This window comes from Sebastes fasciatus, chromosome 9, assembly GCF_043250625.1.
Source record: "Sebastes fasciatus isolate fSebFas1 chromosome 9, fSebFas1.pri, whole genome shotgun sequence".
Classification (NCBI taxonomy): Eukaryota; Metazoa; Chordata; class Actinopteri; order Perciformes; family Sebastidae; genus Sebastes; species Sebastes fasciatus.
Genome location: NC_133803.1, coordinates 26,498,573 through 26,568,239, shown reverse-complemented (window position 1 = coordinate 26,568,239; position 69,667 = coordinate 26,498,573). Strand labels below are relative to the sequence as shown.

Genomic DNA, 69,667 nt, shown 5'->3' with positions numbered 1-69,667 from the left:
CCTGGCTGGTTTAAGGCGGTTGATGTTAACATTTGAGCCTTGGTTTCACATGCATGAAAAACAATACAAGTTGTATTTAAACCCTTAAACTATGTGGACGAGTGATTTCAAACCATTTTGACAACAAACTGTGTTGTCAAATTAATTGGAGCTTTATTATGTGTAAAGCTGCAACAAGATAGATAAACTGGACGGTTAAAACAACACTAAAGGAAGAAAAATGTAAGGGCTTATAATAGCTACTTACTATGTGGTCTTTTATTTCAGCAGCTTCAGTTACACTGCGCAGGTGTTGTACCCCGGCCTCCTTCAATAGGCCTTGACCCCGGCCCGTCCTGTCTTGTCATACCACTTGTACCTTGAGTTAGTTGTTGGCTTGTTTTTTTTATTTAACTTAATGACTGTGAATTTAGATTGTATGGACCCAGTAGTAGAGTTGAAATGCTGCACCCTTATTTGTTTGAAGAATGTAGCCCGTTATTCCACATTGCACCTTTTATTGCTCCTACAAAGCAATATCTCTTTATATTTGGCCTTTGTCATGCTCAAATGGGGCACGGATTCCTGTTGAATTCATATTGAACAACACCTTCAAACAGGCTTTAGACAATTGTGAGACACTAATTAAATTCCTTGAGGTGACGCAGCAGCTCCTGAAGACAAGGTGAGGCTGGGTTCTCCCCAGGTTTCACCAACGGACTACCCCTGCAGCTGTTGTGGGAAAATAAAGAAGCAAATTCATTGTGTGTGTGTGTGTGACACATTCACACGTTCCCGATCACACGGCATTCAGCAGACATCAAAACCTGGACCTGGGCGAGGAGGGGGGGGGCGGGGCTGTAGTCTGTTGTCTGTGTCCACCGTGACTCTGAAGTAGACACAACATACCAAATACGCACCCACTTCACCGTGTACGCACACACACACACACACACACACATACACACACACACATGTTTAGTCTTCCCCCTGCGGCAGGCAACAAAGGTGTTCACTCATGTGAAACCCAAGCCTCAAACCCGCAGGTTGACCTTTGACCTTTCACACACACACACACACACATATGAACCCAGAGGAAGAAAAGGAGTGGAAGAGATTAAAAGAGAGAGGAAGAGTTGTGTGTGTGTGTGTGTGTGTGTGTGTGTGTGTGTGTGTGTGTGTGTGTGTGTGTGTGTGTGTGTGTGTGTGTGTGTGTGTGTGTGTGTGTGTGTGTGTGTGTGTGTGTGTGTGTGTGTGTTGTAACAGGCTTGTAGACATGCAGGAGGGTCATAGAACCATATACAAAACTGGTTACAGACATAACAACCTCTCACACAATGTTCTCTTATCCACATGTGTGTTTGCGTGGGTGTGTGTGTGTGTGTGTGTGTGTCTGTATCTCTCTTTCCTGCACACACATTAATACATATTCAGGTTTATGCAGTGTCCCATCTCTCTCTCTCTCTCTCTCTCTCTCACAAACACACACTTTTCCGGCAAAGGTGACACAACCCCGTCATCTGTGTAGCTGCAATTAACCTCCATAACCCTGGTGTGTGTGTGTGTGTGTGTGCGTGTGTGTGTGTGTGTGTGTGTGTGTGTTGGAAAGTGTGTGTACTGAACTTGGTTACACAAGACAGGCATGAGTCTCCGGGGCATGTCGTCACACGCACACAAACACACACACATACCCTTACACATGCACACTGATAATCCATGTCCAATTCCTGGACATCCTTTTATCCAGCTCAGGCCCCAGGGATTTTCCGTTGGCCCGGCCAGGCCGAGAGGCCTCTCTCTGGGGTCAGAGATCAGAGAGATGCCCTTCATGACCCTGGAGGATCCAAGCACGGTATCGCCCCAACAGCCGTCACTGCGCTGTGAGGTCAGAGGGTTAGAGCGCTGTCAGGGAGGATGATATAACACAGATCATCATCTTATATAGTTGATGAGTGAGTTTTTTTTTCTTTTCATCATTCAGCCACAGTGTAAAAAAATCAGGTTATATTTGATTCAATGGCGTCTTTGTGTTTTACAGCAATGAAACCAGACAGAATGACCAATAGATAATCCTGTCCTTGAAGTGGCAACCCATAAGACACCATAAACTGTTTATAAGCACATTGCAGTTGCCTGATAATTGTAGTAATTGGAGCGGGAGGTCATAAACACAATGTGCAAATGATTTAAGGTGTGAGATCATGTATGGGACGACTGTAAAGTTAATGGCATGCTTAAATGAATTTCATTTTCTCACGTTTGTCTGACGATTACAGTGTACCATTTCCTAATCTTGCTTTTAAATAGGCTTTAAAACTGCATGTAAAAAAACCTGTATAGCACCTTGAAGCACATTAGCTTCAAAATGAAATGACTCCATATCATAAAAAGCGTCCAGTTAATATTACATTTAAAGAGCAAAGATTTAAATAACACTGTTGAAAGATGCTAATCTATTAACAAGCACATACACAGAGCATGCACATTTGACACATGTTGCTCTGCTCCCTCCCTGACCCTCCCCCATCCCCCCATTCATTCACTCTTTCATTCATTCACATTCACTTTGACAATGAATTTGAACTTCAGACTGAGTTCAGGAATGAAAGACTGAAAAGAGAAGAAAAGGAAGGGAGGGCACTTTCTTTTCTTCCTCTAAGCCTAGTCCCCGACCTTATGACCTCGCACCGGGCCAGACAGTCCTCCCCTCCCCCTCCCCGGTTTCCTCAACCCTTGACATTCTCAGTTACAAACCCTCAACATGTTCGTTTTTTAACAAACATGAACATGGCAAAGTTGGCAAAGGAGACGAGAGAAACGGACGCATGGACACAACTCTCCACACCTGCCATCGCTCTGTTTGATTTGTCGTTTCTACACCTCGCATTCCAGCACTGATGCTCTATCAATAGACTTTGACCTCTTATGCCTCAGCTTAGCGTTGTGTGTGTGTGAGAGTCACAGAGAGAGAGAGAGAGCATGTGTGTGCTTGTGTGGGATGGGGGTTGTATAACTACTACTCTTAACACTGATTCAAATAGCCCTGGTGATTTGGACAATATTATCAGTATGAGTAGTGATTGAGCAACTGCAGGGTGGATTTGAATTACATAAAATATATATATATATCAATGACACAATTCAACTTTTCCAAATCATTTTAGAAAGATGCTGTAGGAGTTTGAGCCGTGGCAGGAAGACAGTCAAAGCATTGGCAGTAAAAAGGAAAATGATTAAATAACTTGCTAACACAGATACGGTGGTGTGTTCTTTGGATAGTCTAAACAGTCTGTGTGGCCGCACCGTGACATAACAATAAGCAAGGTCAGATAAAGAATAGAGCAATAAACACGTGAACTCTGACCTTTCACCTGCTGACGACTTTCTTTTCGCAACTTCCGATTGTAACATGCAGCCACTGAAAACACACTGCAACAGAGAAATTCTGCAGTATTTGAACTATTTCCAAGCTTATGAATCACAAGAAATACTCATATGAAAACAAAGCTTACAGTACAAGTTTCACTTGGTGAAATCCCCGTCATCAGTGTTTTAACAACAAAGCTAAACCTGTTTGTGATAGAGGTACATGATGTAAGCTTAAAGGGATAGTCTGGATTTTTTTGTAGTGGGGTTGTATGAGGTACTTATCCTTAGTCAGTGTATTACCTACAGTAGAAAAAGACAGGGGTACCAGCACAGGAGCAAAGTTATGTACAGCTGTGGACGGGAACAGCAGCAAAACGTATTTTAGCCACCTAAAATAATCAATATCAGTTTAAATGTACGTGATATTTAGAATATTTGTACCGCTTTTTCTTTCGGTCAGACACCCCTTTCCGACAAGGGACTGAAGCTGTAATCTATGCTCTCTTCAAAGCCACCAGACTCCTTTGACAAATACAGTAATTTTACTGGTTTTGCTGGTCTACTAATTTGACTGCCTCAAACTTGTTTGTGTTATTGTGTGACTTTGATGCCACTTGAAAAAATCTGAACTATCCCTTTAAAATGTTCTTCACACCTGTGCCCTGGTTTTGTTTTTCAGCCCATTTACGCCATTGGAATTTGGCACTTTTCTGTCACATTTCTGCACAGTGTATTTTTACTATGGTGTGTCTTATCTAGTTTTTCAGCCTTGGATCCAAATAATGACAGAGGAGTTAATATATCTTGTCAGTGATGGTGTTCTTCTTTTAAAAGTTGCATATGGTTTTGACTACTGTAGTTGATTATTATTTAGTCTTAGTTTGGGTCATGATGATAATGATAACTTTTACTCATCAAGTTAATTCCTGAGATTTGGGAATGCAGCAAAATCATTAAGTCAGATGGGGCTAGAAACACAAGCAGTGAGATGGTCCAATCTGTAAATAACACGTGGGGTCGTCCAGCTAAAAACTTGGCTCAGCTTTTGCCAACATCCTCTGCTTAGGCACTGTGTTGGTCAATAAAATAAAAGTGCACATTCCTGGTAGATTGATTTGCAACTTACAACACTGTATTTCTAATGTTTACCTAGCAATCAATGCAAAAAATAAGTAAATCTTTCCTCAGTGTGCAGTGGTTTGGCATCTGATAAGCCTTCATCTCATGAATCTAAAACACAGACCGACCTTCCTGGATAGTATTTCATCTCATCACTGGTACCTGAAGCAACATGACCCCACTAACGCAGCCCCTTGCATTTGTTTTTTTAAATGCAGGGCTGTTTTGGGACCAAACACACAGTTAGTAAGGCTTATTTGGAAGAGAAAACAAAGAAAAAATTGATAAACTGTCCATTGTTAACATCAATCACAGTTTACTTGTTCAACTTTGACCTACCATATTTGCCACAGTTGTGTGCAGAAACTTGCCTGTGTTTACAATTGGACTTCATTGTAGCAATGTCGCCATGCTCCTAGATCACAGCTGGTGAGTGTTATGATATCCAATGAAAATGAAAATTTACAAAATAAGACCCACGTAAACAAGAAATGTCCATGAGGAAACATTGCTCAAGTTCCCAGAAGTTCTTTTGTGCGTGTCTGAGGCCTACATGTTTCCACCAATCCTATTTTTGCCAGCCCTGTAGCCCTTCTTAGTGTGCAAACATAGAGCTTATTCAAGTTGACCAAGCGACCTCACCACCATGAATTGATATCAGGTCAGAGATTAACTTTTTTTCCACCTCCGATGATTGCACAGAGTTTCATTCCGCGGTTAAATCAGTGTCTTAACTCCTACACCGGGGCATTAAGTGTGTTGTGGTCAAAGGCGGTCAATGTCCATCCATTATTCCTTTACTGGCTTTGATTGCAGATTTTTTACATGCTGGACTGGCCTTGTGGCCATTATATGTGCTAAGTAATGTTCAACGATTGTCCATTACAGTAAGAGCCATTTACTTTGCAGCCAGTTCCTATAGACCGCAGTGGTCAGCATGTATTAAACCGCTCGATACGTATAGAAGTAGCTACTCCTCTGTATGGCAGACGGAGGCTGGCCAAGACAAAATGCACTTCTGTGGCATAGCACAGTATGTACACAGATACCAAAGTACGCTTAGTAGGAAGAAAAGCAGACAAAACACACACACACATACATTCCTTTCCTTTATCTAGTTTCCATTGGAAGTGTTGCGCCAAGGCCATACGGTGACAAAAGCGGTGTGAAAACATGCTTTCTCTTTGGAGTATCTTTTATTGTTAAAACCCTACAGGCCAAAGACAAATCCATGGGAGTTTATGGGGGACTGCAGGCCATGGTTGTATAGATTTTATAACGGTGACAAATGCATTATGCTTTTCACATAAACCAGCACAGTAGAGCCCCAGTAAAGCAGAAAAGGCCTGAATGCTTCACGGGTTTATAACACAATGAATTTATCACAGAGAGAGGGAGGAGGCCGAGAGAGAGAGAGAGAGGCAGAGAGAGAGAGGAAGTGGAAAAAAAATATGGTGCTGATTTGTTTTATTTGCCCAGGCGGTGCTGCTGGTGGCTAGTCGCATTGCTTAACAGGGAGTAAAGAGGAAACTGCTGCCACTTGTGGGTCCTGAGGTGGGAAATAAAGTCTTACAGACAGTCCTCCCATGTCCAACACACCTGAACGTCTCGCGACATTGAATCTCCTCAAAGTCGCTCTTGGGGCATCAAGGTGGCTTGGCAGACTAAGTTGCGTAAAATGAAAAGTCATTGCTTTGAATTTGAGTTATTCGTGGTTCTTTGTGACCATTTGCAGCTTTTTATTCTTGCAGGGAAATTTAGTGCTCTTTTTCAGCAACAACCTGCTTCACATTCACACCTGGGAGCTGCCCAGTACAACCAGAGTCTTCCCCTGCACTCCTGCAGCAGTAGCAGGAGAAAGTGTAAAGGCCTTTGCACACCAAGTTCGTATTCTTTGTCCGAAATTGTCGCACGTTTAAAAATAAATACGACGGGTTCCGATTTTCTGCGTTTTTTTAGCATCCGTCAGAGCTGTTTGACCACTCAGGGCCACCGTAAATGCAAACGTCATCCTCCAAAATGGCATCAGATGAGCTGATTCCCTTCGTTCACACGTCTCCCAGCACAAAGCACTTTATGACAAAAAAAGTAAAGAATACAGAGATGCAGAATTTAAAGATATATTGTGGCAGGTGATTGCAGAACAGCAGAGATTCTCAATTTATTTTCAGTCACGGACCCCTTACGAGATAGAGAATATACGAAAGACCCCCTCATGTACGTCCCTCGGAATAACTTGACGTACAGCATATTTTTTACACTTCTATCGTCTTAGTTATGTGAAAGAACAACACAAGAGAAATGTGCTAGAAAGATATTAGACATGTATGAAACATAGTTGCTTATTTTAAGAGTTATAGATTTGTTAGATTATAACGTAATTTATGAACGGACCCCCTTGCAGAGTGCCACAGACAACTGATCTATTGCACCCACGTAATTAATTCAGAGTCCGATGCATTTTATTCTGTCTTTTTTTTTTATGTGATTGCTTTTAATTATGAGTGTCCCGGTATGGACGGATTATGAAACACTTTATTCTAGCACTTTATTTTTTATTTTTATTCTCTTTGGAAAGTCAAGCCCAATGAAAAGTGTGGATGCCCCATAAGGAGTATTTTTGGAATTCCTTTTCCCAATCTAAACCGTATATCCTTTTTTAACGATTGCGTCCTCGTGCTATATTACGTCCAAATTATTGAATCTTATATTATCGCAGGTGTATTGTTGCTTTCTGAGGAGATGTGACGTGTGTGAGAGAGAACAGAAAGGTGCAGTGGTTGGAAGACGTAATGCTGATTGATCCTGACAGCTTTATGAGGCTTTGTGACACAGAGCAAACAGTAGGGACATAATGATATTTACTTAAGTACATTCTGTGAGAGAAGGAGCATATACACCTTCATATATATTGCATGCGTGTGTGTGTGTGTGTGTGTGTGTGTGTGTGTAGGTGTGTGTGCGTGCGTGAATGAATGTGAAAGGCACATAGGGAACAGCTTTTATCAGCAACAGATATAATGTACTGTACTTTGAGGAGTGACATGCATAGCACGCATACTGTATGTGCTCTGAGATAGCGTGCAAACTAAGTGAAAAAGGTGTGAAGCGCGTACACACACACACACGCACACACGGACATGCACTAAAACCAGCTGGGCTGTCTCGACAAACAGGTAGGATGACACTTCTGTCGACACACAGGTGTCTAGGTGTTTTTGAAGTTTTAATGAATTTGCATATACACCTGTTCAGCCCGCCCACCCCTCCAGGGCAAGACAATGACAGTTCACACACACACACACAGAAAGTACATATTGTACAGGGCCAAAGGCTGGGGTGAGGTTGGGGCTGGAGGGCTCAGTTCATTGGGTTCAAGAAACCGTGCAAGACATTGAGGCCTCATTACAGAAAGCATGTTAAGAATATGCCCTGCGCAGGACACCACTAGCACCTGAAACACACACACACACATATATATATATATAAAATACACTTATGAGGATAGGACTATGCTCTCTGAACTGCGTGTCTGTAAATGCTGACTTGTGAAAACTCAATTTGAAGTGATTTATAAGAAATAAACATTTACGTTAGAAACATGTAATAAGAATGTGAGTGCAGTTGCAGGTAAGAGATACCAACGGACTCTAGGATGGTGGGGGGTGGGGGGTGTTACACACATACTCATGCACACACACTTGATTTAACACACAGTGGAGATAAGCGACAAGTGCCATTATACTTTCATTTTTTTTATTAATTGTTTTTCGATAAAGGGACAAAATGGGTGTGTGAACAGGATTATGCAGACATCTGCCAGAAAACACAGACAGTGGTTTTCCCAATACAACTGAACAGAGACCCCAAAAGTACAACAGAAATTAAAGAGCTAGGTTTGTCCAATGACCATGGGCCACCATTACAAAATAAAAATCCAAAATTATATTATAACCAAAACAAAATAAAAAAAATAAAATAAAAAGAAACCAAAAATAAGGATCCATTCCATGTCTCTGTTTTGAACAGAGCATAAAGGTAATAATAAATAGTAACTCCCATAGTAAAAGATAAAGTTCAAGTTCAAGTTACAACAAACAGCTCTCAGAATAGGAATAGAAAAGGCTGATAACAAAATATTCTGCATTGCCATTTACAAAAAAGTCAACTCAAGCAGGCTTCTCCACGTCCCCCGGGTCATTTTTAAATATGCTTTGCATATGAAAGTATACCCAATCTAAATATAAAGCACCATTTAGTATTTGGCAATGAAAAAAAACTGCAAAACATTTAATTTCTTTTTAAATGTATTTATTTTGACGCTTTTTTCGTAATCCATGTACTGCATATGAAGTTTTTTTTTCTTTTTTTTTCCTCTCTTCTTGATGTTGGAATGTAGTCAGGTGGGAGGGGTGAGAGAGACAGAAGCACACAACAGAACAGGCCGACGTCAGCTTGCATTACTGCATACAAGAATGGCAGCGGGGGGGAAGGAGGTCCGAACCAAAAACCAAAGAAGATATGTACAACCACCTCTGTGGACAGGAAACAGAGCGGCGGCCATCTGATGGCCCGTGATGCCTCCCAATGCCACATACTTTAGCTGCTTTTTTATGGGGTTTTTCCTTTTATTTCTTTAAACATACAAATAATTCGCACTATATTATCCTGCCAAATTAAAAAAATATACCGTGGCAGCTTGGGATTTTTTTTCCACTACCAAAAAAAGGTATGGTAAATACCTTTTAGAGAGAACAAGCAACAGTTAAAAATACAAGCCTCAATATAAATACTATAGTGCCTACTCTAAGTGAACATTGAATTCAAATACAATTCTAGAAATACAGAAAAAGTAGACCATAAATGTGTTTAAGCATAGGAATCGACATGAGTGTGCATTTTCCTATATTTTAAGTTCTTTATTATATATTCATATATAATCTTAATCCTTTCCCCAATGCAAATTGTATTTCAACCTGAAGAGCTGTGAAGAGCCAAGGCAAAAGAAAATACAAAACCATCACAGAATTTTTTTTTTGTTTGTTTTTTCGTCTTTTTTTTTTTGTTTCATTTCATATATACTGTGATCGGAGTCTTGAACACCACCAAGACGCTGAGGAAAAGAGAAACGACAACAAAACTTAAATACAGTTTCCCCTAAAAGATAGTGAAGTGTTATTTGCAAAAACGTTTATTTTCATATCTATAATTAAAGGAAGATTTTTTACAAAAACAGATTCTCGCAGTGTGAGCAACAAGATTTGTTGTTTTAGCCAGCAAGGTCTGTAGATTATTCAGGTGTAGATGACAATAAAAGTTACAATACAGCTCCTTAAAAGATGTGGATGTTTGGTGCTTGTGTGGCCAAATGAGAGCCGCATCCATTCTGTGATCGCGTTGGAGCGCTGGTTACGTACGTAACTCGCATCAAACCTTTTTATCTACAGACCTTGCCGACAGGGTGAATTTTCAGCCCAGGCCTAAGCGCTGGGGTTTCTAGGGGTAACAAATTGACAAATGGTCAGAGGTGAAACGGCAAGGGTACAAAGGTCAAGGTTCATGAGGGTGGAGTTGCTGGCAACAGATTATGTGTCTCATCTTTTACTGCTTTTAACAATGGGACCCTCGACATCTGACAGCATTTCAACAGTGTTTTCCCCTTCAGCGTAAACTTGTAAACTGGGAAAATTGAAACAGTGCACTTCATGTCCTATAAATGACAATCTAGCTTTTAGACTCAACCAATGTACCAACATTGCATCAGTGTGGGAAAATGCAAGAGAGAGATGTCGGTACTTACTCCCAGGCAGAGTGACAAGTGCTATACGATGAACAGCTTGAATGAAACTCAACAAGGAAAAAAAACTCCTTTTTGGGTTGAAAAGCAACAGCAAACAACAACAAAAAAATGTGCCCTGCATTAGCCTATGCATACTGATTAAAATCATCGCATTCACTCTTTTCAAGAGCCCTGGAGTACAGATATTTTTTGCAATTCTTTCTTTTTCTTTTTCTCTGCAATTCAAAGTTAATGACCCTGTTTTGATACTAGAAATGTAAAGTGAAAGAGATTGCCTCTGATCCCCCGTAATATGCACGTATAGCTTCCAGTTCTGTGTAGCTTTCTGTCGGTCTAGTTTGTAGTTATTTCAATGCTCTCAAATAAAGTTAGCCTCACTTGGAGCTCATATATTACTTTATGCATTGTTCCACACACTGACATATCGAAACAGCGTCGTAGGTTTTGTGCTAACGCAGATACAAGACGCCTCTCAGCCATGCGCTGTATCCCTCAAGTTCAGGATTGTACATTACAGGTTACCTTTATCTCAAAAGTACCTCCTTACCAGAAACAAAACTACAAATAATTCAGATATACACAATACTGCTTGTACCATGCTTGCCATGAAATCCACATATTAAAGATAGCCTATTGAACATGTAATAGGTAGCTAAATGATGATTGACGAGAACTCTCTGAGCTTTCATCATGAGTTGTCACAGTCCATTTGAGCAGTCAGGTGCTTGATGCAAGGACCTTTCCTGGGTGGCTTAAACCTTTTAGCTTTATCTAATGTGACCCCAAACTTATACCAGATAAGATTATGGCCAATGCAGTCTTGAGATATCAAAGGCACTCTTTCTTTTTCTACCAAATGATAGTACAAATTGAATTATTAGCACACCCTTGTCTTTTTGAAAGAAATTTGAAGGCTGTTGTTACTTTCAGTTTAGTCATCAAGCCAATGCATTGATTATTTTTTATTTTTTTTAACCCCCGGTGAACATGCCGTCTTTTATAAAGATCCGGATGAGTGCATTTCCAGGGTTGTAAGAGGAGGGTCAAGTCACAGACTGTTCACTTTCCATGTCACAAAACAAAACTGTACATGATATGTGTTACAGAATGTATGCAGCATGGATGTATCTTTCTTGTCTTTTCTCTTTTTGAAGAATAAAAAGAAAAAACAGAACAAGAGAAAAACAGCAACACATTTACTCAACAACTAACCAACCAGGGACAAGTTCTTTTCTTTTTTTGATTAGCAAAAACATACTATGCATGCTGACTAATTCTTAAAAATGGAAAAGGAAAACTCAAAAAAGAAAATAGTACACAACATGTAAATTATTGCACAAGAGAAAGGCTCGAAGTTTTGCGTCAATGCAAGAGTATTGCCCCGATACAGATCATGCATTCAATGGGTAATGGAAACGGGGTGTGCTGGTGCAGAGCACATGGTCTTAAGCTTCCACCAGACTGGCGAAAGTGGAGTGTTGGGGTTTGGGGCAAATCTACAAGGGGCTGGGAATAAACAGGGGACTAATGGCGGACATAGCTGCGGGGAAAAGGTCCCATAGTTCGGCCTTCTACTCTGACTTTATTTCGGTACTCAAAGGACGGTCACTGTGCCATTTTTTCATGTGTTTCTCCAAGGTGCTGTAGACACTGAAGGGCATCTTACAAATTTCACACTTGTACACGTCTTTGCCCACCTGACCATGGGTCTTCATGTGGCGAGTAAGTTTGGAGCTCTGGGCGCAAGCATAATTGCACAGGTCACACTTGTATGGTCTCTCCCCTGTGTGGCTGCGCCGGTGCACTGTCAGGTTACTGCAGTTCTTGAACACCTTGCCACAATACTCACAAGTGTCACTCCTGCGGCTCTCCTTGGAGCCGGGCCGACCCCCGATGTGCGGTGTGCTGCCCCCGCTGCCTGTACCACTGCGGCCCGACATCCCGCCGTCCAGTTCCCCCGGAGGGGTCGAGAAACGCAGACTGCCGTTCTCTGAAGAATGCTCAGACGAAGAGGCGAAGGGCGATTGTCTGGAATCCCCAAAGTTCAGAAAAGGATCCTTGAGTTGTCGGGAGGCGGCGTAGCCGGCAAGCCACTGGGAGTAGACGTTCTCTGTGTTAGGGATTGTGGGAGTGGGCAGGTCAAACTCCTTTTCCAGTTTGATGCGTTTGGAGAAAGGACTGAGTGGACTGGGGCTACCCAGAAGCAGTTTTTTAGAGAGGCCAACAGAGGCAGATTCGTTAGGGGACGCTCCCCGCCCGTTGACTGTCGAGACAGAGCCCTCCTCCCCGCGATCTGTTTCCAACACCGAGTTCCCGTCACATATCTCACGATTGTGGTGATGGTCTTGGTTGAGGTGGTGGTGCAGGTGGTTCTCCTTGGCCATGGCATTTCGTTTGTGTGCGCTGAGGGCTTCGCTGAAGTGGTGCATGCTGGCGGCCAGGCCCATCCCCTGCATCACCTCAGGCAGTGAGCGAGGGATGGGCCCCTCCTCGGCGACGCCTCCCAGTCGGCTTCCTATACCACCGTTGTTTTCATGCTGTCGTGTTGCTTCAAGGTTCAAACCAAAATGATAGGTATTGTTGTTTCTTCTGACTCCCCTTTCTCCGTTCGGCACTTCTTCCTCCTCTACCTCCTCTTCCTCCTCCTCCTCCTCTTCTTCCTCCTCCTCTTCCTCTTCTTCTTCCTCCTCTTCCTCCTCCTCCTCCTCCCCGTTCTCGCGTAGCCTGCGGTTGTTCTCACTTTTCAGCTTGGCCACCACTGACTTAAGGGCATTGCTTGCACTGCCCAAGTGCTCGCTGGTGCCAGGCTCTGGAGAGGACGCTGTCGAGAGACCGTCTTCTGACTTGCCCGCGTTTGGCGAGGAGGATTTGTGCATATGTGTCTTCATGTGGCGTTTCAGTTTGCTAGCCTGCGTACAAGCATGATCGCACAGGTGACATTTGTACGGCTTCTCTCCTGTGTGGCTGCGCCGGTGCACTATTAGATTACTCTGAAACTTGAAGGCCTTGCCACAAAACTCACAACACTTTGATTTCAAGGGGGTTGTGGAGGAGGGTGTTGCCCCTGCTGAGGGGAGAGGGGTAGTAGGAGTGGTCTGAGAACCCACGGGTGACTGCATGGAGCCTGGAAGAGGCGGTGGGGTGGCAAGATATGGAGGTTTGCTGCCCCCTGCACCTCCTCCATTTCCGTTCCCTCCTCCTGTCTGGAATGGCTGGAGCAAGCGCTGCATGGGGCTGGGCCGGCTGGGGGATAGTGGGGGAGTGGACTCTGCATTGTTGCCCGCCAGCTCCCGTAGCCGCCGCGAGAAGTCCATTGTCGGAGGGGGGTCCAGGGGCAGAGGGGGATTGAGGCGCAGCACCCTGTCAAAGGCACTCGGGTGGTGGGCTGCCAGCGCCAGCTCCTCTGGGCTCAGGTGGTGGGGATCCAGGTGGTTCCTTGGAGGGGGGCTGAAGAGGGGTGGCGTAGGAGGGAACCGCTGATGATGGCCCCCACCAGCGGCGCCCATGGCACCAATTCCACCAAGTCCACCCCCCATCCCGACGCTGTCCCTTCCACCTGAGCCCGAGCTAGGGATACGGAGGAGGTTGAAGGGGCTTGCATCAGGAGGCAGATGGAGGCCGTGAAGAGGAGGCTGAGAAGGGCAGTCTGCGCCCCCGCCCAGGGAGGATGGCCCACCCATGCGTGGGGTGAGAGGGCTACCGTGTTCACTTTCCAGGTAGATGCGGAAGCCGTGGGTGTTCTGAGCATGCTGCAGCAAAAACCAGGCGCTGCCGTACGGCTGCTTACATGTAGTGCAGGTATAGGTGGTCGGCTCCTCCTTACCTGTCGTGACAGAGAAGAAAGAATCGGGTTAGGAGGGATTATAACTGAAAAATCAATCAATCAGCAGCCAATATAAGAGTCTGTTAAGCTGTAAAAACAGAATTATTTTAAACATTTCAGTTTTCGTTGAAGAAAAATCGAGTTTTTTCAAATGCTGTTCATTTTGGGAACGTTCCCACAGTTGCACATAAACAGCACTGTGTGTAGAATGAAGTCCAGGAAGGACAACTCTTTTCAACTTGGCTGAACCAATTTTTTATTTGAACCTTAGGCCTAACTGTTACAGCTTTTAAAAGTGGTCGGCACATGGTGTTGAGGGCTTTCCAAATACAACAGTAGCTGTTATTGAGGTCATGCCCCACATGAGTAGCATGTGAGGAGTAGTGTGTGTTAGTGTGTGTGTGCATTTGTTCTTCTCCCAGACTGCTCTGGGACATAATTTCTCCCTTTAGACTGACTGTGAGTCCTCCATTGTCAGCAGGAGAACAAAGAAACAGGGCTATCCCGGCGGACTACCACTTCCCACTGATCTACCAAAACAGAGGCTCGCTGACAAACACACATACACTCACATGCAGGAGCGGCAACGGAGAAGAATCCTTTTTAGACCTTTAAACTAGAAATAGTTTTTTTTTCTAATATAGCAGAGAAATGGTTGTTTTATTATTTTCGAGGTATAACCCAAATACTGGCTCAGAAATGATTTCGTATTTTGGCAGTAAAAGAATAAAAATCAAATGTATGCAAGTTTATTCATGTACACTGTCATATTCTCTTACGTGTAGTGTTTATACTCCTACCAACGCCGATCACCCCTCTGACAAATGCACATACACACACTCACACAGACAGAAGAGAACACCCCAGCCGCCTGAGGAAAGTAAAACAGTAGGAGTGTAAAAACATTTTTGGCTCCGACCGTAGAGGAAAAATAACCCCTTCAGTCCGCCTCAAAGCTTCCTCCCTCAGTGAAGCATGCCGAGTCACTTTCAGACGGCGACGGGAGGAACATTTAAAACAATAATTGCCTTTGAATGGCCTCGGCGATGATGACCCGTGGTGGGACCCGCAGCGCATGTGTAATCTCATTAGGGGACCGAACGGACGGCCATCAGCTCGTTTACAAGATTAGATGACAGACAAAACCCCCGTCGCTGCCATTCAGAGCACTCCACTGTTACGCACAGTGCAATGTGGGTGCGTTTGACAAAGTGAACAAGCAGAGATGCACACTCATACATACATGGAGACACAAATCAAACAGAAATATACTTGAGTGTATAAGAAGTTTAAACATTTACGTTTCAAGCATCAAAAGGTTAACAACGTTCTTGTGACCATATGTGGGCAAAGAGCCACAGAAAGGACTGAAATAAGAGCTGAGAAAAAGTATTTAAGGGGACAATGCTGCTCTGAAGGCCCCTCTGGAATTTGAATATACATTTTTTGTTAATTTTTCTATACTAAATAAAGCAATTACAATACATGAGCACTTACACACATATTAAACCCAATAGCAGGTATATCTGGAGAGCCAAAATACTGAAAGACAGCCCTAACACCCCAGAAATGAATTACTTCATTAACAACTACCAAAAATAGTTTCCAAAAAAGATGAAAATATTCCCTTTCAGGTGTTAGTAGAAAATAAAGTTATTTATGGGTTATATCAACCGCAACAATTATATCAACATCCAAAAGTGTCAAAAGTTGCAATACATAATAAATTGAAACGTGCTGTAATATTCTTGCAAAATCTGAATAAATAAACCGGGGTCATTCTAAGGGCAGTAATATTGATGCTAATTATCTCAGATGATTTTTTGGTAAAAAGCTATTTTGCTGTAACATGTCCTGAACAATAATATGTAAAAGAAAAAAAGAATACACACCAAATAGGACGGATCACTTGCTAATTACGGGCAGAACGAATACGACAAATTAGCGGTGATACTAAAAGGATGTCATGGTGTCCATGGAAGCTTTTATACATCTGCACACTGCAATTTACCTCTAATAGCCAGAAAGAGAGAGTCAAAGAGGTTGAAGTGAAAAAAAAAAACCGATTCAACACAACGCAAAGGGGACATTCGTGTATGTGCTTGTGAGAGTGTGTGTGTGTGTGTGTGCATTTAAAATAGATGTAATTTCCCTAACGCTATGGACTCACTTTACAACATGAACACTAATTTAAATTGACAAAGATACGATTATATTGTACAAAGATTATATTGAAGTGTGACAGGCACTTGAACACATTCACATCTCTACTTGACGACAACACATTGTACTGTTTCTTTATGTAGAGGAAGATTCTTTCATTCCTCCTCCTTATTTTCGACCATCCCTCCCGTCTCTCTCTCTCTGTACACACACACTTATCCCACATGACCAACAGTTTGGAAAGGCAGCTAAATTATGGATCATTAAAATCGGCACAAATTACCACTAATTGTGGCCACCTGCATTGGATCTAACCTGTGAATATCATTTGCATTATCAGGACCACGGAGGCTTCATTTATTTATTCAAATTGTTTTTTCCTCCAGTTGAACCACTCTAATCCTGGACACTGACAGTATATATTGACAGTAACACCGCACCTTTTTCCACTTTAGTCAAATCAGGAGATGGATTATCCTTTCTGTACACATTACATTTCATATGGGAACCATTATTTATCCCGAATGGGGGCAGTCCTTTCCTTTATTGACCAGATATGTAGCGTGGGATCTGCCTTTCTTTTTGCTTTCAATGAAGCATTTCCAGACCGGAGTTTTGGACAGTGTTGCTCTCACTAAGATCAGAGTCTGATATTTGTATTCTTGTACAGAAAAACATTGGACAGCAATGTATAGATGGCTTAATATCCAAATGGTTCTCACTCCCAACTCCTCAAATACCGCCGCTTGGTCAGTGGCCCTTGACATCTGATACCGACGCACTGAGGCACCCTTTAGCGTCCGTATAAGATGCTATCAATTAACTCCAATGTCAACCTGTTCGCATCAGTATTAGACAGTCAGAGAAACTGAAAAAAGCAAGTAGGGAGGAGGTTGGGGTGGACGGTTGGGTCAAACAAATATGGACTTTCGACCAGAAGATCACAGTTCATGTCTCGTGTGAAACCAAAGTAGTTTTGATACGTAACTTTCATACTCTAATAATGCCAGTTACGTAACAAACATAGTTATTTTAACCCAAACCAAGACCTTTTCCTAAGCCTAACCAAGTAATTTTGTTGCGTAAGTAAACCTAAAATTTAAGTAAACCTACATAGGAAGTTTATTTTGAAAAGAAATTGTATGCATGTAACGAGCAGAAACTGTTTCCTGTGAACACTTCCGTGTTTATTTTGAAAAGACACTATGTAACAAACGTAAACTGACACACTGTCCCTGATACGTCCAAAAGTCATAGTTTGAAGCGTATACAGCCACTGACAAAGCAGCAGTATTTAACGAAATGAGTGAGAATGTGTTGCAATATCACAGCATCATTTCCCTGAGAATAAAAACATAGTTTTGTTGTACATAATTGCACCGGTTTGCTTGGAAAGTGTCCTTTTTGTGCCGTATTTACAAGAGTTTTCAATAGTGGAGAAGGACGTCATATCAGAATCTATTCAAAGTCAAAATAACGGGCAAGAAATAGAGGTAGTCACTCTAGGATTTGCAATAACACTGTTCAAACAGGAGTTGGTATTGCAAGCACCCTAAAAGACATCTCTCAGGAGCATCGTAGCTGGGGACAGAATAAGTGTATTATCACTGTTGTTTGCTGAATAAATAGTTTGACAGACTTTCTAAAATAACTTTGGAGCCCTGTCTCCTATGAGAGGAGCAGATGGTTTAATACAATCCAACTTGAGGTCGAGAACCGTCAACTCTTTGGTTGGACTGGTCACACCTTGTGAGCACTTAGTGACGGGAGGTAACAAGTAGCTAAGCTATAATGGTTGCAGCCATTGGTTTACTCAGCTTCAGCAATTGCAAAGGAAAGAACAGTTTGTCTCCAAATGGGTGATTATGCTGAATCTGATACTGGACTTCAAGAAAACTTCCTGGAAATCGAGTCCTTAACTTATATAAGTACCTGAATGGATTCAGTTATTGGATTCATGTATGAACATGGATGTATTGAAAGGGTAAGGAGGCCCACTGAGGCTGCATATGCATCATTTTAGTGCTACATCCCCGATTCAACCACCTCTGCTTCACCCAGGAAAATACTGCCAATTGATGAGAATTAGGCCTGTGAGATGCTGACAGCACAATAATAACACGATGAAAGAAAGACTGTGACAAAGATGTGTGCAAAATATCGAGGAAAAATCAAGTGCAAGGCACAATAGTGTAACTCTTGAGCTAATACGCTCCTTTTTGACTCGTAGCTCCGACTTGTCTGCACACTGATTGAAACTGTAAGGTTAATGGATTTTAGAGTAGGCGACCGCTCCACTCTGTCTCTCTGTAATATACTCCCATCAGCCACTTCATTAGGCAAACTCTCCACCACTGGGAGGTAGAAAAATGAAGTGAGAAAGCGGAATGGAGGACGGTAGATGAAGATAGATCGAGTCAGAGAACGGGAAAGAAAGAGATGAGATAGGAGAAGTAATCCCAGCGATTTAGACGGAGGTGACAAATAACCTGCTGCAACTTTTTAACTTTGGGTACAGCAGGAATGTTAAGAGGGGGAAGAGGAAGAGGAGGAGGAGAGGAGGGAGGGAGGATGGGGGTAAATAATAGCATCCGGTTCTTTACCTGGGATAAATGTCAAAGCCGTACTAGTGAGACTCCGGAGAACACACACACGCACAGTTCCACAAATGTCCTACAACTCAATACCAGCCATGCTACAGCGACAAGCACAGGCATTAAGCCCTATTAAGCCAAGGGCATTGCCTGGACACTTATGTGGTGCGAGATGGGAGAGGGAGGCAGTAAGGCAGCTTGGCTCATGTTTCACGACACCTTTCTGTGAGTGTGTGTGTGTGTGTGAGAGAGGGAGAGAGTGTGTGTGCAGCAACTTCCCCTGGCTCTATCTATCCCTCGCAAAGTGTAGTGCTCTGATCCAATGGCCGTCAAAGGAGCTGAAATAAAGCCAGCGCAAACTGACGAGACACACTGTACATCCAGAGAATGGGGGGTTGTTAAGGCCAAAATGCAGTGGAAGCATCAAACACACTCTTAAATACATAACATCCTATCAATGGCCAAATGCACACTTATTATTACTTTATTTTTGGCTGTAGTGAACGATTTCCCTTCTACACATTCTTGACTTTATAATATCTTACAGCAACATCGTTGTCATGCTTTTCGCTCCAACCAAAGACAAACAGCAGCTACAACAGAGGACGCAGAATTCATGTCACAATGAGATATATTGCGGAGTAGCCTGCAGCTCATAATAGCACAACTGTGCAAAATGATGCGTCACTTTCTAAAGGGTCGATTCATAAAGATCACATAGTCTACAAGAGTTCTTCTGTGGTAGCGTCTGACAGAAACACTTGAGGCAAATTTACATTTCCTGCTGCAAGGACACATGACCGTCCGCAACTGACTGCATGACATAAATTTCGTCAACTGCTCATGTCCATATACACATGTACATCTGTGTAAGGAAGCACATGCTCGAGAAAAGCAGAATCACAAGGTTGCCATTTTGATTTCTAGGGTGCATGTTGGGAACACGTCCGCATGCAGAAACACAAAATGTGGTCCTTTTGTGGTGCTCTATACATTTAAGACAGCAACACATTGAAGAAATCCTCTTTAATGAATCCACCTCATAACGTCAGCCTGCATAACTGTCTGTTCTTCTGCCAGTCATTCTGTCCTGTAAATGAGCTGGATTGCCACCATTACATCCCTCTCCGACCAGCTGGGAAACAAAAAATGGATGCCAGGGCTTGGCTACCAGCGAGGACAGACCTACAACTATCTTACTGGCCTTGTATGATTTTATCCATCTCTACATTCTCAATTTGTTCCCTTTATCCCTTGTGATAATTTCTCTTTATCACTTTCTTCCTTCTATCTCTGTGTTTCCTATCCCTTACTTTCTTTGTACTATATAGGACTCTCTCCTTTACAGCCTTCCTGTCCTCTCCCCACCCCCTCTTCCCCCCTCTCTCTCCACCCATCGGTGGCTCTCCGGTGGTGTCCTTGGCTGGGTCCACCTCTGGGTGAGATGATAGTAATTGAGGTAATGGAACATCGCTGAAACAGGATTAGGTACGCATACTGGGAGTGAGGGACAATGTCCCTTAATACAATTTGGGATTTCTGTCTGAGCCTCAGGCTTTCAGGATCTGCTGCTTGTATTTACATCTGGGCATCGCAGCTCACCTCCTGATCACCCTCTGCTTTATCTTAAAGGGGTACCTGGACATTTCACTAGGATTTTAGGCTTCTATTAAAGTTTTTATGTGTTAATGTCTGCAGGCTTTTGTGGTGCACATTTTCTGTTCATTAACCTGACCACTGACCTCCCTGCAGAGATGGAAAGAAGGAGGATTTCCAACATTTTTACATCTAAAATATAAGTCAGTTTAGCAGCAGTAGCAGAGAAATTATAACAGTTAGACGGTAGCAAAAGAACAAATGCAATGCTTTTATTCCTACAGGCTGTTCTCACACTGTTCGTAGCTATACCTACAAAAAAGTAATGCATTATAATTCGTATATATCCCAATCCAAACCCTACCCCAATATATCCAAAATCAATTTGTATGTAATCAACGTAATTGTGAACCAGGAATTATAAAGCGTGACAAATGGTGGGTCAAAAAACACTGGACTTGTGAAACCAGAAGTCAACATTGATTTAATTGTCACTTAACTTCCGTAGTTAAGTTACGCCTCTTCTGTAGATGTTCTAACCCAAACCATGATATTTTCCTAAAGCTAACTAATTAGTTTTATTTTGAAAAAAACTGGAGCGGAAATTGACACGTGTGTAATGTGTTGCTGGACATTCGTAGGAAAACGCACAAAAATAAATCATATGTTGATTCCTAACATGTTTATCCAAAAAGACTAATGAAATTCCACTGAAATTGTTGTAATGTTCCTTTAAAATAAGAGAGTTTAACAGGAATTGGACTATATTAAGTCATATAGACTGCAATATCATAACCGCATTTGAGCTAGCTGTATTTATTTCACTGTGGTTCACTAAACAGTTGAAAGGGCAGTGTTTTTCCTGCACATGGTTGGTCAAAAACAGAAAGAAATCCCACTGAAATGGCTGTACTATTCCTTTAAAATGAGGCAAATTACAAGGAGTTAACACAATGTGATATGGGCGATAATCTCATGATCACACTTGAAGAATAAAATCATGATTTCTGTTTGTCACCCTCACCTTCCCTCTCCCTCTTTTATAATCCACATATATGTTCAGTGCCACATATAAATGCTTGCTGATCAACACTCAGATACTCATATTTCATAACTCCCACAATACATTTGTACTGTAACTGATACAATGCCCTACTTAAATAAAAACTCTTTCATGACTCTGCCAACCCATATAATGATTTTCAAATGGTTTTCTGCAGGACACGGACATTATCGACTCTATTGTCATAACCCAGCCTCCCTGCCTCTCTCAGTCCTCCCTCAGTCCTCCCTCCATCATCACCCACTAAAGTGCAACAGTTGTGGCTTTCGGCTTCACTCCCAGCAGTCAGTCATACTGCCCAACAACACTTCACCATATCCTTGTTGTCATGTGAAAATCTTGTTACCCTAATTATGGCTATTTTCATGTTTTTAATTTCAGAACTGTGTGTTCCTGTTTGAGCTGGGGGAATTCAATGACCCTTAGGCATATATGTGAAACCATTTCAAAACCGCATGGTGGTCAAGTTCAAAAACAAGGCTGTTATGGAAATGCAGACAAAAATAAGAACATTGCTTCACACTTGAGTGGCATCCTATTAAATTGTCACTGTAATTGCTGTTTGGGCATCATAAACTGTCAGGCCGATGTACTGGGCTGAATTCTACCACAGCTCCCAGTGCAGTCCAGAGAGAAGGGATCTGCACTGTCCTCGTCTCCCCCAATTATTTCCCCCTCTACGCTCAAGCTTTTCTTACTAACTGGACAGCAAACAATTGGAATGCAAACAGTGGCAGCTGGTGTCCTGTCCGCTCACTGAAGGGAGCGATGCAGGCAAATAACAACATGACTACAATTGCTCAAAAAAAAGGCGGCGCTCTGCTTGGAAGGAATCAGCCTCTATTACTGGCTACGAGTCGCCGGCTAGATCAAAGCGACTTCGTCAAACACTGCAGGTACAAGAAGAGTAGGCCAATCCTGATGTAAAGAATGGTTGTGTAATCATAAAAGGGGGTGGACGAACTACAGAAAGCACCTTACAATATATGAATAAGGAGTATAGGGATCAGTATTCCTTGCCCTGCATTCACAGGGGCTGTTTGTAGAGGATTCATTTGTGCATTATAAATATGTATCTGCTGGCCGGGCAGGCCTTTGACCTCATCTAGGTGTTCAAGAAACCATTGTTGGTGATGTTCCTGGATAGCATTATGAGGGAACAGTGTTGCAACTTGAAGGCCTCAGGATGCTTAAACGTATCCTCGTACAGAGGGTCGTATGATATCTCACAAAATTATTCCACCTTTTTCATGCGTTTTCCTACGAATGTCCAGCAACATGTGATGCACGTGTCAATTTACGCTTGTGACATGAATACAGTCTTTTCAAAATAAACTTCCATCTTCTCTGGAAATGTCTTGGTTAGGTTTAAGCAACTTAACTATGGAAGTTACGTGACAAAATTACTCAGTTAGGTTTAGGAAAAAATCTTGGTTCGGGTTAAAATAACTCTGGAAGTAGCGTAACTTAAGGAAGTTACTTGACTTATGGTTTCGCACAGGGTATTCTTCACATAACTAATTCCATCACTTTTCGTGTGTAAAATCAAGAATGACTGTCTGAAAGTGTGCGCCGATATACTCAACTGTACAATTTTACTGCTTCAAAACTACAAAGACACTCAAAAGGAGATCTCGGAGAGAGGTGTAATATCTTCTGCCTTTAGACATTCTCGGACGACACTGCGTACAGTCTAGTTCATTTGAAGCATACTGAACCCTTAAGGTGCACCATGGGCTGTAAGGAACCTGGTTTTTCATTTCCCTGTTTGCATGATTATAATGATCCAGGTTTGTGATTATCTGTCAGACATTTATTCAACTCCTCAACATCTGAGTAACTCCTGCTGCCACTGTATCATGCACTCTCATATCCTATTTGACTTTTTCATCTTATCACTTATCTTGATGAAAGATAAGAGTTAATTTTTCATCTGAATTACCAGTGTCATGGCAACACTTCCACTTCAGCTTGTGGATCATCATTGCATGCTTTATTATCATCATCAACTACATTGTGACTTAAATCAAAGACACCCTTGCTGCGCAAATCAGGTGAAAAAGCTGTTTCCATGACAGAATATCTATCAGAGTATTCCAGCTAGCATGGTTGGGTTTATCAAAAGCAGGATAAGGGTTTTTTATCTAAGTTTCTACAACCAAGCAGAGCTTCAAGAAACAAACAAGATATTGAAAATTCTAGGACACTAGTACATGTAAACATACATACATAACCACAAGGCCTTAAGGGCGCATTCACAAGCCATCATTTAGTACGTTTTAATCAAACTCTGGTGCGGTTTGTTTGGGCAGTTGTGAATGCAGTAATCGTACTCTGGTGCTGACCAAAACAACCGGTCTGAGACCACTTGCGAGAGGTGGTCTCCGTCTCCAAACGAACCAAAACGCAGGCTGCCTGTGTGGGCATTTGTTGAGATGGACACAGGTAAACGACAGGTTAACATGAGTAAACATACAGAATATGCTAAATAAAGTCCGCAAAAATATTGTTGTTCATAAAGTAATTCAAGATAAACTGGAGGAGAAGGGATTCGTGCTCACTCACAGTAGATCAGTGCCGAGTCAACAGCAATATATCAAAGTTCGCGATTCCCTGCATAGAATTGGCAGCTCTTGAGACGAAAAATATAAATTTGCTCATGCGTACACGCCCCTCAGCATTTTTTATTTTTTTTATTTTGGTCCGCTTTAATTTGTGCACTGTGAAACCGAACCAGACTAAATAGAAAACAAACCAAAAGTATCAATTTCACTCTGATTCGGACTAACCAAACAGAGTACAGCTTGTGAAATGTCTTGAACATCTTGACACGCTCAATACAACCACTGGAGTGTTTTCTATTCTTTGTGACAAAATGAAGTTTCTTCAAAGTACTCTGGAAACTTGATAAAACACCTTTTTCATCTTTAAAAGATTCATAGATATTCAATATCAAGGTGGAAAGCAACAAATACTGTCCCCGGTTAAACTCATATTAGTTGAACTTAAAATATCTCCAAACAACTTTTGCAAAGAAAAAAAAGAAGAAGAAGCCTCCAGGCCGGAAAATAATGATCTGGTATTTTTATGGAAGGAAGAACTATGAACGCATTTGAATTACCAAAAACAACAATGGATTATTGAGCCGGTCTGATTACATGCTGTGTGTGCATGGATGTGCGCGAGAATGTGTGTGTGTGTGTGGTCCTGCTGAACAGCCACTCTAGTCTGATGAGCAAAAATATCAATACCGTCTGTCCCTATGTATGTGTGTGTGTGTGTGTGTGTGCGTGTGTCTCTGTGTGTGTGTGTGTGTGTGTGTGTGTGTGTGTCGGGGGGATATATCAATACCTTCTGTCTCTGTGTTTGGAACCCCTGCTGGGCTACAGACTGTGCTATCTGCAACTCTCTCACAAGTAATCTACTTGTGTATGTGTGTGTGTGTGTGTGTGTCCATCCAACCGCCCATTATAGCTGCCATGTGACAAAGTTTCATTTTCTTTCTCTTTGTCACACACACACACACACACACACACACACGCAGTAATGTATCTCGTAAAGTCTGCTCTAATGACACAGCCAGGGCCCTTAAACCGTGTTTATAAATGTAATTAAATGGACCGGCCTTTGTAGAAGCATCCAAGCGCACTGTAGCAATGATCCAGAGTGTGTGTGCACGTGTGTGCGTCAGCGAGTTTGTGTGTGTGTGTCCATTTGGAAGACCGGCACTCACGATGGCAGGGACAGCCTCCACTTAACCCTCAACCGCCATGGTGAAATTACAGAGCATCCAAATTACAACACTTATGCGAGCAGAGAGAGAATGGGGTTTGAAAGAGGAAACTTGGTCATCACACACACACACATGCACAATCCTGACTGACTGAGCCTGCGGACCTCTACATGAAACCCAGAATGCACAAACTTTTTTTCAACTCTGAATCTGTTGCAGATTGGTGACCCTAAATCAGATTTTATGTGGTGCCTTCAGGTTGGTTTTGGCGTCTCTGTCACTGCACAGGACTCATGCAGCCATTTGATTGATTGCATCCGTTATTAAACTCCCAGTTTACGTACGAGATGACATGCTGCTTTAAGCTTTCAGCTTAGAAACAATTGCCCAAGTCTTCCCCTTGATAAAAACTTTATTTTTGGAAATAAATACAAAGATTTCATGAAGATAAAGTAAAGTGTTCGCTGGTAACCAGATGTGCAAGAGTTAAAGGTCTTATTGCTAACATTTTTACGTAGATGAATATATAAAAAAAAATAATAATAATACATCCACAGAGCTTTTAGAAAGGTGCCGAATAAATGGCTTATCCTAAGAAAAGTTATCGTGATTGTGAATTTTTTTTAAATGTTGGCGGGTCCAAAATTAATGTTTTGTTTATCTCTGTGGAAGATATCTGACGTTTGGTTTCCACTTCTAATGAGGCTTGTGAGCCAATAGGATAACAGCGTTGGTATCACATGGTATCTCTGTGTCATCAGCGAGTTGCCAGTTAGTGTGGGAAAAAACTGAGTTTGACAGTAAGTGCCTGGCAACCACTTGTGAAGTAAATGCAATGGAACGGGGGAGGGAGAATGTCAAATCTAGTGGCTAAATGTCATCAATGTTTTCAATAGCACCTTTTAATATGTCTGGGTTCAGACAGACATTAGCACTGCATGACAAAGATGCTAACTGCTCATTCATTTCAATGAGGCTGCTGTGATGAAAACCCCAAAAACACAATGTTGCTGCAAAAATCTAGTCCTGGATCAACTTTTACTGCAAAGCCAATCGACTTCTTGTGGTTCTGCACAGTGTTAGCTGTGACGACCCCTCCACTACACCAGGTGTCCCTATATGAATTATGTTCTCCTGCTTGCTGGCTCTTCTTTGTTTTAGAGGGTCGTCAGCTTCATGAGCCACACCTGAGCTGGTGTGGTTCAGAGGATATAAAGCTCACCACCTTCACACAGAAGCTCTCTGATCCTCTTTGCTGACACAGCTGTGGTTTTGTTCCTTTCAAACATGTTCACACATCCACACATGCTTACATTATTGATTACTGACTTTCCACGTTAGTTCTGTTCTTTTGTCAAGTCAAGTCAAAGCGTTTATTGTCATGTGCAAACTTAAAAACAAGTTTGCCTGTACAATGAAATCCTTCCTTTGCCCTCTGCTCTGACTCACGTTTACAAGGGAACACAAAGTATAAGAAATAAATACAAGAAACTAGATACAGAAAGAGGATTGGGTTATTTTGTAAATAAATGTATATTTATAACTTTTATACTCATCTGGTTTCCCATTTGTGTTGCAGCCCTTGAGCTGGGCTGTAGCCAATCATATGCAAGCTGGGTAGATTACTTTGCAACGTGAATGTTTTGGTGTTTGATAAGACTTGAAGGTCATGGATCACTCAAACCAACCTTCCTGAACATCTTGTCGGTAGCTGAAGCAACACACCCAACAATGCAGTGTTGTTTTTCAGTCTGAACGCCCAATTATTTTAGGTCAGTTAACATCGGAGGTATCCAGTGCGTGAACAAACACATTAACATTGGACCCTCAAGCGGAACCGAGTTGTGGCCAAATCATCACTATCGCTGGTCAAATCAGTAGCTTTTATCATCGTTGCTCTCCACAGTGGTGACTGAGAGTGTCATGGTCAGATTAACCGTGATATATATATATAGTATTTTACACCCTGGTTAAAGGAATGAAAGAATGATGCCACAGAAACCATCATGATGCAATAAGTCTGTTCCAGATTGGTGGCATTCAAACTTTGGGAGAGTTCAAACCAACAACAGATTGAACTGAAAACAGTCCCAAGCAGTTTCATTACGTCACAGCGTTGTGAACAGTGATGCGATCACTGTGAGTCAGCGTAAATAAATCAAACTCCATAGTCGGTGGCTTTCCTTCCTTTGCCCATCTACATACCTCCTCTGAATCAGCCTCATTAGTTCTTCCAACCAATCAGCTCCTTTCTTGTTCCCCTGCCAATCAACTCCCTGCCCATTCCTCAGCCTAATCACCTCATTTCCCTCACCTGAGCTTCTCCGCCCATCTCTCCGCCTGCACTTCATCCTCTCGTCAGATCAGTTTGTATTTAAGTCCTGGTTTTCTGTTCACAATCTTTGTTGGATCCTTGATTTTTGTCATGAGAGTTTCTTTTCTGCCCTTGCCTGCATTGGAGATGCAATTAAAATGTTTTCTCCAAGTTCCTGTTGTCTGATCCTGTTGTGATCTCCTGCATTTGGCTCCACCTGCTCAACTCTCCATGACAGTTTGAGTGATTTGTTGATATTAGGGAGTTTTTGTGTCCCATAAGTGCTCTTCAAAACTTCAAAACCAAATTAAATTATATAGAAAAATTGAAATTGTGTAATTATGAAGATGCTTCTAGCGCAAAAATGATTAATTAAAAAAAAATTATAATATTCTTAATCAGCTATTGGCAGCCTCAGTCAATAAATATGGGTCTGTGTCAGTCTAAAAGTGTGAGTTACCAAAATTGACAAATTAAAGTACTATTTTTTTATAACAAAAAATGCTGCTTTATTTTTCCTGGAAGCTCACACACACACACACACACACACACACACACTTGCGTCTCAAATCCCCGATGAAACAAGAGCACACGCTGAGAGGAAGCAGATTTTCTTTAGTGCCACAAGCGAGAGGTTGGTGGTCACTGAAGACATACACTCCCACACGCACAAACACACACACACACACACATTTATACACAAAGCCAGTCTGGTATTGAGTGATCTGTAGGGACCTGCAACAGCTGCCAAGCAGGACAATTCAGTCATCAGTGTGTGTGTGTGTGTGTGAGCCTTGCAGTGACCACAGTGGGAGATCACTCTGAGCCAAGCAAACACCTCAGCTGGCCGGAGGCCCACACACACACACACACACACACACAGCCCTTTGCTTCCTCTCTTCATCTAATCCCTCCTCCGCCCAGTTGGTTTCATCCTCCCATCTGTCCATCAACATTGCATACAGGTGGCTGTCCTCTTTCTCTCTCTCTGTCTCCTTTCTGTTGCTCCATCCCTCCTTTTCTTTTCCACATTCCATCTTTTCCTCCGTCTCTTTCACTGCCTCCTTTCCTCCTAATGACTAGGCATTGCAGCCCGGTCTCACTCGGCAATTTGTAAGTCATTTCGTGTGCAATAACAATGCCGTTCTTGCTTTTGCCATGTCATTTCACGCCATGTAGTCTGGACTGACTGCAAAGTAAATGCATCCGTGTGAATATGTTATGCTCAGAGCTAGTGACGTAGAATAAAAAGTGAGAAAGGCTGCTCACGGTGTGCAGGAGGGGAGGTGGATGGGTTCAGCAAACACAGGACTTTCAATCAGGAGACCGGTGTGTTGCGTGTTAATTTGAAGTTACATTAGTGACGTTTGTGACGTGTTTTCTGTACTTATGTAACGTTGTTTACGTACGTATTTGACTTAGTATACACACTTATTTCAAGCTCAACCATGCAGTTTTTCCTAAACCTAACTAATGCTGCGTTCCATTTACCTCGGAAGTCGGAGCTGGGAATGATGTCACACCCGAGATGACCTCATTCCCGTACAAGAAGTCGGATAATTTAATGGCGTTTTCTCCAGCCAGGTTAGCCATTGTTAACAATACCAGCTAATAACAATGCATTATGGGGTATTTTGCGCAAACAAACGCCGTGTAGCAACATGTCCACAGATAGATGTTGGGCAGTACTGTGTGTATGACTGATTTAATGAGACATAAACAGTATATTACTACAGCTTTTTTACTATTGATGAGCAGCCATCTTCTATTTTGAGGTCGGGTTTGGTAAGATTCATTTGACTTTCTGATTTGGAAATCCGACATTAGGGGACGTTACAGTTGAAGTTTCTGACTGGGAACTCTGGAATCTCAACTTTCCAGTTCAAATGGAACACAGCATGAGTGATTTTGCTGCCGGAACATAACCACGACTGTTTCACAGTAACAAAGTGGCATTAAATGACACGCAAAAAGCCTAAAATGCAATATCATGACATGCAGAATGTCCTTAAAATGTCCTGCTATATAAATGCCTTCCCATGAGATCAGGTTGGGCATTGCAACAGAAAGGAGAGAGAGAGGAGAGGGTAAATCAAGGAAGCGAATTAGGAATGAGTGAAGATGAATCACCAAAACACAAACAGCCACACACACCCATAACGCCCACACACACACATTTACGGCAACATGTGGACAAGCTGCGACTTGACCGAAGAAGCCGCGCTGCTGCCAAAAAACCCTTTCGCCCGTCTATTCTTTCACTCCCTCCCACTTTCCCTCCTTGTTGTCCTCCATCCATCCATCCCTCCCCTCTTTTAATCCCTCCATCATCCCCTCCCAGGTGGGAAGCACTCAGCGCCGTCTCTTTAATTGTATTCATCCGACAAGGCCAATCGATAGAGGACATATTTAATACAAATTTATGACTATTAGCCATCAGCGATAAAAAGCCTCCTTTTTTTTTTCCTAGATAGTTCTTGCTTGTGGTGCGAGAGAGAGAAAGAGAGGAGGAGGATGAGGAGTAGGAGGAAGGAGAGGAAATACAAGCCATCCTGCTTTTAACACAAACAGCCTCCCACAGTCTCACTGTCCGACCTTGGAGAGATACAGTTTAAGCTGCGAGAAAAACACGAGAATTCAAGATTCTTTTTTTTTTTTCAGACAAGGCTTCAACTTCAAGTGGGTCTCGGGTGTATTTGGGAGGTTTTAAAAGCATTTGATTTTGTTGCACAGTTCACAAGAGGATTTCAGGATGGACTCCAGCACAGCGGCACTCTTTGGCAGGGATAATAAATTATTATATCGACTGGTTATTTTCGAATTTGAGAGAGAAAACTGCTTCTGAAAATGACATTAAGATAGCAACATGATGTATTTAACATAATAAAGGGTTTGAATAACATGCATTTCTGGATGTTTCCACAAATATATTTCCATGCTTAAAAGGAAAAAGAAGGTAAATATTAAATGTCAAAGTTTCCAGATTTGGTCAAGACTCTGTTCCATCCAGAGACAAACAGCAAAGGGAGTGTTGCGATGAGATAAAGCACGAAGACAAACTCCCCTCCAGCGCTCCTTCACAACCTTGTCTACTTAACAAACACATAGGCTTGATTCATTAGAGCTGCAGTCACTACACCCTGAGAGCCCTATCGATCCCCCAGACGTTTTCTACAGGCCGGGAGGGAAAAAACTAAGAGCAGAGAGAAAAGAGAGAGAGAGATGGAGAAATGGAGGACGGGGAGGAAGAGAGGTGGGGGAGAAAAAAAAAGCCAGAGAGAGACAGGCTGAATATATGGCTCTGTTAATACGAAGCGAGCAGCAGTTTACCTGCCTCTTTAAATTCATTCTAGTGTGCAAGGCGACTGTGACGGCTCCCGGAGAGAAAAGCCCCCCGCTCGTCGCCAAAGGAAATCTTTCGCCCTCCAAGAGAAACAAGGTGTGCATGAGCTGGAACCGAAGTCAGATGATGGAGAGATTTTTTAGGTTTGTGCGAAAACCACCAGTCAAATGCACTGGAAAGACAGCGAGGGCTGGTATTTTGGGGGGTTTGACTCATCCTCTGTGTGAGATAGATTTCACCGCCAGTTTTTACTTTATGGAGTGATATAATATTAAATCACTAGACAAATTGTCAAGGAGAGAACTACAAAAATCACCGAAAAGTGTCTCATCCCCATGGTTGTGAAAAAATGGTTTCAGCGAACTTGTGACTGACCAACGCCTGCCCGCATGAGCATATGGTATAGACAACGTCTCTGAATGATAAAGCACTTGTGATGCGTGTGAAAGCCACTTCTGTTTGTGTGTGAAGCCGTATTCATTTCTGCATACACACACACACAAACTCACACTGACATATGCTTGGGGCCTGGCCACCAGCAGAGGACAAAAAGGCCAGTAAATAATTGAGAAGTGTGAAAAGCAACGGAGGGAGATAAAAAAAGAGAGAGAGAGAGAGAGAGGGCAGTGGGCGGTGCCTCAATGCACGCAGCCCTTTTTGGAGCATTTATGAACTTGTATACAACTCTTTATGTGAAATCCTTCAGACGTCTTGAGCATCTACATACATGTGACAAGCCGTGTGAGTATTTCTGTGGGTGTGTGTCTTTATGTGTGTGTGTGTGTGTGTGTGTGTGTGTGTGTGTGTGTGTGTGTGTGTGTGAGAGCCAAAAGATGCTCCATTAGTGATTTGGAAAGTGGTGTGGGGGCCTGGCATTCCCATCAGGCCCAGTATGGCCTAAGTGCTGCACCACACACACTCCCAAACCCTCACCAACCCCACCCTGATGGGCACAGCCTGGATGCCCACCCTCCACCTCCACCACCCTCCTCCACCAACCCTTATCCCACCTAGGACGCCCTCGCAGCGCCTCTCAGCCGGGTCCAAAAACACCACACACACGTAAGCACACACACACACACACACTCATGGTCCACTAATGACCAAACCCAAACAGCTCCCAAACAACTCTGAAAAGCTATTAGGAGAGGGCATTTTGATGGGGAAGTGATTTTTTTATATGCCATTAAAAGCCATGGATAAAATGGGCGTTCGCGTAAATACAGCCACAGGTCGGAAGGGGAAAGCCAAACAAGGATAATTGAGAAACCATACTTCCCCCCTGAGATAAAGGTAGAGTGTCCACATGTTGCTTTCTGTCAAAGTGAACAGTGTGTGGAGTACAGTAAGTAACAAAAAGGACTTTCTATGTTTTCAAGTGCTTTTGGGACGTTCTTTCCATTTTCTGTGTCAAAGATTTGTGGACTTTGCTGTCACATGTGGCAGGTGATATCCAGTTGCTTTTTAAATTCATTTACTTGCTGTTTTTTACAGTCAATCTAGATTTTCAAGCCCAGATTTTGATAAACCAATTGGAATGGGATTAATATAACTGCGCCCTGATGGCCTGCGGGCTACGTCCCCAGTTGATCTCTGACTGAGGTCTGTTGTTGCATCCCCTTTCTTCCTGTCAGCTCTTTAACGATCCAATAAAGGCAGGATGCCCAGGAAATACTTAAAATAATCAACCCAGTCGCCAGAAAAAAATGTCAATGTTTCTTAACGTTTCATAAATAGGTTTCATATCAGCCTCGTATCAATGCTTGCAGAAACACACAATGCCATGTGGTTAACGTTATGAAACAATTGGTTAGGTTTTTTGTAAAAATAATAATGTAACAACGTAGCGGAACAACGTAGCGGAACAACGTAGCGGAACAACGTAAACGTACACAGCGGAACGTACACAGCGGAACATAACAACGAAAACAACAACCGCCCTTAGCGGACTTATATGTAATATTATGTAACAAGCGTAATGCCATCGTTGACTTTTGGTTACACACGGGACACGAGCAGCGGTCTCCTGGGTGAAAGTTCTGTGTTTGTTTTAAATATTGTCTGCAAGGTGACAGAGTTGGCTACATGCTCACTCAAAGAAATGCAAGGTGTCTCTCCAGAGGGAACTTAAATCACTGTATGGGAGCATGAACAAGTGCACAAAAGCCAGTGTAATGGCTGGGGCTGTCATTATTACGTGGGCCGAGAGTGAAAAATCAAACATGCGTGCTCCGGATGGGATTAAAGTCACTGACCAGCACATATAATATTAAACTCAAACCACCTCCACTAATCCCATCTGAATGGGGGCGTAAATATAGACAGTGCAGGCTGCGCAGTAGCACTGGGACCCGTAGAGAGAGCTATTCCCAATACAACAGCCATCGTAGCCAAGCAACTCATTCCACTGTAAAATCCAACACATTGTTGGTAAAAGAGATATCTACTGTATATATCTAATGGTGTGTGTGTGTGTGGCCACTGCCTGCACTGGACACCATGAGGCCTTTTGAGCATTTTTTACTTTCTTGGAGCGTTGGTGTCTTTCACAAGTTGGACAGACAGGTCAAATTCTCTGTCATTCAGATTGTCAGCCATAGCCACTAATGTAAAATTGAAACTTTCAACACTCTCCTGAGTACTTTAAGCTCTGCTGTGCATTTTAAACCCTGAGATTTGAATGCAGGCGGTGAGGCTATAGGAGCCTCCTGACAGGGAGAAAATAGCTCTGGTTCCAAGGTAAACCACGTCCATTCTTTGCAGCACTGGCAATCACGTCAGGTCAGGTTCAGACACGATTTAGAGACGACTACGCACTGAGGCAACTTTTTCCTAGAAGGAGATGGTGGGCTTGGCATACCTGTTTACTACCAGCCCTCCTCCTATTCCTCCTCCTCGTCTTTCCCCACCTCCTCCCTTTCTTTTTTTCTCTTTCACAATTTTGTCTCTTTGTCTCCTTCAGAGCCAAAGAGGCTGAGAGAAAGACAAAACATAAACATCACTCATCACGGAGCGAATACACCTACACACACACACACACACACTCCTGACTCAACCTTATTCAGTATTAACAGCGCATCATTCAGCACTTCAGCAGTGTTTCTAAACCCTCGTGATAAAAACAGAGTGAAAGAACACGAGTAACAAAGACGAAACATTCAGAGCCCCCTCGGGGCCCGACACATACTCCTCACATTTAGGGTATCTTTCTCCTCCTCATTAGCTCTTAATAACCCAGAAGGCCATTATATTCATAACAGCTGTTAAGCAATTCTTTTAAAAAATGCTTCCTGACGAGAAGGTCACTCAGCCTATTAGAAAAACCTGTCAGTGTTTGCTGGTCTAAATCCTGCTGAACATGGGAGTGGCCACACAGGGGAAAATTATATTATAGCCACAAGTTGGTACATGAAATGGCATGAGTCTGTACGGCGTCAAAATGAAACCTTTTTTCCTGCTTTGAATTGTCTGTACCTTAATTTAGATTTAGATAATTTGTGTGATAAGAACTCAAAGAACTGTGAAGGAACTGGACTGTTGTTGCTGGCCAAAGTCACACATCAGCCTGCTTGTTCACACTACAAGACTACACGTGAATAAAGCAAACATATTTAATAACAATCAGGATGTGCCAGACAAGGTTGGAAGGTCAGGACAGTAATTAAACAGGAGCACACCAACCATTTAACTGCAGATAAAACAGGCCTTAAATGAGCTACGAATACATCTCACAGAAAAGGACTGATGTGGCTATTTTAAAAGAAAATGTGCCAGTCATTGCGTGACATTGGTGAATCCAAATTGACCCTTTAAAACACCAAAGTCACACAATAACACAAAATAACACTGTTTTTATCAATGGAGTGTGGTGGCTTTGAAGAGAGAATAGATGGATATAACGGCTTCAGTTCCCCGTCAGAGAGGGCCTTCTGACAGCCAAGTAAAGCAGTGAAAATATTCTAAATTAAGCGTACAAACTAGATTTTTTTAGGTAGCTAAAATATGTTTTGCTGCTGTCCTCGTCCATGATAATACATTGCTTTGCTTCCATGTTTGTACTCCTGTCTGCTTCTCCAAACTCCGGGCATGCCGTGCCATAATACAACCTCACTCCAAACTATCCCTTTGAGGCAGATGGTGTGCAGGTTTCAGGTGGGAGACAAGACGTCCCGACACAACCAGTTAATGTTGTCTTTTATTAACCATAACCACAACCGTAACCTTATACTGTAGTTGCCATGAACAGTTAATGTAGAACATCATAAAACATTATCAGCGAATCGTCCAACATCAAAGATCTTTCCTGGCCATAAAGTCGGTTGGTCATCTTATTGATTAAGTGATGAAAGCATACAGACACCAGCGTCTCCTCAGGAACATCATCAGCCATGCAAGCTTTATGAGTTATGATGAAACAACCAGCTCACCCAAATTGTCTTAACCCTGGTGGTTTATATGTAGATATTTTTGTACATTTTGAGATTTTTTGCCTCCACCTTAATACAATAAAGATTAATGGAATTGTCTTGCTCTCAGCATTGAAAAATTACATTTTAAAAACATTTACGGCGACATCTCGTTCCAAAATCAGTATTCCTCCAGTTGTTTTTCACAGCAGACATTTTTGACTCGTCATAGCAGGTGTTACTAACAACATTAACAATGGCTCTGTTCTGTTAAGTGTCCCAGTAAGCCAGTAAGCCAGCGTGTACAACCCCCGGACCCTGAAAATACAGTCTTTATTAATGTGATTAATTACACCGGTGCTTCTCCTCTTATGACATGTCAAAATGTCTGGATGATCCACAGACCACCCTGTCAACTGTTCTCATTTGAACCAAAGAAATACAGTAGTCTAGGAAAACTTTTCACAGTGGATCATCATGCAAAAACACTGATTATGGAAAGAGATCATTCTTAAAAAAATATACAAACATTACAACAACATTGACCTCCATCGTAGTGGGTTGTAGTTGCAGTGTCTGCACAGCTAAATACCACTGAAATATGCATTTTACTGTCCTTTTGTCCACATTCTCATGTAACCCACATGTCTGTCTTATATATGGAGGACATTTAGTAGTGTGTCAGGTACACAAATTCATATTTCCTAACCACGAACTGCAGTTTTCCCTACGGGCCGGCCACTCCCGGACCCTGTAAAACCCTGCACCACTTCTGTTTAAAACACTTATACAATCGCTATATGTCTTCTTTTCCCAGACGTGCTACCTGTAAACTATACTCCCCCCCATCCCTCTCTCTTTCTCTCTCTCGCTGACTGTCTATGTCCCCCGCCCTCTCTCCCTGTCTCCCATTCCCCGCAGCTGAGCCCTGTAAATCAAGTTGAAACATGGCGCTGCATATGTGTGTGTGCGTATATGTTGCCTACTAACCGCTGCCAAAAAATGTGTCCCAACCGCCCCCTTACCTCCCTATACGTCTGCCTATAGGAGGAGGAAGAGCCGGAGGGGACGAAGGCATGCACCAGTGTGTCTGTGTGTGTGTGTGTGTGTGTGTGTGTGTGTGGGATTAAGTTTGGTGCTATCTGTCAGGGTCATACGGGTTGAAGGAACATATCCTGCACGCTTATCTCAAGTGGTGCAGGGAGAAAAACTAACCACACTGAAGAAAGAAAGAAAGAAAGAATAATAATTCAAGATGGATAAAATCATCAAAATTGTCTAAATATTTGATGGTTGACTACTAACCCTAACCTGCAGCGTCTTGTACTGTAGGGGCCGTTTAAAAATAAATAAATATGCCATTAGTTTGAAAAGCCAGCATCATGAGTTGGAAGTGTATGGAGGAAGTGTAAAAGCAGATTACTGCAGCGCGATAAAGAAAGTTGCACTTCATACAGGAGAAGTATTTCACATCAGGTTGAGCGATACCATGATAAACAAGTGAAAGGATCAGAATGAGGAACAGGTTATGAGCCAGCGGGCCCTTGGGCACAGACAGGCCCTCCCTCCCTCATAGCAAATTAAATTGCTTTACTAATTTTAATATAGGCTTACTGTAGCCTAATTATGCATCATGCAGCTCTAGTTATAGCTCGTAAAGTTGGCAGATTCTCAATATTAAAGGACTCAGATGAAGGAAAAAAAGCATGATTGAGACATCACTGCTGTTAAATAAGCCCTTTATGTTAACAATTCAAACAGAGGATCTGGTTTAGGGGCATGTGCCCATAAAGCCCGACCGGTAATCACTTCAGGACTCAGTTGTATGAAGATATTGAGCAAAGATACTGGCACCATATGAAACTAGAAAACCTGAGGAATCCATTAGTACCAACCATGCCATACTTGCTTGTCAAGAAGGAGGCTAAATAACGCTCCAAATTTAGGCTAAATTTTGGCAAGCAAAAACTGTCATGGCCATTTTCAAAGGGGTCTCTTGACCTTTGACCTCAAGATATGTGAATGAAAATGGGTTCTATGGGTACCCACGAGTCTCCCCTTTACAGACATGCCCACTTTATGATAATCACATGCAGTTTGGGGCAAGTCAGGGCCAAGTCAGCACACTGACACACTGACAGCTGTTGTTGCCTGTTGGGCTTCAGTTTGCCATGTTATGATTTGAGCATATTTTCTGTGCTAAATGCAGTACCCGTGAGGGTTTCTGGACACTATTTGTTATTGTTTTGTGTTGTTAATTGATTTCCAATGATAAATATATACATGCATTTGCATAAAGCAGCATATTTGACCACTCCGATGTTGATAAACGTATTAAATACTTGACAAATCTCCCTTTAAGGTACATTTTGAACAGATAAAAAATGTGATTAATTTGTGAGTAATCGCGATTAACTATGGACAATCATGCGATTAATCGCGATTAAATATTTTAATCGATTAACAGCCCTACTAATATGCCATTTATAAATGTTTCTACACAACTTATGAGACTAAATACAAATAAAATTACCACTGGTCATATTTTATATCTCATACAGTGTCAAGGAAGGGAGTCGCAGTTACTGCTGCAATACAATCCAGATTTACTCTTCTAAGAAAGCAAAAGACTGACGTGATGATGTGCTTACAGCTTTTGTGTTAAAATAACCCACAACTTGTGTTCATGTAGTTGAGTTTTTGCAGAGACAGTGTGTGTGTGTGTGTGTGTGTGTGTGTGTGAGGGGAGAAAGTGTCAAAAACATGCCATATTTAAGCCGGACTGGCACACAGCAAAGACACAGGCTAACTGGTGTTTTTCACATATCACACATATCGTCTCTTTTTACCATCTGCCCTCTCTCTGTGTGTGTCTCTGTATATCTCTCTCTTTTTCTCTGTCCTTCTTTCCTAAACCGTCGCTCTCTGCCCAGCTGATACAGGATCATGTATAACCTCCCACCGCCTCCTTTCTCCCTCTTCTCTCCATTAAAAGTGCCTCAAGGTCTCAACAAGGCAGCGGCACATCCTCACATATCTCACCCTGACGGCCATCACGGCTCCGTAACTGCAGTTTCTGGCCTTAAAATGGCTCCTATTTAAATCGTTTCCGCTCGGCAAATGGTGTAATATCAGGAGTTAAAGGCGGCGACAAAAGTGGCAATATGAGTCAGAAGGCTGGCCACAGAGAGAGAAGAGACAGGGAGAATCTTTCTCATGGTCCGCTGGTATATTTAGACTAGATGACTAGAGCGCACAACACAAACCGCCATGACTCACACAAGTAGAAGAGATTACAGACAAAATCAATCCCATCACAGACGGACACGTTTCGCCTCAACAGACATTCACGTTTCTCACTACCTGTTTTAGTCAGGCCTGCAGCCAGATGTGTGTGCGTGTGTGTGTGTGTGTGTGTGTGTGTGTGTGTGAATGTAAAACCTGTGTGAAAGAGGAACTGAGTGACCGGTATGTGTGATTATACTCGCTGGGGCAGGTGTTTGCAGTCAGCCCTGTCACTGGTCTTAACTTGGTAAGTTCAAGTGACACAGTGAAAATGGGAAATTCATATTGTCCTGAAAAAGTGCAGCTTTCAGTTGAGAATAAAAAGTTCCCAGATTTCTTCAAATTCAGTTTGCAGGCAGGTTATCATAAGGAAATGGTAGAGGCTTAGTTATGAGGTCATATATTGCTGAGTGCTGAGAAGCGGCTGGTATATACACTGCTATATATAGTACACCCTGTACACTGTAAACTATTTCTATTCACACAGTACAACAGAAATTCAACTCTTAGCTGGGTGAGCTCTTAATGCCTCAGAAACAAAAGAACTGGATTCTCTTGATTGGAGCTAGAGCCCAATAGTATTGACTATTATCTTTTTCAACATAAACACAAAATATAGATTTACATGTTTGATAAGAATCACTTAAATTTGGTTATTGAAGAATTGTGGCCGAAAAAATGTACAACACAAGACGTTTCACAGTTCAAAAATGAACGTCTCATTATACACCAAATATAGCAGAACATTTTAAAGGTGCACTCCACTGATCTAGCATGTCGCTTCCATAAAGATGGGAGACTTAAGAGAGATAAATTTAAAAAGGAATGATCAAAATTGAAACAGCAGAAGCCGATATATTCACACTTTTAGTCCCTGGTATGGGTCAAACTTGAAAAACGCTTGATCCTACAATTCCCATAATACAGTAGCATCTTTCTTTATACCTTCTGCCTGTTAAGCGCCCTTTCAAAATACACGCCCTCACTTTATAACTCCCGTCAAATATGTCTCAAGCCTAACTCAAGATAACCCTGATGACAGCATTTGGGGCTACTCCAGAGCCACAGACGACATGATACAGCTGCTTTCACAAATAGTAACTCCCTGCGATGAGTGAACCATCACCTGTATATGTACGAACAAAAAACAGGTTCTTGGAAATGGAAGTTTATTTTGAAAGGACACTATGCATGTAACAAACGCATATCGGAAAAAACTTAATTCAAGATCCACTTAAAAGCTTTTTCCGGTGCTATAAACCGCATCTCATGGTCTTCATCAACGGATCTTGACTGAAATAACTTTGCTTAAGAGTCCATGATAAATGAGCAAACTCCGTCCACTGATGAGGGCCATGAGATGCAGTTACAAGCACCAGAAAAAGAAAGTAAGTGGACCTTGAATTAAAAATGTGTTATTGAATTAACTTTAAGAAGAAGATTAAATAAAATATATTTTCAGAAATGCACTGTATACAACAATTTATCCTTCGTTTACTGACTCATTTCTGTACTGCAACAATTTGTTACTTATTTGCTGAGTATTCGTCGTTTCAGATCTGTCTGTGACGAGTTAAACTCGGTCATATCAGTCGGCTCTAACTGTACTGATATTAAACTGCACCTTTGGAACCTGAAAATATCTATATGTAGCTCATTAGCACCAGCAGACTCCAGCTCAACACCAATTTCACCCCAGTGGCTAAAAACATTAGCATTCCACACGCAAACAGCGAGCACTCCTGTAACCCCGGCCTGAGACCGACGCCCCTCCTCTATAGCCAGGGTTGGGGGCTGTGTTGAGCTAATTAACCCTGTTAATCTAAGTGGCCACTGGGTCAGTATGTGTGTGTGAGTGTGTATGTATGTGTGTGTGTGTGTGTGTGTGTGGCTATAGCTGTCTAACCCCAGCAGATGAGCCTTCACCCCAATCACAGCCCCCTTTTTTTTTTTTGCTGGCAGCCTGCCGTCCGACTTGGCAGACGCACACTCGCGAGGGGTCTGGCGTGCACGTGTGTGCGTTTGTGGCTGTGTGTGCACGCATGCATGTGCGTTTGAGCCTGTGTGTGATTGCACAAGGGAGGGAGGATTATAGATGTTGAACATACACACGCAAATGAGCAGAGGGCCCGACCGGTCTGCATGATGAGCGTGTGTGTGTGTGTGTGTGTGTGTGTGTGTGTGTGTGTGTGTGTGTGTGTGTGTGTGTGTGTGTCTGTGTGAGTGTCTGTGTTGTAATAAAGCCAGCAATGTTTTACTGGCCCGCTGACACAGTGCATAAAAAGATCAGTGGGCCAAATCCATTAGTGGTATAATTGCATTACATGGTAAATATTCCTAAAAGGTCAATATCTCCATTTGAAACATCACCATCATCACAGAGCGCTGCAATAGAAACATGAATTCTGTGATTTTACAGAAGCTGAGGGGCATAAAATACCATTTCTAGGCATCTATTGTAGCACAGATTTAACCAGCAGGACTGATTTCCCACCTCCGAACTGTCCAACAGATTATTGCATAATGAGTGAGGGTCTCAGTTTTACTTTACTTTCCCTGAAACACAACATTTCTTTAGCATGTATTGCCAGTGGTGTCCTTTTTTTCCAACCAAAATACAGCCACTTATCTTGCTGATTCAAATCGTCAAAGTAAACAAAATGGAACTAATGGTTTTGGTTTAAAACAGCAACAGGCATAACTACTGGTTTAGAAGAAACATCAGTCTAAAAAATCCTCCTTTATATCCCTCTCAGACTGGGCACACAGGTCAAACTCTGCCCAGCCTTGATGAGCATCACGGGCCGGGAAAGTGATTTAATTCATATGATATTTGTCTGAGAAAGAGACAGAACTAAACAGACAGAGACAACGGGGGCGCACTACGTGGGCGAGGGTGTGAGGAGAACTGAAAACGAAACTAACTTTATTCGGTACTTATGTAAAGTACTTCTGTGTAATTTTATTGTATGGCACTGAAGCATGTCCAACACACTCAAGACTCTATGTACAGTGAGGACAAGGGATTAAAATGCTGGGTGGAACATTGACCTGAATCATGATCACGCCTCCTGAATGACAGTGTGAGGAAGACATGCACTCAAATCTATACAAACACCACAACGTGACTAACTTCTTAGTGAGTTTGGAACCTTAACGCTGCAGCTAACTAACATTTTGTGATAACAGCGCCAGCAATATTGACTATTTTGATAAAAAGTGAGGAGAAGAACTTCCAAGGTGTCACTCTTATCCCCTATATATGTCCCCCTTACACCTAATTTGTTGTTGTTTGTTGCAAAGTGCAAAGTATGTGTATGTGTACGAGTATGTCTAGTGATGACTTCTGTGATTGTATTTTTGATGAAATGCCTTGTGATTGTGCTGCAAACCAGTTTCCCCACGCGGACAAATAAAGCATCCGTCTATCTCATCCTCTGCTATTCATGACATGGTAGGAAAAGCATGTGAGTTTGACTTTTCGTCTAGAAAAGACAACATTAAATATACTCAAAAAAATCGAAATGCTTAATGAAAAGGGACCCGCAAACGTCACTATGACCATTTTTAATTGGAGCGACGTTCTACAGAAGAAATAGTCCCTGTGAAACTAGATTATCCAGAGCAACAGGGACGGTGTTTCTGGAAAGATGCATTGCTGTTGAATTTTTTTTTTTTAAACACTGTAAGCACCACAGCTTCACTATATTGATGTGAAGGCATAAATCTCAGAGTGAGAGACCTCAAAACCTTGACAAATGAAACGAAAGCTATCTCCGCGGTTAGATATCACAAGAGGGAAGTGAGAAAATGTTTCTTTTCTTATAATTTTAATGAACCGACCCTTTAAAACAGAGAGGCCCTAACTGACTAGCTGACAACATCTATATTATGAAAATTAAAAAGTCAATATATGCGACACAGTTGCGTCACCGACTAAAGAAAAGATCGAGGCTGAAAAAAAAGGTGTGGAGGCAGACAGAGAAGAAGAAAACCAAAAAACGGGAACACACAAACACACAGAGGCAGCAAAGAAGACAACACATACTGTACAGCCTGTACACACAAACACACACACACACAGCCTCCAGGCTATTGTCCTCCACATTTAGGTCAGGCCGATACTAACAGCTTCACACACACATACACACACACACACATACACACACTCCCCAGGAGGCTCTCCTCACCTGCAAAGAGGCCAGTTTGGACACAGTGTCAAAGATTAAACCTGTGTTTTATCTCAGGGAAAGGGGGCTGCTTGGGGGAGAGAGTGTGTGAGCTTGTGTGTGTGTGTGTGTGTGTTCACTCAGTCCTTTAAACCAGAGGGCAGAGGGTCGCTGGAGAATACACTCACACACACACAGCTGCCCTTCTCTGTGTGCGCGGTCAAGTAGAAAGGTGGATCTGTGTCAGGTAGCAAGGGTATTTACTGTTACTGAGACAAGCAGGCCGAGAAAACACAAACACAGCAGAGAGAGAGAGAGAGGGGGGAGAGAGACGTAGAGGGAGACTGAAAGGAAAAACAAGGAGAAATTGAGACAGAAACCAAAAGGTGGAGGAGGAAAAAGGTCGAGTGGGGATGCTTCGGAGGCCTCTGTGGTCAACAGAGCGCAGCCATGTGCGACGTCAGACATGCAAACACACACACACACACACGCGCTGAGAGAGAGAGAGCATGTGTTAAAAGGGCAGAAACTGAGCTGACAAGTTATTTCTGCAAAACATAACTCAGGCATCAGTACACTGCAGATACTTCATTAAAGAAAAAACACATACATTCAAAAGCTCTATAGACACACAAACGCATGCAGTCATGGGTATCAACAGAAAATAGGTCGGAGCTGGAGATGCAAAGGAGTATGAGAAAAGGCCGATGTGATGCAGAAGTGTGTGTGAGTTAAGGCCGGTCCACACTAAAAGATTTCTCAAAATTGAACAGATTTCTCATAACATGCCGTTATGTGTGGGGTCTCTCACATTTTCAAAATCTAACAGTTTTGTTCCTATAGTGTGTGTGGTGAGCAACGATTTGGCCTAAGCAGCACACCACACACTAACAGATTCATTCATGAACAACAAGACAAAAACAAAAAATGAAATCTCGTAATCAAACGTGGACAAACACGGCGGATGACGGACAGGAAGAATTAGCGATGTTAGTTTTTTCACTACTTTGTACTGAAAATTGACGACGAAGAAAAATAATGGATGAAGTCACAGAGACATGTTAAATAAACACTTGTGTTGTTGCCACAAATCAACAAGTTGGTCCTCAATTTCTGAGGTCCATCTTAGTACTACTTTATGCTTCACGTTTTGCATTAGCTCATTCATTAGCCGCAGCCGGTGGTTGTCCTTCCTTCTGCAGTCAGCTTGGTTCTCAATTGGCTATCGTTCTTTCCATACGTGACTGCATCATGAGCTGTCCTCAGGGTTCCCCACAGACAACAGGATATCCGATCGTAAATATTGAACGTTTAATATTTACGATTTGAAATCGGTGCATTCAGGAAGGTCTTCCGAGCCGATTGGGGGATGTAAAAATGACTCTTAACATGCCTCACACCACAGGAATATCTGGAAAGATCATCTTTAGATCCATCAAAAAATCGGGTCTTTGCTTGACGATTGTAGGAAGGGGGGAATTGGGTCTAAAATCGGCTTGGCTCTTGTGCAGTGTGCGCCCCGCATTAGTGTGCGTGAATGACAAAGCAGTCATCCGGTCAGCTCTACTATAACAACGCCCTACATGCTCACTCATTTCTCATCCAAATCAGCTTCATAATATCCACACCGAGGAAACAAAAGCACATTTTCTGACCAGTAGAGCCGCAGTTACACAACTTCTCTTTCCTTATGATCACCAGTGGACTAACTCCTTCATTTGCTCTCACAATAATCACTTTTATGTCCAAACGGACCGTAAGGGAGCATTCACCTTAAACCAGAATCCACATGCTTTTCTAATCTCGGACAGTTTAATTAAGAGGATAAATAAGTGTCTGTTTCCAGGATGAAACACAGCAATGATTCCATCTCTAACACACACTCGTTTTTTTCTCTTCTCTTTCAATACTTAAACTCTAAAGCAGGAATTTCATGGATTATAAAACCTGGTGATCTGAATCTGCGTCCATAATGTCCATTTAGTAGTCAGACAATAACCTGCAAGTTCAGAGGGAAATCTCTTCTATCTGCAGTTAAAGAACTTCATAAGCAATTGATAACGGCAGTTAGAAGATAAACTGATGACTAAGTGTCCAAGAGCTTTCCTCTTGTGGTTAAAGATTAACAGGAGACAGAGGGGGAGCAAGGTAGAGAGAGACAGATGTAAGGAAAGGTTGTTCTTTTATACGCACCATGTCTGAGTTACCAATAATTACTGAAACTATGAGTCAATAGTTGGTCCGTAGAAAACAAATCTGCAATAATTCTGATAATCGAGCCAAACTGCCCCAAATCTGCTGGTTCTAGCTTCTCAAATTGGAGAGTTTTTCTGTTTTAAATCATTCAAAAGTCAACATCTTTGTGTTTTGAACTGTTGGTCTGACAAAACAAGCAATTTGAAGACATCACCTTTGGCTCTGAGCACATTTTTTAACAATGTTTTTGACATTTCATAGACCAAAAGATGAATCGGCGAATGAATCGATGATGTAAAAAAATGCTAAACTATAGTACCCTTTCCTGTCTTCTCAAAACAGACCTTGACATTAAAAAACTCTACTAAAAGTTGGATTCATTTCAAATGTGTTGAGTCAAAAGAGAAGAACTTGACTCAGGTCGGAGGTGGATGATAGTGATTGGCTGATTTCACAAAGCATTTGGCAAAAAAAAAGGAGTAAAAGTCTTTAAAAAAATCATGGTGAACAAACCCTGGAGGACAAAGTCCCATCCCTAAGAGGCTTTTTTTGTTTATCTCTCACTTTGCTTATTTATTTATTATTTCTGCTCTCCTGCCACGCGGCCGGGGGAGCGAGGGACCACAGGTGCTCGGGTGAATCCGATGGACATCCGCAATTTATCATTCATACGCCAGTGACGGCAGGCCAGGCCGAAATATGGCACGGTAAACACAAACCATAGATCATTCACAGACACAGATACACACAGACAGCCGCAGACGCAGATAAACACACACACACACATACATAAAATATGTCTTTGAAGACAGATGCTTTTATGCGTACACGGAGCCGGACACGGGTCACATCACAACGTGCTTCTTTCAGCGTGGTGGAGATATCTTTTTCTTTCCGTCTCTTTATTCCACTTTATCTTTGTCTCTCGTTTTGGGATGCTTGTCTCCCTCCCTCGCTTTCTCTCTTTTTCTTGTGGATTTCTGGCAGACTAAACACTTTAAAGCTTATTTGGCTCCCTCATTTGTACTATAACCCTGCGGACTGCACACGATTGTTTCTCTGGAACAATTATAGCTCTGTCTTTAGACTTTTTCCTGCTAAATCTGACCACATTCATATAAACCACCTGGTTTCCAAACAAACTTGACACTTTAGTTCGATCTTTCTTTCTTATTTCTCAGGTGTAAATACACTGAAGAGATGACAGCTTCCCTCCCAACTCCTACACAAACTCCCCTTCCCTAAACGCCCCGTGCCTCCAAACTTTTAATCCAGGCTTTAGAGGGATGTATTACAGTGGGACATCACTGCTGGCCTGCATCTGCCAGAGCGAGCTGGGAGCTGATTTCTATGTTTACATAAGATTAGAGCGCAGGGAGAAAAGAAGGTAGCCGATATGGTAGCTCCGAGCCAAGCAGCGCTCATTTTTAATGCAGCGAATGCTGCCACAAACAGCCTGCAGGAGAGGGGCTGAGGAGAGATATAGCCAAAGGTAGGAACAGTAAGTTACACCACTTACAGGCCTTAGGGGTGCATGTGTGTGTGTGTTATAATTATGGGTGCACTGCCCCGTCTATACAGGCTTTGCAGCGGCGGTCAGGGATCTTAACCATCGATACATAAACGCTGCTTATTTGTACTTTTTCTAAGTTGGCAATTCAAATAATGAAAAAAGCATTTAAAGTTAAAATATGTTATCGGATTTAAGAAGAACCAACTTTTCCAATTGGACTTTTTGAGAGATAGAAATTCCTCATGAAGGAGCACGCTGAAACATTTCAACACCAACGACCGTATCAAGAATTTCAAGGTGTATCATTGAGGGCAGAAGCTGTGACTCAGACTCAGTCATACGTTAAACATTTAAAAGAAATGCACCATACAAAACAGAAATATGCCATTTTCTCTGCTATAAAAGTCTGGCATGGAACAAGAATCTTGTAAAACTATGTGTATGCTAATGTCAAAACCATGGTGGACAGACACATGAAATTTCTAGGCTCAACAACTAAAGCCTCTAATAAAATAGCTTGAAAAGACCTCAGTTAATCCTGGTTGGTTAGCTGGCTAGCCAATTCAGCAGTGCAATGAATATTAAAATGAATATTTAAGCTGCACCGATCAATATTTCTATATTACCAATGGGTTAAATGACCATATAGCCTCTTTCCCACTGGACACAAAACCCACTAACACCAACTTTGTCTTCAGTGGGAAAGGTTACAATCGGCAATCAGTATTTATCCAGCTCCGATCGGCAGTGATGGAAACATGACACCATGACAAACTCATTTCCAGCCCTTTTCCAACGCTTTCTTTGTCATCTCAGCTACAAATTTACAAATTCCGTTCGTCTCCGTCCAAGCAACGCTCGAACATTGTTCAAATTAGTCTACACCGAGTTTGAATAGAGACTGAATAAGTAACAGATATAAAAAAAGAAGTAACCACCGTAACATTTTTGCTGGCCTCCATGCTGCTTTCTACTCTTTACTGACCCTGTTTTCCGGCGCGTTTATGTCATCGAAACAAGACCAGAAACAAAAAACAAAGGCATATTTGTCTACTGGCAATGGGAAAGGAGTTTATTGACTATTTTAGTGTGTTTTCCCGCATTTAAAAGAACATATATACGTGCTAATTTTGGTGGGAAAAGGGTACACTATGTGATGACAAGTACTGATGAGTGCACACAGAATTATCCAACAATACAACAACAACAGCTGTTTTCAGCAAAAAAAAGCTCTGACAAACCAACTGTATACTACGTGCTAAGCACCAAACAACAAACAAAGTAAGAGACTAGTTGGAGGTGGAGACCAAAACAGAGCAAAAAGGAGAGTGAATATTGGACAAACCAGACACAAATAAATGCTAATGTTACTATGTGTCTTCTTCATGTGTAAATATGCTACTGTTTCCTAACAAGGTAGCCATATGAACCTTATAAAGTGTATTTTCTGCCTGGGTGTCCGTCTGTGGTGTCCAGTTCACAGTTCATGTTGCATGTACTGACCTACACTGCAAACTAAAGTCCACATACCACCTGCCCTATCATATGGCACACACCCTCACACATACAGTACATACAGTTTACACCCACTGACCCTTGGTAAATGACGTGTGACATCAATGTACTGTAACACAGCCGAGCAAAACTAGCTGTATGTCTGCACTCACACACATATGCACGGTTACAAAAATGCTAAATACATAATATAATCAGAAATGTTTCAAGTGTGTGTGCATCTCTGTGTGTCTTCATGCCTTTATTGTGAAACTCATGTTGAAAGTTCTGATTTGTGTTTGCACCGACCACAAGATTCGACATGGAGGCTATAAAATACTGGCACAAATATGCAGAAATATGGTGCAAAGACACATAGGGACTCCGTTAGTCAAGAGTACATTTCCATCCCCTGGAACATCAGGACTTTCTACACAACTACAGTATGTTGGGTCCAGATGTTACATTCCCATCAACAACAACCTCACACATCTATACTGCACCTTTGAGAGCCGCGGGCATCTGTCCAGTTTAACTAAACAAAGATGAATTTGGAAAGATGTCACTTCTCCCATTATTAAAGTTACTGTGAGGAACTTTTAAGTGGTTTTGAAACAGTCTCAGTTTAATGCTGATGCCTTTTATGACCTACATAAGTAAACGAGACCATCAGCGAGAGGATTAGCTATTTCTATATAGTCATGCAGATTCATCAGAAACTCCTTCAGCTCATACTCCAGCGGGGCCTCCGGCAGCGACCAGCTTGCCACTGGCAGACCTAGATCCGGCTTCGCTGCCGCCTTCAACCTGCAGTCAGAGCTCCGGCGTGCGGGGGAGAGCTCCGCACCTGGCAGCAGCACCTCCTCCTCCGGCCAGGAGCAGAGCTTCATCTCACTGCTCCGCCAGTCCCCGCTGGGAGCCAAAACTGACACTACGCTACTAAAGATCCAAGCCGTATTGCTGGGCCCGCTGGAGGGAAGGGAGGCATGGGAGAACCAGAACCAGGACTGAACAGGACAGACTGTCAGACCCTGTTGCAGTAAAATAAGAGGTTTTCTAAAGGGACTCTGGTGCTCGGAAACACTACCGCTTTTGTCCACAGGGACCAACAAAATCAACACAAAATTCCTCGTAGTAGCTTTAAACATTCACTGAAAGGCATGTAAAATCACTGCATAAGAGCACAATATGCACTTTGCATACAAAGAAAGCAAAAGACAAAGTAGTGATCTTGCATGGTTTTCATGTGTGAAGGATCAGAAAAAATATAAAATATGAAATACTTTTAAATTTGCCAGGTTTCTATATTCTATTATCTTCTTCTTGAAGGTGTGAGTATATTATGAGTGTGAGCTCCTAACCAGTAACTGTACGTTTTATGGCTGCGTCCCTGTATGTTTACAGTCATATTTTAGTCACGCAACCCTCACTCTCCACACGTCACCTTTGATCTTTATTACCAGTGTATGGGACAGTGTGTCCTGTACAACAGATGAAGAGCACATGCTTTATCATATGGGCAGAGAGGTTAAGTACAGTATGTTCGTGGCAATGTCAAAGGTCCAAATCCTAAATCCAGACATTTTCTCAAGCAGAAAATGAACCATTGAAGTACACGTCTACAAAAATGAATGCTGCAAAAGCACCCTTGAGCAAGGCACTACGCCTAAAAGTGCCCACTGGAGAATGACAACAGTGGAACGGGAGCAAGTTGAAACTCAACTGGTTGGAACCACTTTCTCACAGCGCTACAACCAGACAGCCAACCGATACCCAAGTGCCCTTAAGCAAGGCATCAAACCCACTGAACCTGCTCGGCAGCCGGCAGCCAGCAGCAGCAGCGGCAGCGGCGGCGGCTCCGGCAGTGTACATTTACAGAAAGTGTGTAACCCTCCCTCCTTCCTGCTGCACCTCCTGACCCCGGCTGTTGCTGTAAATATAAATGTGCTCCTGCACAGTCAACTCGCACTTCGGTTACACAAGCAGCAGTTCCACAAAGGTTAAAAATATGTATATTCTACTTCCTCCTGCTTCCTTTCTGCCCTGTCTATCTGTCTTTCTCTGTGTGTGATTTCTTTTTTTTTTGCTATCTTTCTGCCTCTTGAAGTGGAGGGCTCGGCGGGTCAGGGGCATTAGTGGAGATCTGCTGTTGTTTTTTTTCTTCTTCTTCTTCTTCTTTTTCTGTGTGTGTGTGTTTGAACTTTTTTGTTGTGTTTTTTTTTTTCATTTTCTAGTTTACTTCTTTAACCCTCCGTGGCACCGTTTCCATGCCAGCAAACTGGTCTTAACTGGTCCTGTTGAACTATGTGTGTGTGTGTGTGAGAGAGAGAGGTGTGTGTGCATGTAGATAAAAAATGGGAATGAGAGCTTACACTGAACGCTAACAGTGGGTTAATATGCAGAGGAGAGTGTGTAGCCCCCACACCCCACACCCACACACACACACTATATGACACCAGTCTCATCAAACAGTTGGACGTCGGCCAAGTTCATCTGTTAATGGACAGCCACCGCCAGGACCCAGCCTTCCCTACCTCGCTCTACCCTCACCCTCTCTCACATCCCCTATCCCCCTAGGGCGCTCTACCCCGATGCCCTCTCCTACTCATCTCCCTGTCTCTTTTTTGTCGTCCCATCCCACCTCTCTCCCAGCGTTGCAGATTGGGGCCTGCATTTCCCTTGTGCTGCAAAGATAAACAGTGTGTGTGTATGTCCCTTTGTCTGTCTGTCTGACAGAGCTCGGGGTGTGCTACACACACACACATTCGTCTTAAGAAGAGCACCTTTGAACAGACGCTTTTCAACAAGCTCAAAACGAAAGAGTCCGAAATCAAACAAAGGCCAAAAGACGGGTTAGGTTTCATTAAATTAAGGGAGATAGAAAGTATGTGTATGTGTGTGTGAGAGAGAGAGAGCAGCGTTAACTACAGTCCAGAGCATGTTGAAACACATCTGGCTTCCAACGGAAAACTGCAGCACAGGAGGAGGGGGAAAAAAAACGAGAGATCGACAAAGAAAGAGAAGGAGAAGGAAGGGGAAGACAGACAGAAAGGGGAGTGAAAAATGAAATAAAGAGCAGGTGAAGGGGCTTTTTGAGTTATTATTATTATTTGCTTAAAAACACACAAAAGACCGGCTTTTCCTCCTGGCTTATTTGTCAAGGAATTACAGTCTCTTTCACACTTCAATATTTATTTAACAAGATGTCTTTATTTTTAAGTACATGTTTTTTTGGGTTTGTGTTTTGGGGGTCGAATATTTGAGGGGAAGTGAGATGAAGTAAATATTGCTATTGTTGCTGGAGCTGTAATTTTGAGGGCAATTTCGTCATTTTAGATTCAGATAAATTATCGCATGATTCCGCTACGGGTAGGCACACACTCTTGAGACTCTTGAAGGGTTTTATACTGTTAAAAAAAACATTTTCTAACATCCCAGTTATAACGCCTTAAACAGAAATCAGTTATTTTTCATGTAAAGCATTGATTTTTTTTTTTTACATAATTCCTTTAAAACACCTCATTCTTATATAATTTGCAATATTATTAATCTACATCATAATGATTCATGTCAACATTAAATATCCTAAAAATGCCAGCATTTTTTAGATTTTTTTTACCCCTTACTGACAATATCAGTTCCCGTTTTTTTCCACATTGACCACACACAGCTGAAATATTAGTGTACATTAGTGTACTACTAAACGCACATGCACACACTCAGACACCAAAAAAAAAAAAACGTCTATAAAGTACATTTTAGCGGTTCTTTATCCGTTTTGGGGGTATAAATTATCCATTAGATTTCATCATATCTTACCGGGGCAATTACATCAAGAAAATGATAGCGGGCACCGGATCAATTATGCATGCCCTTGGCCAAAGACCAAGCATCGGGCAGAAGGAGAGGGCATGTACACACACACACACACACACACACACATGTGAAGAAGAGGAGGATCTCATAGATGTGGCCCATCAGTTCATCTTACTGCCTAAAAAGTTCATACGCTTAATAATTTAGCTGTGCTCTGGATACAGTTTCCCAGCTGAATATTAACAACTTTGAAGTGAGTAACAGCAGCCAGAGGTATATAGGGTGTGTGTGTGTGTGTGTGTGAGCATTTGTAGGGGGGCTAAAAGAGACCTCAGGAAACAGGCCTTGTGAGTCCCACCGGAGACAACCCCTCGAAACACACACACACACACACACACACACACAATCCTTCCCCACGGCTGCGTCCATTACACCGCCGTTTGTAACATTGCTCATTTCTGGGCAATTAAGAATTCCTTTTCATCGCTATGTAGGTTCACATATCTCCCTCACAGCACTTGTACACAAACTGGGAAGACGTGAGGAAAAAGAGGAGTGTGTGTGTGTTAGAGGGGGGGTAAGAAGGGGAGGGTGAAAAGATGAGGGGGGGAATAAAGCAACAAAGGGAATCAGAGAAGAAAACAGAAAGATTAGCGCCCGTGCACCAGTTGTTCTTGTTTGTTGTTGCTGCTTTTCCATCTTTGTTCTCATTTCCTTAATTGTCCGGCCTCATTATTAGATGAAAATTGATTTATTTTATTGAATTTTTTCTTTTGTCTTCCTCTCACCAAAAAAAAGAAAAAAAAACACTTTCAGAAACCTCTTTTTGAGTACAAAGGAAGCATTAGGTGTGAGGGGGGTTTACGCACAGGTGCCTATTTTCTTGTGCACGACAACCGCGTGACACAAACACAAGAAAGAGACGTATTTTTTGGCGAGAAGCAGAACAATGGAATTATTTTTCTTTCTCTCGTTTTTTCTTTTTCGCGAGTTTTCGTCCATGTTTACAGAGAAACTCACTTAGGAAGACGAATCTCCAAAATGGCAGCCTTAGATGGAGTCGGGGAGGGACGAGGAGAGAGAAAAGAGAGGTATCTGACATCTGTTTGTTCAAGGAGAAACAGAGAGGAGGGGGGGCGACTCTAGAAATGAATAGGCTGACAGAGAGAGAGAGATGGGCATTGAGAAATCATTTTACCATGTCAAGACCGGCACATACAGGAGCAAGCCAGATGGTTTGCATTGGGTATACTTTGTGTGTGTGCGTGTGTGTGTGTGTGTGTGTGTGTGTGTGTGTGTGTGTGTGTGTGTGTGTGTGTGTGTGTGTGTGTTTGTGAGAGACAAGCAGTGTAATGAGGGAACAGACGAGACATCATGTAAATTAAATATGTCCAATCTCTGGCTCGGCTCTCAATCTTCGCACAATTAAAAAAAAAATGCAACTTTCATTTATATTAGCCTAAAAAACAGCTCACACACACACACACACACACACACACACACATCTCTCACCCAAGGCACAAATGAGAAAACACACACACACACACACACAAACACCCCTTGACATGCCGGCTCTGACAAGCGTAGCTGATGTGCGCCACGAATGCGCATGGTAATAGGCCAATCAAAAATGCAAAACAATTGGCAATTACTGTGAGGACCTAATGGTCATTAGAATTTACAACTAGGTAATGAACTAAAGTCTGCCCACTGCATGCATATTCATAAAGCTATTTGAGCTTTTGAAGATTAAAGTAGCGCTTAAAATTCAAATGAGCCTCCGCAAATTATGGGAAAAGTCGGTGGTGCTGCTGCTGGTGGCGATGGGGGAGTTCCTTATACATGTTGTGTGTGTGCGTGTTTATGTGTGTGATGTTTTAAGCATTATCAAATGGTATGGTTTGGAAGTAGCTCAGATGCAAGGTGCTAAAGAGAGAAATATATTATCCTGGACGGGAGCCTTAAGTGAAATCCAACAATTTATGTAACTTTATTGTATCATAACACATCAGTATATTATATGAAAATGTATTTGTGGGGTGGGTGTTGCCATTAGTTTGTTTTTTGTTTTTTCATGCTTCTGTTTCATTTTTTTGTTTTGTTTTGTTTTTGATTTTTTTTTTTTTTGGAGGGGGGGGTATTATTTTTTATTTAATTAATATTATATTTAAAAATATATTTCTCAATTAATGTTTTCTTTTAAATTATGTAATTTATGTTAATAATTTCTAATGCATATCTTGAAAATCAATCAAATTTGATCACAAAAAAAAGCATTATCAATACACTATGTATTCCTCGACATGTGAACAAGTGTAATTAAGGGGTTTAAGGTTTAGCACGACAATATCTATATTTTGAGCTTTTATGTATATTTTTAAGTATTACAGGAAATATTTTTAGAGGTAAAATTGTCCAGTAATTCAGAAGAAAATAGCAAATATTAAGGGGGGAAAAGAAACATAATCCAGTGCATCAGTAATATGTCTTCGCTGCTCTCCTGTCAATCAACTTAGATTTGTCTTGTCACTTGTGTACATTGTACATGTGTACGTGTGGTGCATGCATATCTGCATGCTCGTGTGTATTTGTGTGTGTGGATAAACCTGCAGATGTGGGGAAGATTCATGTATCCGTATAATATTTTGATTATGATTATTATTATGTCTTGCCCATCCACCGGTATGTTGAGGTTTGAGGATTGGAGTGGTTTAGATGTGGCATAGAGTAAGAGAAATGATCGTATTTATATTTACAGTATGATGAAACACAAAGTCTCTACATATATTTATGTAGTATATCAAGTTAACTCTGCATCTGTGTGTGAATACAGTAACAGTCAAACCATACACCAGGCCTTGACTAGTACATACAGACACACGGGAAAAGAAAAAAAAAAGTACATGTACATACAAACAGCTTATAAGAAGATGAAGGAGGAGCATTTATTATTACCAATTATTTTCATTATTGATTAATCTGTTATTTTCTTACTTAATAGTTAATAGTTTCGTCTATAACATATCTGAAAATAGTGAAATATGTCAAGCACATTTTCCCAGAGCCTGAGGTGACGTCTTCACGTTGTTTGTTTTGTCTGACCGACAGTCCAAAACAGTCCAAAACCCATGTTCAATTCACAACGATTAAAAAAAGCAGCAAATTCTCACATTTTGTCGCATATCTGTCAATCGACTAGTTGAATTGATTAATTGTTTTATCTCTAGAGCATTTAATCCTTCATTTTTTATCTGATAAATTCACCTGATTTGGAGATAAATCGTTTTTTCCTGAAAAATGTCCATGACATCATCACTATAAATGATTGAGCTTGTGTTTAACTCCTCAGACTGTGTTAGTTAGTAAGACAGTCAAACACATTGTTAAATGCCATTAGGGGCATGCGTGGTTGTCTTGTCTTGTAGTGAGTTGTACATGTAAAAAAATATATATATATATCAAGTGAGCTGCCTGAGATGGTAAGAATTACATATGTTATCCTGCCTTGAGGATGACTTTGTTTGGCACTAAACATGCTTTTGATTTTCTGAGAAGAAGGATGTGAACGTGTGGAGAAGGTGGTGGGAGTGAGAGAAAGAAGCAGAGCTGACGCTCACAATGCCAGAATAAAAGATTATAGAGCCACTCATACGGAGCTGTGTGCGTACACTATACTGTATGTGCTCTACTTTATCAACGCACACACACACAGTTACAGTGTGTGTGTAGTTGTAGTAGTAGTTCAGCCAAATGGGGAACATGAAACCAGAGCAAGGAGCCAGGCCCTTCCACACACACATGCACGCAAACACACACACACTGGCCACACACATATTGCCAGCTCAGCCCTGGCACTCTTTACCAGGGAATGTCCTGCATCCACACTGCCAGCTCACACACACACACACACACACACACACACACTCTTTCATGTTCACTCACACACACACATACATGTAGGCATGCTGTATAAGTAATAACAGGTACATACAAAGAGAAGCACTGGCGAGTGAACACATATCTAGCCAGTGAGATCTGAATATGTGTGTGTGTGTGTGTGTGTGTGTGTGTGTGTGTGTGGTGTGTGTGTGTGGTGTGTGTGTGTGTGTGTAGAGCCAGTCTGTAATCCAGTGGCCTATATAAATAAGCTTTGTAGTGTATAAACAGTTTTATGAACAGGCCTTCAACTGCCTTCAACATAATAAGAGAGCTGAGTTGCATGTGCACCCCCTGAGCAGACCGAGCAGAGTGTGTGTGTGTGTGTGTGTGTGTGTGTGTGTCTATTTTGTGAGTGTGCACAGGAATAAACACACACACACACACAGCGAGCAGCGAGCGAGCCAAAAACAGCAGCTTTCCCTCTCACCACGAAGGAGTAGATGTAGCGTGGATGTCGAATCACTCGCGTAAACACAAAGAGCCAGATCAATAAACAATCCTCCATCACAGGGCGCGTACAGTAGCCCGCTTGACGTCACTGACACACTGTCGCTGCCGATGCGAACGCTGCAAACTGGGGAAATAACATTGGTCTTTTTTTTTTAACGCCTTATTGTTCTCTGTTTTTAGAGACGGCTCGCCGACCACGACAATCTGGGAGATCTTTTTTGTTTTCCTCAGATCTGTCTCCCATCTTTCGGTCATCGCCGCTGCGGTGTGTCTGTGCCGCACTTCCCAGGGATCAGCTGTCAATCAAAGTGCGTGGGCGGCGTGACGTCTTTCTCTTGGATTTTTCTTTTTCTTTTTTTTTACCCTTTGATGTTGTTGTTGTCTGTCTCAGCCGCGGTGGCGGTGATTGCCGTTCATGCCCTGCTCTTCTTCTATTTATTCTAAACCCCACCACCGCCGCACACGGCTTCCTGTGCAACCAGACAGATTTGTCTGAGGAAGAGGCTCCGGCTACTGGTGTAAAATCATTCACTGTGTTCAATAATGGTGACAATGATGAATCTAATTTGCGCTGTAAACACACAAAACAACTTTCAACTGTTATTATGCTGTTGCCTGTACAGCATCCATCTTCCGACCGCTAATGTGACAGTCTATCGATCACCACAGAGAAACTCTCTTGTCTCGACGCTTCCCCCACTCCACAGGTCAAAGGTCACATTGGGAGCAGCAGTAAAAGTCTTGCTCAAAGGCACTCAGCAAGTTAAGGGGAACTCCACAGATTCACAGTCTCGGTTCGTACTACTCAGCCTGAGAAAACCTCTGATGATGTCATTGTGATGTCATCAGGGTTATCTCAGCGTGGGCCTGGAGACCACACACAGAATATAATATATTCTATATATATAACAGAAAGCTTGGTTACAAACTGGAGCCATAGAGAGGCGAATCCCGCCCCTTCTGGTAGACCACCATGGGACTTTATTTCAGAAAAAACATGTATGGTCAATGGCGAGAGACAAAATATTTTTTGATCCCGTTTGAATTGAGCCATGAATCACACATCACACATCACACAATTTTGCAAGTCAAGAAAGTCGCAGTTTGTTGTAAAACTTTTGAAGTGAAAATACGTAATTAGAAAGACTACACACCCAAAAGTTGCGTAGTGACGTCTCTCTCTCTGAAGCTACGATGCCTGTGTGTTTCGTAACGGGATGTAGTCACACCAGCGACGGGTGTTGCTCGTTGTTTTGCTTCCCAGTTGAAAAAAAGACCAGGAGTCGCTGGATAAAACAAATCAGGTCAGATAATGTTACATTTGTGCGTGGAACATAGCTACGTTAACTATCTAGCTAGTGTTGGTGACGTATATTGCGCAAGACGAGAGATGTAGTTCACTGAGCGGTTTCACACAAACTAAATGACACTACGACAAACCTACGACAAAATAAGACTTTCTTAACTTGCAGAATTATCTTTTTAAATTGGCACAATTCAAACGCGATAAAACAAATATTTGTCTCCCGCCGTTGACTAGCGTACGTATTTTTTTCCGAAATAAGGTCCCATGTGGTCCACTGGAAGGGGCGGGACTTCGCCTCTCTATAGATGTAGGTGTTTACCGGGGAAGGGAAGGTTTTAAAACAGTTGCATTATGGGAAATGTAGGCATTTCTGGAGCTTGACCGACACTCGGCACTAAAAGCGAGGCTATCTCAGCTTCTGCTGCCTTCATTTGGACCATTCTTTTTTTAACCTGTCTCTCACGAGTCCCCCAACTTTATAAAAGTGCAATTCTAAATTGCCGGAGTATCCCTTTAAATAAAGAGCCAGGACAAAAGCAGACTAGATTTAGTTCAGCAATTCAATGCTGCTGCCCTAATACTATCTTATGTAACAAAATAGGGGTGTGTGTGTGTGTGTGTGTGTGTGCTGTGAGCATTACAGGATAAAGGACAAATCAACAGGCTCACCGTTCTGGACTTTCCAAGCACATGGCGAGAGAAAAAGCAACTTTAAATTCACATTGAAGTGCTTCACATTCTATTTTGGGCAACACAAAGCATTTCTTTTCCGCTCCTTGTTTTATTACTACGTCCAAAAATTTGTCAGCAGTGAATTCCAAGTTTTTTTTTTGTTGGTTCCGTCTGGATTGCAGACGTGCTCTGCAAACACACACCCACACATTTACAGCAAGACAATAATCAACAGTTCAGTTCAGTCAATATGGAGTTTTTTGTGAGTGCTTGAGTATAAAAACACGGTACAGCCTTGTTGGCCTCTTGGTGGCAGATTATTAGCTTCTTTTTTTTTGTCATTCCAGTGGCCTGCTATCCTGCTGCTGATGTTTTCTGCACACACGAACATGTTTACACGCAGTAAGCTCATTCAAAACGCCGACACAGTCAGACTCTCGCAGCGCCGGGGAGAGAAACGCTGGAGTTCAAACGCACTGCACTCGAGTCCACTAAATAAAATCTTATGTTGAGAAAGAATGAGAGAGCAACAATAGATTAGTAACGGCAGCCAGTGTGTGAAATCTCTTTGTAGGCTCGCCGGGATGTGCTACAGCATGAGACACACACACACCAAACATACTGTAATTGATTCAGTATCAATTGGCTGTCCCGGATTTGCATTGACTGCTAATGTTGCAGAGAGACATGAGCCAGAAGGGAAAAAAAAAAAAAAACAAGAAGAGGAGGGAGAGAATAGACATGAGATAGAGAGAGATCTGACACCGAGCCAGACAATGATTGGGTGTTAAAAATGCACTAATGTGTATTGAGGTGGGTAGCATTAGCCAGTGATGATAAGCTAATTGCTAATCACTAGATCATAGGCTAACAATACTCATGTTACGAGGCTTCAAGCCAGGATGACTCTTCAGTGGGCTGACCATAATGGAGGGCTGAAAACCGGATATTTTTGGGGCTAAAAATATCAGTATGTCTGATGAATTAGCCCCAAGAAATTTTGGGGTTTTATCACCATGCACATGTATTGATAATATCTCTGTTAATGAGTGAATATTGCTCGGCTAATCAGCCAATATTGCTCAATAAAATCAGTGGTCAATAAGATGAATAAATCTTTTGTACTGGCTGCGTATCAATTCCAGCTCATTAACACACATATTAGGGACTGATTTTACATTGAGGAAAGGATTAAATTCCCAATTATGAGAAATCAATTGGCAAAACTGGACAGCAGAAAATTGTAGAAATAATCCACAAAGAATTCATTCTGAATTTCAATTTTTTTTTTTTTTCAATCACAACCACTTTTGGTTAAAAGAATAAAAAGAAAAAAAAGAAGGAGAGAGTGAGACATGGCCGTCCACACACATAAATGTACACACACACACACACACATGCAAAACCCCTCTCTTTTGAGACATTAGCGATGCTGTTTCTGAATGAGGGGCGCCTCAGGGATTATAATCAGAATTTTCATCTCAGTCAGGGATTAATAGAATAAATGGGCAAGAGAGAGAGAACCCTAACCATGTGTGTGTGTGTGTGTGTGTGTGTGTGTGTGTGTGTGTGTGTGAGTCTGTGTGTGTGTGTGGTGTGGGTGGGCGGGCATGCTGCCTTTTTGCATCACTGATCGGCGTTTTTGCCTGTGCAGTGCTCCCTCGCTCACACACACACACACACACACACACACACACAGAGACAGGTAATGTCTCGGCTCTCCTCGGTCGGAGCTGTTTGATATGTAAATAGCAGCAGCGTTCCGGCACAAGTCCGACGCTTTGTGTTCCTCTTGAGCCTCGCAGCGAGCACTCTGACCGTACACATTTTACAACAAGCAGACATGCAGCCATCACAATGCATATAGGCAGAAAAAACAAAACAATATGCAGAGATAAAGGGCGTCTGATTTCCTACAATACAATGCAAATATTCCCTGGATTTCCCAAAGGAGTCAGAATGAAATATTATTCCCATTAGAGGAGTAAATCCCTGAAAAAGACAAGAAGATAAATTGAAAATGATGGCGTATGGATCATGTCTTTACTGATTAAAATCCCTACAGATTGAGCAATATGGACGCAAAAACCTAAACTCAATAGTGTTAAAATTTAAAATATTGATGACCAGTATTAAACTGGCATTAAATCTTTGAGGTAAATGTCTGAACGTGGAATTCATTTCTTCTTATTCGGGTCATTTAGATGCCTTACTGGCTGTATAGTAGAGGCCTCACATACTGTAAGGAAAACCTACGAGACACAGTGGAACACCAAGTCAGCATTTACAAATAAGAAACACACACGCATTCCTCACTCGCCTCCTTTTTTTGTCATTAGGAATGCTTTTGGACGGCGGTAATCGCGGCTGAAATTCCAGCAGATTTGGGTTTTTTTTCTCTGCCTTTCACATATTTACTTCACCGTGACAGTTTGGGGTCAATTAGGATGAAAGCTGGGGGTCGGGGGGAGAAAAAAATACTGGCTTTAATTATCGCCTATCAGAATGGATTGCGTAAATTCAGCATGGGAGGTGTGGAGAGAAAAAAAAAAGCATTGATTAAAGAGCATAGATGTAAATAAAATGATGAATTCCTTGTGCAGATGGATATTTTAAAAGTTTTCGTGTTTAAAATTCCAAACAGCAAACCTTTAATAATGCTCGGCCTGTCTGCTGTTCAGCTTTGACATCAACATCAGACAAGATATATAACGCTGCTGTCCTGTTTTCTTCTCCTGTCTGAGTGTACAGCTGTTCCTACCAAGACGTTCCCACACACAACGCTATTGAGGCAACCAGACGCCTGTATTATGATGTAAATCGCTCTAATAACCCAGTTTAGCTGGTGAGTGTCTGTGAGAGAGTGTGTGTGTGTGTGTGTGTGTGTGGGAGTGGGTGTTGAAATGTATAGTCACTGCAGAGACACAAGCAGCTCTGGCAAAAAACAAAAAAATGTTGCCCTAACTCCTTCCAGCTGACATACAGTAGATAGATTTGTCTCGAGCCGGCAAAGGTCAAAGGTCAAACACATTTTTGACAACAATTTTCCTCATCACTTCCTGTAAGAGTAAAATTTTTACGAGAAACGACAAGCAGAGCCTCGACCAGCGTATTGTGCTTATTTCCTCAAACAACTCCAAAAATGGAAAAACAAACTGCAACATTTAGGATTCCTGAGCTGCGTTCAACGAGCAAAGTGATAAAGTGTATATTTTGCTAGTGTGTTTCCGCTGCTCTATTTCATCTTCACCCCCTTTTTTCTCTCCACCCCCCCCCCCCCTCTCTCTCTCTCTCTGTAACGGCTAATTTAGTACAGGCAGCCCGCCACTAAAAACTACTGCTAATTAAAATGCACAAGGAAGGAAAAAAAATGGCACTGCAACAAATAATTAGTGGTGTTAAGACGCTTTAAATAAACGACTTTCCCTCTAAGAGCAAAACTAAAACTGGCTTTTCCCTCTCTCTGCTCGCCTCTCATTTGATTCTCGTTCTGGGGAAAGGAGACGGGGAAAAAGGAGAGATAAAACCGGGAGGTAAAAATCGTGCGTTTTTACCTATGAAGTTTGGTGTGGAGGTAAAACTCGGAGAGAGGGGGAACAGAGTGAAAGAGATGGAGAGCTGGGCTGCATTTAGTCGGGTAAGATGTGGCGGTGGAAGGGGGGGAAACCACACCGAGAGCAGGACACATCTGCTAGGGCCACATGAGAGAGACACACACACACACACACACAAACTGACGCACACGTTATGCAAGAACACACACTCTGTGCACCCAATCCCAGAGAGAGGCTGCAGTTACTCCCCAGACTGAAAGTCACACACAAACACAGTTTTCCCTACATCCAGTTGAGCCACTGATCTTCTATCTGCACACACACACACACACACACACACACACACTTACACCATTGTCTCATAAGTGCACTAACACACTGACCAGTGGTACCACAAAGTCAAGGTCACCCACATCTCTTTGCTGCTGGCCTGTGGGATTTGATCACCATGGCCGAACTGGGTAAACAGGGAAAACACACTAACACACACACTTTCTGAATTGGATTAGATCTGCTACATTGTTTTACACACACAAACATACACACTGCCCTTTACACTAGTCAGTAAAGACAGAAGACTATTCACACACACACAGACGGAGAGAGAAAGTCATCCTAAATCAAACCAGCATGTGCGCTTTTTGTTGCCAGTTGTTAAAAACAGAACAGAGGCGTTTTCTCTCGGGTTTCCTCCCCACCTGTGACGACCCTCTGTTGTTGTTTGTCTGACAACAGTCACCCCACCAATCCACCTCATCCCACCCCCTCAAACAAGTCCCAGCCAATCAGATTTCTCGCCTATAACAAGGATTGGCATGTGTCCCCCTTGTGCTCAGACTACTACGGCCCCCACAAGGTTTGGATGGAGATCATGGGGCAACATGTAGTCTAGACTACACTGGCTTGTCGTACCACAGCACGCCCACATTGGGTCTGTCGACGATATAAAAACAAAATCTGACTTTTCAGAAAACACCCAAAAATTGACGCCCATGCAGGGCAACACACACACACACACACACACACAAAATGACAATGTGCCAATCAGAAAAGTCAAATCTGGGCACTGAAAGCTGCTTCTGTGCTAGAGGAGTTCAGTTATCCCTCGATGAGTAACACTTCAGCAAATGTTTAGAGGAAAGAGAACTATTTATCGTCTATTTTTAATATTACTGTCAGATTTGACCTCCTTATCACACAAAGGCCGATACATAGACATAATCACATCCTCTACAAAGACAGCCACTGTCTCAAAAGATCATTCATACTATTCACAGGGCAAGTGCACAGCACAACGACATGACGTCGCCTCCGGCTCACGAGTGTAATAAAAAAAAGTGATAACACAAAGGTGACAAAGGTGTGTTTGTTGGTGTGTAAGCAGGTCTGGTTACCTGGGAGGGGCTCCTGTTTGGGGCAAATCCCCCGGGGCAATGAGAACCGGTCATCGTCATCATCTGCCAGCGTGGCCTGGACACCCACTTCCACAGGCCTCCGCCTGCGCAGGGAGCCAAATGCGGGCGACGGGGTGAGGGCCAGGCCAGGGGAGGGCGAGGGGGGCTTGTCCAGTCCCCGGCCCACGGCCAGGCAGGGCGGCCCGTGGCATCGCTTCCTCTTGTGCTCTATGAAGAGCAGGATGTCCGCCAGGGGGAATGTGGCTTGGCACTGGCCGCAGGTCAGCAGGTCCTGCTCCAGAGAGGGGTGAGCATCGTGACCCAGCCGGGCCAACCGGCCCACGGCGGAACCCGGGTGGTGCCCGTTGAGGCTGCCAGTCTCCTCCGAGTGCTCCGAGCAGCGCTCCGACAGCTCCTCCGACGAGACGACGGCCGTGGAGAGGGGCTCGGCTGCTGGCGGAGGCAGAGTGGGGGGAACGAGCACAGAGGAACAGGGAGAAGAAGAAAGGGGGTGGGAGGAAAGAGGGAGAGTGAGCAGAAAAAAGGGGAAATTAGAAGGTGACGCTTACTCTCAGCAAAAAAAAGCAACAACCACATGTTTATATTTTACTTTTTGTCTCTTGTAATTTATATTGATACAACTATTAGTGGGAATAGATGACAAGAGAAGAGAGCACACAAAACATTTCTCTGTCTGTCACATAGAGGATCAGAGTTAAAGAGGCAAAGCTAAGCAGAAGACATGTGGTATACACACAATAAGGGGGTGAGAAAATGTGCCTTGTAATGATAGAAATGCATGTAATGCAGGAGAAATGATTACAACGCGAGCTGATCTGGATCACACATCATAAGAATAAACGGTGGGAAAGAGGATCCTGAAAGCTCAAATCAGATTCCTCAAAGACAACAATTTCATAGCCAATGACAGGGGAGGCTTGGAAAATGATGGTTAAACACAGCGTTCACCAAAAAACTAAATATGTGGATGATGTTTGACTTGCCTAACCTTGTTTGTACAGGTTTTGATCCTGTAATCAGCAGAAAGGGGAAACTGTCACAAACATGTTCAACATATGTGCCGGGGAAAAGAGAAGAAGGGAGAGAGAGTGTGTGTGTCAGGGAGAGGGAGAACTCTTCCCTCGGCTTCGATTACATGTGCCTCACTTATAGTTCTTAGATACCAGCCGCTTGTACAGCGGGAAATCTCCCCAAAATGAGCCGTTCAACCCCGATTCCTCACCCCTCCGAGGCCGGATTAACTCCTGACTACTTTTTTAAGACGCCTTTTGTCAAGCTCCGACCGTCCTGCGGTGGAGGGAGAGAGGAGTGCGAGCAGAGCGGCCCGCTGAATTAGAGGAGCGAAACGGGAGAACATAATTCACTGTCCCTCTTTTTAAAAGGAAATCTTCCAGTCCAAGGTGAAGAGTCTGACTCTAGCGCTAGCCGCCTAATGCATGTTGACCTTCTTTACTCAGCCGCCAATTTCACATTTTTAATGAACTTAAAACCACTGAGAATCAAAAAATAGATTTTAATTTTCACTGTCTGGGTGATTGGTGCAGATTTTGTCTGACAAAAAGGGATAGGGTTCCTGTGCATGCATGTGTGTGTGAGAGAGTGTGTGTGTGTGGGAATGCACAAATGTGTGTGTGTGTGTGTGTGTGTGTAAGAGAGAGAGAGAAAGAGAGATAGATAGGGTCTGAATGTGGACTACATCCCCTCAAGGAAATATCATTTGAACGACGCAATCCTGCGCGACATCTGTGTGCAAACTGGGACATGGAGATAACATGATAAATTCCCGGCTTGCACCACCACCACCACCACCACTACTACCCCTCTCCACCCTATCAACACCCCCCTCCATCCCTCCCTCCTCCTCCTCCTCCTCCTCCTCCTCCTCCTCCTCCTCCTCCTCCCCATCCTTCTCCTCTTTGATTTAACTTCAGGTCAACACAACGCCACGCAAGTTACACAACAGCTCCCGGTGGAGGGGTGGGGGGGCATTAAATTCACGGGATAAAACAACAACAAAAATTCTAATGAAAGCCACATAAGCCCCTCACCTCTTAAGTTGAACTCAAGAGTGGATATCCGGCGTTTGAAAAAAACAAAACATTTTGTTGGATTTAATAGGTGCATGAGGAGGGTTAGGGTAAGAGACCTAAATAAGATTTAGAAGAAAAAAAATCAAAGCAGGTCTCCATGCACAGAGCTCAATTTCAATCAAATAGAAACATGCACTTATTTGTGTCTATTTTTAAGACAGTGGAACTGGGTGAAATAAACAGCACGAGGAGAAGAGAGGAGTGTCTTTACACCACATTAATATGTCAAATCACATTTTCTAAAGGGGAAAAAAAATGAAGGTATAAATATACTCTCGACTGTAAATCATTTTACTACGTTTTAGGTTAAAAGTTCCACCTGTCTCATAAATCTATAAAACTAGAAAACTCATGTAGGAAAATTGTCTCTCTGCCCTCAATAAACTATTTTAAATTTAATTCCATCTTGGCAAAAAAAAATATGAAAAATACTGATAATGTCATTTAAACTGGAGGAGGACATGTAGAACACTGGAAAAACACACTGTTGAGTCTTGTTGCATTGTACTACTTAAATTCAGCCTGATCGTGCAGTTAAAAAGCAAACACTGGAGATATAGTATGTTTTAAATAAGCAAATAGAAATATAGAATTGTTAGAAATAAAGAAAATGGAAATGCAGGTGCTAAAATCAAGAAATAATCAGGGATGGGTGTTTGCTTTGAGAGTGGCAGGCCAGATTCTGTGCTCCATTTGTAACAAATGTGAATCTGTAAACTAAATGAAATGAGTGTGTGTGCTGTAAGGGTTGAGGGGTCTGCAGGCATATTACAGTATAGCTGCATATGCTGATTGCAGCATGCATGTATGTTAAAAATGTGATGCACAAAAGAGGAGTTAGTGGTGGAGAAGGTGGAGGAGGACATGTAGAGTTGTAACACTGAAAAAACACACTGTTGAGTCTTGTTGCATTGCTTTGTAACTGCACGATCAGGCTGAATTTAAGTAGTACAAACACTGGACATGTAGTATGTTCTAAATAAGCAAATAGAAATATAGAATTGTTAGAAATATAGAAAATGAAAATTGCAGGTGCTAAAAACAAGAAATAATGGGTGTTTGCTTGAGAGTGGCAGGCCAGATTCTGTGCTCCATTTGTAACAAAAGTGAATTTGTAAGCTAAATGAAATGTGTGTGTGAGTGTGTGTGCTGTAAGGTTTAAGGAGTCTGCAGGCATACTACAGTGTATCTGCATATGCTGATTGCATGTGTGTTAAAAATGTGATGCACAAAAAGAGGAGATAGTGGTGGAGAAGGTGGGTTTGAGGTGATGAAGAGGAATTGCAGATTTGCTGTAAGGTTTAAGGGGTCTGCAAGCATATTACAGTGTAGCTGCATATGCTGATTGCAGCATGCATGTATGTTAAAAAATGTGATGCACAAAAAAAGGAGATATAGTGGTGGAGAAGGTGGGTTTGAGGTGATGAAGAGGAATTGCAGATTTTGAGATGGGGGGCACTTTCGTCCCTCCCTTCCTCCATCCATCCCTCCCCATGTCTTGTATTCTCTCCCTTTATTCTAAAGAGATCGCCAAATAGTAGTAGATAGGGGTGGCGATGAAACTGATCGGGTTCAGGTTCAGCGCTGGTATTTTCTGATCGTGCTCTGCCTCCTAGCGACGACACATGGCCACACACACACACACACACACATACACACTTACACACTCTCTCTCTCTCTCTCCAAACCAAACACAGGCGACAAGCCAGTCAACATACCGAAACACAATCAAGCACCGGTGCGTAAAGATGCCCAAATATCTCCTTGTTTTATGTCTGCAAGGCCACTTAGAGTAGAGAGCCGCTAAAACGCTGCACGGTGCGGGCACATGGTTGCGGTGATAAACGCAAAACACTTTGCACAATAAAGCTTCGCAGTTTCCAAACACACTTATCTGCTCGATCGTAACATATCACGCTTAATGCGTCTAATAAACTCAAAGAAATAAAGCTTTGGTGATGAATAAACGCCGTGCGTAAAGACGAGTAGCGCCGACTCAACTTCACATTGTTGGAATTTCGCTGCTTTTTCTCTTTTACGCTGCAGCTTTAACACACCGATGAGCTGATATTTGTGTCTTACCTTTAACTGTGCATGAAGCTTTAGAATCCTAAACTGGAATTTGTGTTTGTTGGTCCAAATTTGACATCATGAGAAAAATAAACCAAAAAAAACGACACTAAATATGCTGTTCTGTCCTGTTGCTGCAGCGGCTCTGCTGTCTGTTTTGGAAAGAAAAGCTTCTCATCTAAACTAAAACATCAATAAACTGCCTTTACATAAGAGGCATTAGGAGTTTGTGTAAAAAATAAATCGATTTGTGTTGTCTGCTGATAAAAGGGAGGCAGTTTGTAAACAGCCAAACACGAGATTTTTTCCCCCCTCGATCCAAAAAAATCCACCTCCAAGTTTTTTTTTTCCTGAAAATAATCCAAAAATAGAACGAAAGAGAGAGCAGATGAAGAAAACCTGCACCGCAGAAGCTATCAGACAGCGATATTCCACGGAGCTCCGCGGAGAGGACGCGCTCTGCTTACCGGGAGAACCGGAGAGCTCTGCGCGTCTCCACTGACCGGAGACCGGAGCGACCGAGAGGGCACCGGAGGAGCAAACAGCGAGGAGTGCATTTAACACACCTATGAATGCACATTCTCACTGGTGCAACAGAGAAGCAGTAACGGGTGTATACCGACACCGACACACAAAACTTTTTTCTCCCTTTTTGGAGCTTTTGGGAAGCTTTTACGCACGGAGGTGACTTTTCTCTCCACACTGTTAAGTCCAGTTGACCGATGGTCCGAGCGGTCCGTCCGGTGTCCACATGCTCCTGTTTTTTGCTGCCTCTTTTGCTGAATGGAATGAAAGGGAAGTCAGAAAAAGTGACAATTTCTTTCTACTTACGCGAAAAATCCCGTTTGCTTAAGTGCTGAGGTTTGCCTTGCTTGCGGCGAGACATGGTGGTGTCTGCTGGAGGCTGCTGCTGCTGCGGCGGCGTTCAGCGCGGATCACATCGGGTTAGAGAGGAGAGAGGAGAGACTCCAGTGGGGCAAAAAAAAGAAATGTCTTCATCCAACAACGCCTCTGACATCCACACAAGAATGAAAGAAAAAAAAAGAAAGAAAATAAATTAGAAATAATACAAGAAAGATGGCGCGGAGGCGAAGATGGATCGCGGGATCGCCGTCATGGCTTTCTTTTTTGAGAAAGGAGAGCAGAGGAGAAAAAGAGAGAGAGAGAGAGGTAGATGGAGAGAGAGAGAGAGGAGAGAGAGAAGAGGGGAGAGAGATGGAAAAAATGGCAAAAGCCCCCCCCCCCCCTCCACCCCTCCCCTCAACCCCCCCTCCCCCCCCCCCCTATGAGCTGTAGCAAGTTCAAGTGCACGGACGTGACGAACTTGAACGTCAGGCGGATGGACGGAGACACCCGACATGCAGAAACATGGGCAGGGCCGAGGCACAGGGTGGGAGTGGGAGTGGGAGGAGGGACGGACAGGGACGCGCAATAACAACACCAATGGACGGTCATTAGAGAGAGAGAGAAAGAGAGAGAGAGAAAGGGGGAGAAGAGGAGGAGGAGGAGAGGAGGAGGGCTGGACATGAGAAATAGACCCAGTGGAAGCCAATGGACACAGAGATCAGGGGGGCCGGACAAGAGGCTCTCTTGGAGGGAGGGAGGAGTGTGTGAGTGTGTGTGTGAGAGAGAGAGAGAGAGAGATGTTTAATGAAAGCAATATGCAGAGAGAGAGAGAGAGAGAGAGAGAGAGAGAGAGAGAGGTGGACGCAAAACAGGGCAAGGGAAGCCGCGGACAGGAGCTCTCACTGGAGGGGGGGCGGATATGATGCTGCTGCTGCCACGGACCGGAGGAGTGCGTGTGTGTGTAGGGGCTATATATATGTGTGTCTCCTTAAAGCGCGTGCACGTAAAGGCTATGTTATATGCAGATAGAGAGAGAATGAGATGCTTTTTGTGAAAATGACAATGCTCCATGCATGGCCACAAACTCACCTGGACGCGTGCATGTGTGCGTGCGTGTGTGTGTGTGTGTGTGTGTGTGTGTGTGTGTGTGCGTGTGTGAACAAAAGTCTGTCGCGTGTGTGGTGGCCACTGTTTCAGTCTGTCTGAGAAGAAAAGCGCGCAATGCTCCATGCATGGCCACAAACTCACCTGGACGCGTGCATGTGTGTGTGTGTGTGTGTGTGTGTGTGCGTGTGTGTGTGTGTGTGTAGGGGCTATATATATGTGTGTTTCCTTAAAGCGCGTGCACGTAAAGGCTATGTTATATGCAGATAGAGAGAGTGAGATGCTTGGTGTGTAAATGACAAGGAGCGCAGCATAAAAAACTCTCCGGTTGCAGCGAACAGAACAGGACGAACAGGTTGAACGAGCAACAGCAAATCCAGACACAGGCTATAACCTGGGTGGCTTCTTCTTATTCCCATTATTGCTGCTTACTGCTTACAGATGAT

The 69,667-nt window shown here is 42.7% G+C and overlaps 1 protein-coding gene across 6 annotated transcripts; it reads right to left on the bottom strand.

Moving 5' to 3' along the window:
- Positions 1 to 9,657: 9,657 nt before the first annotated feature.
- LOC141774363 (B-cell lymphoma/leukemia 11A-like) lies at positions 9,658 to 68,518 on the bottom strand. Of its 6 annotated transcripts, none has more exons than XM_074646990.1 (4): positions 68,103 to 68,518; positions 63,091 to 63,543; positions 57,319 to 57,450; positions 9,658 to 14,090 (listed from the first exon to the last, which is right to left on the bottom strand). In XM_074646990.1, the coding sequence occupies exons 1-4, from the start codon at positions 68,155 to 68,157 to the stop codon at positions 11,839 to 11,841; spliced, it is 2,892 nt and encodes a 963-aa protein (XP_074503091.1). In that variant the 5' UTR covers positions 68,158 to 68,518; the 3' UTR covers positions 9,658 to 11,838. The 6 variants fall into 6 exon arrangements, with proteins under 6 accessions (XP_074503091.1, XP_074503092.1, XP_074503089.1 ...); XM_074646991.1 differs by having other exon boundaries at positions 63,091 to 63,540; XM_074646988.1 differs by lacking the exon at positions 68,103 to 68,518 and adding an exon at positions 65,160 to 65,404 and having other exon boundaries at positions 63,091 to 63,540.
- Between the last annotated feature and the right edge of the window lie 1,149 nt (positions 68,519 to 69,667).

Bases quoted from the DNA above. Each gene is read 5' to 3' on its own strand.
- LOC141774363 (XM_074646988.1), bottom strand. From the start codon at position 65,235: ATGCACCTATTAAATCCAACAAAATGTTTTGTTTTTTTCAAACGCCGG. The intron at 57,451-63,090 runs GTAACCAGACCT...TGTTTTATCCAG, and splicing joins CAAACAGGAGCCCCTCCCAG to CGACTCCTGGTCTTTTTTTC. The intron at 14,091-57,318 runs GTGTGTAGTCTT...CTGTCACGACAG, and splicing joins CGTCACTACGCAACTTTTGG to GTAAGGAGGAGCCGACCACC.